We start from the raw sequence: 72089 nt of genomic DNA on the forward strand, positions 1-72089 counted from the left end.
TGATTTTTTATAGCTACACTCCTTGACCCTATATGAATACAATGAATGAATTCAATCTTCAATTTAAAATATTTACACTAGTGGATACCACAAAATCTTATGTTATACTTAATGAAAGTATAAATAAACTCCAATTGTTAGTGAATCTATCGTTTTTATGGGATACGCATTCTACGAAACTAATTTCGACGATCCAACCATCAAACTTGTTTATATATGCTTCAAGATCGTATACACCAAAAATCGCAAAAAAAAAAAACATTCAGAGATCAAGTAACAGGACAAAACTTTTAGACGATTATCAACGAAAGAACACGATTTAACGATTATTTTAACTCCGATTTTGAAGATTTTTTACAGTTACAATCCTTGACTCTATACGAATACAATGAATGAACTCGATCTTCAATTTAAAATATTTACACTAGTGGTCTTATGTTATACTTAATGAAAGTATGAATAAACTCTTAAGTGTTAGTGAATCTATCGTTTTGATGGGATATGCATTCTACGAAATTAATTTCAACGATCCAACTGTCAAACTTGTTTGTATATGCTTCAAGATTGCATACGCCAAAAATCACAACAAAAAAAAAACATTCAGAGATTAAGTAACGAGGCAAATTTTTTTGACGTTTATCAACGAAAAATCACGATTTAACGGTTATTTTAACTTCGATTTTGATGATTTTTTACAGCTACACTCCTTGACCCTATGTGAATACAATGAATAAATTCGATCTTTAGTTTAAAATATTTATACTAGTGGATACCACAAAATCTTATGTTATGATGATCGATGAAAATTGATGATTTTTTAAAAGGAATAACATGCAAGCTTTGAGTTCCTTTGACAAGGTTTAAACTTTTGAGAAATGCTTCACAACCTTGAAAACAAAAACTCTTTCATTTTGCATATCCTTGCACGTTTAATATTTTGTAATAGACTAGTAGTGTATGAATGTTTGTTTATTAGGCTCTTATTTTCGAGTGTAGATGTAGTACTTAAAAGACAAATGTGTTTTAATGTTTTGAAGTAATATTTATGTGGCAATGTGTGGTATGTGCAAATTTAAGAAAAAATATATATATTTTTCTTAACGGGTCATAACGGGTCGGGTTTCTTTACCCGTTGGGTCATTGGTAAAGTGACCTGACTTATTAAGGACCCGTTAAGATAACGGGTGTAACATGACACGACCCGTTAAGATAACAGGTGTTACATGAAAACGACACGAACACAACAGACACGATCCGTTTGCCAGGCCTACTTGCAACTCAGTTTTTCAAGAGTTGCGGTTTGCGCACATGTCTAGGTTGGAATTTTAGCACATTTGTTTTCGAATAACGAATAATACTTTTTTAATTATTCATTTTTCAATACTTTTTATGTTTATGAGATAAAATTATTAAATATAAAGAAAGAGAGGATTAGAAAAGTTAAGCACTTGTTAGCATTGTTTTTAAAATGACTTAAAGTGTTTTTATAGAAAACTTTTGTGGTTATAAAAAACACTTGAAGCACTTTGCATTTATAAATATAAATAACGAGAGGTAAGTGTATTTTAAAGATTTATTTATATTTTATTAAGAAATGTTTAAAGATTTATTTATATTTTTATTAAAATATAATTTTTTTATCAAAAGTAATTTCAGTTATTTTAAAACTATATCCAAACTAACCTGATATGAGAATGCATGGCCGAATCATTGCTTATATTTATGGGGTTTGGAATAGTTTCAAACTTTGAAAACAGTTATGAACAGATTCGAAAATCGTGGAAAATTTGTTGCCTATTTTTTTGTGATTATAGAATATCCACCTGTGAACTTTTTAAAATCTATTCACAAAAAGTTTAAACAATCAAGTGCGCACAATTTCTAGATTATGATAAATAATAATTTTAATTAAAGTTATCCTTTTTTATTTGAACTCTCAAAGTGTACGCTTTAAAGCATCATTTCTGTCAGTACATATATGATTTTGAAATTAGACATTATTTATATTTTTGGATAAGTTCAGTGACAAAATAGGTATACGAGAAAGTAGTACTAAATATAGACTCGTTTGATTTTTGTGCTCCTTCTTCTTCTGAGCCTCTGACTAGTTTTTGATGCAGTTGGACTGAATGAATTGGTGAGTATTTTGCGTCCACGTTATTTATTCACTCTGTTGATTCCGTTCTTGCAGAAAAAAAAATATTCTAAGCTTTGAAGTTTTTGGGTTTTCACAAAGATTTTATAGTACAAATAATGTTTTTGTTGTTTTGATAAAGACTAATGTGTGTTTTGCTTATCGGTTCATCGAATAAATCAACTTTTTTTTTAAAATCCCCTTTTAATTATCATGATAACTTCTAGTTTTGTTTTCGATTATTTTTAACTGGGTTTTTGAGTTGGAAAAGAATTCAACTTCTGAGACTTTTTATGTTTAAAAGTTGCACCATGTCATTTTACTGTCAAGAATATTGTTGGTTGGCGTAATGTAATTTTTTCCAAAAAGGGAAATGATTTTTGGTTCCAATAGATTCTGTGCTTGAAGACACACTATTTATGCTGTGCAAGTGCAATCTTTTCTGAAAGGTAAGTTGAATTTTTCCAAATATTCTCTTAGTTTATGGTTTTGGTTGTTCCCTGGGATTAAATATGGAAATTACAATATTTAAGCATGTTATTTTTATTTATATCATATTTATGCAGATTTGGAGAAATGTCCATTTCTGGCTCTGCTCTGTTCTCATAATCTTTACAGCTTTTCTATTGTTGTATTGGATTATATTTATTTTAATTTATTATATTTTCCTTTTATGGATGCAAAGAAAAAGGAGGAAAAATCTTCTGACAGAAGAGAAAGAAACCTCAAAATCTTTGGTTCACTGAATCTTTGACCTAGTGCTGTTAGATTTTTAGTATTTCTTCACAAATATTAGGGTTTAGATTCTGTATTTTAGTCGTATTTCTGTCCGTACGGCACTGGTAGATTGAGAGCATTTATTTTCTTTTATTCGCTCCATTGAAGGGTAATGTTCTATATATCACATGTTTTCTCTTGGTTTATGTTTTTATTTTCTTGGTTATGAATTTCCCGTGTTTTTGGGCATTTTTTCTGAGAGTTGAACTTTGCAATATGTATATTCTTTGGCAGTGAATAGATTGATGATGGATTTTTCTGTGTCCACAACCGCTGTTTACAATAGAATCCAGAAACTAGAACCCGAAAATGCTACGAAGATTATTGGCTTTCTTCTTTTACAAGACCATGGCGAGCAGGACATGGCTCGGTTGGCTATGGCTCCGGAACACTTGATTCACCAAGTGATACTGACAGCCAAGGCTGAACTTCAGCAGTTGGCTACCAAATCAGTGTCATCCCCACTTTCACCTTCCTTTAACCGGACAACAGGTGCTTTCGCACCTTATTCGCCTATTTCGTCAAGGCATTTCTCATCTCCGGCAGCCTTTCAAGTCCCAACTTCATTTTGGGATCGGCAACTAATTGATAGGCACAGCCCGGATTTTATGCCATTGGGTTACCCTGACTCTATTACTGTGCTGCAAAACCAGGCTCAGTTTTTTAGTTTGGAGGATCAAATGGAATCAGTTAATTCTGAGATTTCAGGATTCTCTAACGATTACTTTTACAGGGATGCTGAAATGTGCAGCTTGAGTGCTAGAAATGGTAGAAGGATTTCAAACCTCGGTGATTTTCAAGTTAAGATATGTCACTATTTCAATAAGGGCTTTTGTAAGCATGGAAGTAGCTGTAGGTATTACCATGGACAATTGATTTCTGATAGCTTCTATGGAAATGATGGCCTAAATGATGATCATGTTTTGTCACCGGGGTCTCGTGAGAAGTTGGAGTGGGAAATCACCGAGCTTCTTCGATCAAGAAGAGGGATTCCTATTTCAATTGCTTCTCTGCCAATGATGTATTATGAGAGATATGGAAAATCTCTTCAGGCAGAAGGCTACCTAACTGAAAGCCAGAGACATGGCAAGGCTGGTTACAGTTTGACAAAGCTTCTCGCTCGACTTGGAAACAGTATTCGGCTGATTGACAGGTGCAAAATTTGGCCCCTTTTCAGTGTTTTGTGATTGATTGACTGATAGTCTTTCAGATATCGGTACATAACCAGTGCCTTTGTGTTACTTACAGGCCTCATGGGCAGCATGCTGTAATTTTGTCGGAAGACTCTGCAAAATACATGGAAAATCGGAATGAGAAAGGTGATCCTGGTCCTATTGTTAGCGGTTCGCGACAAATTTATCTGACGTTTCCATCCGAGAGCACTTTCAGTGAAGATGAAGTCTCAAACTACTTCAAGTTAGTCTAATTTTCTGATTGCTCTTTGAAACAAGGATTTCACGCTTCTTTAGGTATATATTTTCAGGGTTTAATAGTTTTCTCATTTTGCTGGTTTTCTTTGCAGCACTTTTGGTCCTGTTGAAGATGTAAGAATTCCATGCCAACAGAAAAGGATGTTCGGGTTTGTAACCTTTGTCCATGCCGATACTGTGAAAACAATTTTGGTAAAGGGAAATCCGCATTATGTTTGTGGGGCTCGTGTTCTCGTGAAGCCTTATAGGGAAAAATCAAAGCTTGTTGATAGGTAAATTTTCCTATTGTTATGTTTAGATTTGTACATCCTAAGTCAAACTTCTCAAAGTAATCAGTGGAAACTGTAATATGAAAACCTCCATGAGATTTTGTACAACTGAAACTGTGATAAGATTTTTCACTGCATATATATCCAACAGTTCGTAGAATTCTTCAATACAGTTGGTAAAGCTGTCTTTAATTCTCTGCTTGTGAAATAGCATGCATTAGTGCAAATACTTTTCTTGCCTCTACGATCTTTGCTTCAGTTAAAATGATGCTGGAAGGCCTTTTTCCCTCTTCCATATTAATGACCCTCTTTTTCAATCTCACATGTCTTTGCTTTGTGCAGAAAGTACCAAGAGAGAATGGAACCTACAGCATATTATTCTCCGCACTATACAGACATGGAATCCGAGTTTTATTCGAGTGAGTAGCACCTGAAATTTCTCAAATCGTTAAAACAATATAGGTTTATGTTTATACCGACCTTAGACATGGTGGCAATAAAATCTTTTAGATTATTTTGCGATATTTGGTTATTTTCTTTTATTTTATTTTATTCTTTTATCAAATTAATTGCGTATTTTGTTCAATTGGTGACTGAGTGCTTATTTTTGCTAATGCACAAATTGTTTTAGTGTCAAGAAGCTGTGATAACTCTAGATTGTTAAGGAAGAAGCTTTTGGAGGAACAAGAATATGCACTTGAAATAGAGAGGAGGCTGGCAGAGCTGCGTTTTGTGCAAAAGCCTGTGGCCAGTCAGCCGCAATCTAGTTACTTCATGGATGGGCTAAAAGTATCAGAAGGTTTGTAATTCATTTCAACTCTTTAAGTTGTCTGCAAACCATTTTTCTTCTTTTACGATTTTAATTTAGTACTCCATGTTTTTCTTTCTTCTTGGTATATTTCTTATTGTTGTAGTGCATGCAGATAATTTCAACTTCCCGTCTGCAGAATGTTTCAATAATCTGTTGTATGCTCTAAACAGTGGGTCTACAAGTGATGATAAACCCAAGCACACAGAAACCAATTACACTGACCATGATAGGTATATCATGTATGAGTTAATTTTCTTCTTCCGATGGAAGGTTTTAAATCTTCACATTGTTCTATTTATCATCTGTCAATGATTGTTCCTGTTTGTATTTGTTTTCTGACAAGGAGGTGTCGTTGCTTCATTTTCCCTTTCATTGTGGCAGTCAAGGACTTAATCTCCCGGATAGCCCGTTTGCAACACGATAGCTAGTGGCATTTCAACACTCATATAGTTTCAGCAACGCAAAGATTATAGAGTTAGGTAACAGTTCAAATGCAACATATTTGGTTTGACAACATAACCTTCTTTCGTTTTCTTTGGCTTCATCAACTTTTTGGCAAAGTTTCCTGCAAGTACATACTGTCTACAGAAGAAACATTAGATGACATTCCTCCCTATCACGCACGGGTTGACGGACATAGTAAAGAAGAATTCGTGGATACGTAGAAGTATATGCAAGAAAGATTTACAGTTTCCTAGTGTTAAGTCACAGAAATAAGGCATGAAAGTGTCTGATGTAATATTTTAGTCTTTTAGTTGAACAAAGGATCTTAGAATATTTCACGGTTTCAGAAGGTTTTAAATTTATTAAAATCTGTGTCACATTAAGCGAAGATGAAATTACCTTGAACTATATGTTAGGTAGAAAATATACCAATTCTATAATTTCAATCAAAGTGGGTAGTTATATTTATTAATTAATTATTTTATTGCTACTGAAATGATTTATTTTTATTATTTTTTATTCTCTCGTTGAGTTTGAAGCTCCTCATTTATAATTGCTGCATAGAACAAAACAAAGAGAGGAAGTGTGCTTTTAATTTCAATTAATTTCCATGAATTCAAGGTTTGCATATATTTTTAATTTTTCTGTATTTTAGGCGAAGATTGCATTGTCATTTAACAAATTGTACTTTTACTTGAATGTGTTAATTGGGAAGATGAAACTACAGTATCTTACCACATGACATTGCTTAGTTTGGAGAGAGCACGGTCTTTGAGACTTCCACACCTTCGGATCATCAACACTTTTTTTCAAGATAAATGTTCTTCTAATGTCGAGAAAAATGGAGTATTGGTTTATGTATTTTTGTCTAATTAGAGTTTTATCTCAAAATTAAAAATTTGTGGAATATTGTTTTTTTAATTTGTCACAACGCAAAGTAATAATTCTTTTAATATATATGTGATCATAATTTTCTTGTTATTTGTGATTAGTGTGCGTTTTATAATACATGATAAAAAAATCTCTGTTGATGTGTTTTATGGTTTCAACACGGTTACACAGCCAATGGAAGGATCAAATCATAGGTCTCTTCGGGATAATGTTAGAGAGATTATTATTTAAACTAAATTTTATAAACTATGTAAGTGGGGTTGTTGATAATTGAATTATTATATAAGTATTAATTAGTGTACTTATTTTTTATTAGTGACATATCACATTGTTTACAAATTTGGTTTAAAAAATTGATCTACTTAACATTACTTATTCGCAAAATGAATAATGCTAGGAGACCAAATTTTTAAACAAAATGATGTGTCACCAATAGAAAATATGCACATTAATTGACGTTTAATTAATAATCCAATCATCAACAATTACGTCATTTGATTCCACAATTTAGTTCAAAATTTTGGTCTCCCTAACATTACCCTCGCAAAATTATACGTTAAAATCATTCAAATCTAATTGAACTTATTTCTCAAACTCATATCTTTGAGTGGCAGTTGTTCATATAGCTAGGTTGGTGATTTTTCTGTTTTTGGTGGTTTTTGTCCACTGGTCAAGAAAATACAAGGAGCAATCTCGATGTTTGTTAAATGTAACTTATAGTAGTGCCTTATTGTCAATGCTTGCAAGATCATCAATGGGTTGTGTGATGTTTACCTCTTGGTGCTTTTCTGTTAGATTTACAATTAACTTTCAAAGTTAAGTTCTTGTGAATTTTATTTTTTCAGTTATTTGAATGTGGCTAATCCATATCTTCTGGCTTACATTTAACATGTCTACATCGTGCATGTTATTGATCGTTTTTAAGAAAAGTTTCTTTTGATTTTTCCCAAAGTAATGCTTAGTGGAGTAGAACTCACCTAAACGTGGTACATTTTTCCTTTATCATTGATTTACTTGATTATCTATACACTAGGTGACAAGTAAGAACGTCTTTTTTTCCAAGTTTCACAAGAACCAACAACCACAACATCCACAAATGAATATTGAGTAGGAATACTGCATTTTTAACTTCTTTTTTTTTTTTTAAATTTCTAGTTATTAGAATGAATATATCATCGAAGACAACAAACATAATTAAATAAAAGTGTGGTAACTAAAAAAATCTGTGGATTATTCAAATAAAAATCTCAAAATATCAAAACTAGTAATAAAAATGCTGTAAGATATAGAAAGGACAAACCTGCAGTGTCCTTTGTCTCATTCACTGTCTCTTCCTTTCACTGCTAAATTTAGTTTTCCGAAATTGACATTCACAAAATTATATTTGAGGGTTTTCTATGATCTAAATAAGCAAACCGACCCTGGAATCGATAACGTGCAAGCTTCTGCCCGCAGACTGGATCAAATTATGCCCGCAAGCAGGGCCGGCTCTGGGTGTAGCCCGACTAGGCGACCGCCTAGGCCCCCATTTCGAGAGGGCCCCCAATTTTTTTTTTTTATGTATAAGGAAGTGTTATTGACATTCTAAAAATTTCATCCTACACTCTTCATAAGTGTATTTTTCTTTCTAAATATAGAAAGTTTAGAATGTAGAATGAGAATTTTAGAGTGCCAATCATAATTTTCTATATATATTTATATATATAATTTTGTAGTTTGAGTAAAATATCTAAATATGAAATTATAAATATTTTTTTGGAACTTGCCGTGCAGCGTTTTGGGTGGGGGCCCCAAAAATATTTCTTTTTAAATGTGTGTATATATATAACATATATAAATATATCTTTAGAGTTAGAATTTAATAAAATATTTCACATAATTGTCTTGAAACTTGGCGTACAAAGTGTCTTGAGTGGGGTGAAACTTCAGCAACAATTCAACTTTTTTTTTGGGAATTTAACGCACAACATACTGGTAGCAAGTCTGCGCCTGCGAATTGGTTCTTTCCCACTCCACTTACAGAGATCAGGTGCCCGATCAATGCTTCTCTTATCTTCTGCTTCTTTTTCTATAATTTAATTTGCGAGTGCTGTGTTTGTAAATATAATTAGGATTTTCGATTCTAGGGTTTATGATTTGTTTATTTCAATGCATATTGTTTATGCGAAATCAGAGTATTCAAACTTGTGGATGCACTTAATAAAGTGGTTAAATCCCTTCAAGGAGATACATAGATTATGGGTGCACTTAACAAGGTTGGTTACTTTTGCTTCCTAACCATGGTTTTAAATATCGATAATATCGGCGAAATATCGCCGATATTATCGTTTTTCAGAGGCTTCGATATTTTTTCACATATCCGTCTCATTATCGTCAAAATATCGCGATATTATCGATAATATCGATAATATCGCGATATTTTCGATATTATCGAAAAAGTCGTCGTGGATCCGTCGTCGGAAAGGCAGCCGAGGCTGCGTCGTCCCCCTAGCTGCCCAGATCTCTCTGCAATCCATGCTCAAACCTAAGATCTGCGCCTCAATGACGCCGATTCCCCCGCCGTTGTCGAAGTCGCGGCGAAAGATCCACAACTCCAGAACGGATCGAGCTCGCAGTTGTAGATCCACAACTCGTGGTCTGTCCCCACGGCGAAGCAGGCGTGGTCTTGGGTTGAAGCAGACGGGGAACAAAGACGGAGGCGAGCGCGGCGCCGGCGGGGCAGGCTCCGGGGGGAGGAGGAGAATGGGTGGTTGTTGTGGAGGTTGAGGTTGGGGTTTGGGGGCGATTGGGGGTCGTCGTTGGAGTCAACGACAGAGGTGGGGTTGTTATCGGTGGGATCGGTGAGCAAGGCGGAGAAGGATCAAGAGAACTCAGAGTTCCTGGGTTCGCCGACGAGGCGGAATACGCGGACCAGGAGGAAGGCGAGGGAGGAGGAGAATGCCATGTGGAAGAAGGATCGAGAAAGGTCTCTGTGCGTGTGTATGGGAGAAGGGAGAAGAGAGAAGGATCGAGAATTCGAGAGATCTGTCGATCTCTGTGTGTGTTTGTGGGAGAAGGGAGAAGGAGAGGGAGAAGAGAGAAGGTTCCAGATATAAGTCGTGTGTGCGTGTGTGGTGTGCGTGTGTGGTGGCGTGTGTGATCCTGTGTGTGCGTGTGTGTGTCGGTGGCGTGTGTGTGTAGGTGGTGTGTGACGTTGTGAGAAAAGAAAAGCATGGTAAATAATTCAACTTTTACATCTTTTAGGAATGGTACAATGTATAAAGTGTAAAATATTGTACTAATTTAATATATATAAATGATTATGGTGTGTTTAAATTTCTTTCATTAATTACTATATATTTTTTACACTCATAATGTTTGTCAGCTCGCTATATAATCAACTTGATAATGTTAAATCCATCATGCAATGCATTTCCTTCCAATTTTTTATGATAAACTAATAGATAATTGACTAAATAAACATCTTGCAAAGTTTCAATAAAAATTTCCAAGTTTTTCTTACAATTTCCGTGGTTTCCATGTAATTTTTATCGATATCGATATTATCCCGATATTTCCATCGATATTTCCGTGTTTTCGGACTACCGATATTTCCGATATTACCGATATTTTCTTCCTTGTTCCTAACTAGTTTTGGTTCAAGATAATTCGAAGTTTCGATATTGAATTTTACTGTATTGTTTATGCGCCTCGTTTTGTGTTGTGTCATTTGTATCAAACTTTTGTGTTGGGTAGTACGTAAAATTTGAATTTTAGTTTGTTTCTTTGTCAAATTGTTGTTTACAGAATATTGAATTTTAGTTATGTAAACTTAATTAATACATTTGCGTCCAAAAACGCGAGACGAGTAATATTTAAGTAATGTTTGCATATCTTTATTCTTTGGATATGAATTCTAATGATTTTTGATGTAGAAATGAACTTTTTCATGTATTTAGCGAAATATTTTCTTATACATATAAATGTACAATGAGTTGGATGTCAAAGAACTTTAGGGCCCCCACTCGAAGGCTCGCCTGGGCCCCATTTTTTCAGGGCCGGCCCTGCCCGCAAGTTTCGTTAATACAATTACGTTGGAGGAGGACTTCACTACCAAATGCCAATGCAATATGGTTGTATTATTAAAATCCTTAGCACAAATTGTATTCTAGCTTTTGCGATGGCTGGATGTATTTTTTGTGAGTATTGAGTTATGTGTTCTAGTCTTTAAACAATTTATCTCGTTTCTGTTGAAAAATAATAATATTTAGGTTCATTTTTATTGTTTGGGATTGGGCATTATCCCATCCAAATTAGGGTTTCTTTTGCTCTCTATAAATATGGCTTGTAGTTTAGTATGAGAATAAGTCAGTCATTTCGGTAATCTTGTTTACTTGTTTTCCGTTAATAAAGTAGTCTTCACAGTTACATTTCGTTTGTTTATTTTCAGCTGCTCCTTTGCGATGACTTTATGTGGTCTCGTTCAATTCGTGTGTCCGTAAAACTTAATTCTAGATCAATTTCATGGTCACTAGAACAATAAGCTCAATTGACATCTCTGTATTTGTATGTGTTGACCAATAAAATACTACTCTTATCTTTTTTTTGTAAAATTTTTTTAAGGAAACGGTTTAAAAAAAAGGGTAAAGATTATATGGAAGCCAACCGTGAGATCATGAGTTGAGGTCATATAATTCTAGGGTTACAGCCAGCCAAAAGCCTTGTGACGAGAATTGTATTGTCGCAACAGTGGTTGGGGGTGGTGACAATGTTAAGGGTGGTATCTGGGCCTTACAAAGGCCCTTTGGACTGAATATCTAAAGCCCAAACAAAGTACTTAAGTAATGGGCCCTATAAAGGAGAGCACAGATAAACCAACAGTCAGCAGCAAACAATACACTGCCGCTCCAAGTTACATTTCTGCAGAAAGGCATTCATAGATCTCGGGTTTTTATATATGAAACTTGCACTGGAAAGGCAGCTTTACATTCTAAAAACGAAAACACATCAACATTCAACAAATGTTATAGCAGTCAGATAACAAAACCACACATATACTAACAATATAAATAGAAACTTCGGACGTGCGTATTACAGGTAACTAAAAACAAAAAGTTTAGCAGAAGAGAAAGAAAAAAAAGGTTTACAAGCTAGCAGTGCTGGTTTCCGGGGTTTCATTGAGGATGAACAAGCAACAAAAAGTCATCCTACGGATGACGGATGAAGCATAGAGTAGGTACAAAAAGTGCAAATACAAGAATGCGCCCTTGCGTTTTAAATCAATTGCACTTAGTAAAGCTTCTTGTTTGTCCACTTGAGCGTCGCGAAGATACAAATACACTACAACCTGTAATGAGTTGGTCAATCATTAGAAACTATAAAATCATATAAAACAATGTAATGAGAAAATATCTAGAGAAAGGGCAGTAAATAGAACAATGTAACAGATACATCATGTTGTATTAAATCAATTGTTTACTAATGTGAAGGAATTCAGTACGGATAACCAAAGATGTTAACATTCAAGTGGCAGACCAATTATTCCTCAAACAACTATCGTTTCTTGTTCAATTAGAAATAAATTACCTTAAGTTCCTCAAAGAATAAATAGTATATATAAATATTAATCACCTTAAAAGTATAGAACTCCACGATGAGAGTGTTTTATCTTTTCCGTCACAAGCAGTTAATACTCATCCAGATGCTTTGACCTGGAGCGTAACCTTCTACACAAAACTGGAGCAGCTCCGGTATAAACAAATAATGGCACTGGAGTGCACAACGACAACCTATATACTCTATATGAGAAACAAACTAGCCACCCAAACCAAAAACTGTCAAAAACCTGGAAACCTTCTTATTCCAGATTTGTGATAAGCGGGGGCTCTCAACTTCATGGCAACTTTGTTAACAATGTCATACCTTGAAATTTACCAGCATATGAAGTTGCTAAGGGAGGATGCTTGGCTCATCAAACACGTGTCAGTAACCCACACATACTTTAATGGAGGATGTTATCCCTTTCTTTCATATTTTTTGCAAACTCTTTGAGCAGTAAGCTCTGCCGGAAAGCCAAATATTTATCTAAGCTAGTTCCAGCCCATTGTTGACAGAAGCATTCATCAGTTGGGACCAATGAACTTAGAGGAAATGGCCCCTTAGGAGCTTTCTGCAGAGAAACCAAGAACCTATGTCGAGGGCGAATTCTCTGGTCTAATGACAAGCTTAGGTACATAGGATATTTGGTCAAGGAATGCACTTCGTTATGAAGTTCATTTATCAAGTACTTGTACTTCGGTTTTAAGTTATCCTCCAGTGATAGGGATAGTACCTGCAAGGATATATGTCAGAAATCGACAAGGAACATTGGTAAAGATTCAGAAAATTAACTTGTGAAGTGGGAAGAAGCAAGAAAGCTATTTTTCTTCTTCTTCGGAACTTGACAGGTTATCAGTAAAGGAAGTCATGAATCATAGTACTCCAAAATACATAAACATGAAAGAAAAATTGTTTCTTGTCACACAAGTATGAATAAATCCCATCCAAATAGAAAGAACGCAACAATAATCCAATGGGCATAAAGGAAAGTAAGCATACCTGTGTTAGACTAGTTAAAACTTTCAAGATGTCAGAATTACACATCCCAATACTCCTAAGGAAATTGATCCTGGGCAATAGCCCATCATCAATGCTATAGTGGAGGAACTGAGGATGTTTTTTAACCATCTTCACTATACTATCTCTGGTTGCTCCTATTTCCTTAGAAAGAAATAGCAGACGAGTATTCCATGATATATCAATCCGCTGAACCAGAATTTGAGGGCTTAACTGCACAACTTTACCCAAATCCTTTTCCTTAATCCCAACCTCTTCAACTAAGTATCTCACAGTTGGTTTCAACGAGTTCTCAACACTATAGGAGAAGAGGGATGGAGTAGCAGCAATAATCTGCCCGACCCTGGAATTCGGAATACCCAGACTCATCAGGAAAGCAACATGGGACTTCAAATTGTTCTCAACTGTATATTCGAGGATCTGTGGCTGCCTCAAAATCATTCTTCTTACATCTCTCTGTTTGACACCAACACTCAACAAATATTCCAACCTTTCCTTTGCTGAGCACACATTTATTTGAAGAGAAGGCATATGTCTCTCATACATTTGAATAAAGTGTGATTCCTTAAGCCCAAATGTGCTTAGATAATCAATAAGGGGTAACCACTTCTCATCCAATTGGACTTCTTCTGACAGTCGAGGGAATCTATCCTCCATAGCCTTCCTTGTTGCTAGCTGCAATCAAATAAAACAAATCAGCACTTTCGTATGAAATGGTGTACAAATGTTCAACTATAATTGATCATAGAATTTGAAAGCTCTTCATGTCAATCCACAAGCTACCTTTCCCTTGCGAGGAACATCCACGGAAGTGACTTCTTTTTTTTTGCTTGGACTATAATTGTAGTCTTCCTTGTTACTCTTCTCTAGAGTGCGCTTGCTGTTTCTGCCATCCAAATGACCATTGGAAAACCCCTTGTGGGATTTGGGCCTCTTTCTACTAACATCAAAATCTGAAATTTCCGCAAAGTCATCCTGGGGAAGCAATCCACACAGAAAATTCAGATGATGTTCAAAAAAAAAAAAAAAAAAAAAGCTACTCGTGTCATATATACATTCATACCAAACTAACATTTCATCCAATAGCTTATCACATCACATATAATTATAAACAACTGATCACAACCCAACAATCAATTTTCCGAATGTTGGGTGACGAAATGCGAAATACTTTCAAGCTCATCGTCTTTCATTATACATTTAGCTTGTTGCATACATTTTCAAGAACCCAAAAAGCTTGAAAGGAAAAAGAAAAAACCCACAAAACCAGCATCAACCTCAATCCAATAAGCAACCAAATGAAGGGAAAAACCAACAACTCCAAAAGAAAAAAACTTGAAACTACAAATTAACCTATACAAACAAATGGGCAGTACCAAAAAGTCAGCATAACTGAAGCAGCAGCATTCTTATTATGCTTATAATTAATGAAAAACAAACAAATGGGGGTGCAGAATAATTTACTCACATTGAGCAACCAATCGTCGTCGGACACGTCAGTAACACGAGAGACCTGGTCGTCGTCGTCTTGGTCGTAGGGGGTGAGAGGCTGGCCATAGCGGGACCGGCGGTTGGACTTGAGAATTTTGGGGTTGGAGTGGGTGGAGAGCACCACGAAGCGGCAGCTGGAATTGGACCTCCTTTTGCGACCAGAGAGATTGGAGAGAGTAGTAATGATGAACTGGGATTGAGAGAAGAGTTTCAGACAAGAAGAGGAGGAGGAGGAATGGGAGGAGGGGCAGAGAGAAAAAGGTACCATTTTACTAGATAGAGGAAGAGAGACAAAGAATATACCCTAAAACCCTCTACAGAATTATCTATATTATCGTTATCTTCTTCTTTTTTTTCTTTTTTTTTTTAAAAAAAAAAAAAGAAAAGAAAAGAAGAGATAACTTGTGGCACATTATGATTATGCACTCTTTTTGGGCCAAAGAAGTTATAAAAATTTCACTCTGCTAGTGACCACAGTTAAGCAGACTCATCGGCTCGAAGCATCGAATCCGGAACCTCTCACATTTTTTGTTTATTGAGGAACCGCATTCCGTGTCTCTTGTTGTGGTTATTATCTTTTTATTTTTATTTTTTTGGTGAATGTGGTTATTACTTTCTTATGCTGTCAAAAGGATCAGGATCATCTCCTGAGCTAAGGGTAAGGATCCTCCTGAGCAGGTCCATCGGACTGTTCAAATTTTATCTAACGATTACAATTATTATAACTTTTAGAGGGACTCTATTTTTGTAACCATTGGATAAAATTTGAATGACCTGATGTGCTTACTCAGGAAGATCCTCACTCTTAACTCAGGAGAGAATCTTGATCCCTGTCAAAATATATCTTTTTTGGGTACAGAGTCTCACAGACTTCAGAGACAAAAATAAATTTCTTTTTTCCTTTTTTCTTTCCTGATCAGCTCCTAACCAAACTATTTTTCGACTCTTACACATTATTTTTATTTTTTACTATCAAACGGATAAACAATTAGTAACACAATTAAACATAGATGTGTAGAAAAATAAAACTAGTGTGTTTATCATATCTTTTTTTTTTTTTAGGTTGAAGTGTCAATTTAGTCTCTGAATTACCTCAGTGAAAATTAAGTCTTTGAATTATTTTTCGGTAAAATAAGTCCCTAAATTCATTAAAAATTGCTAATTTCATCCCTATTATTATATTCAAAACTATTTTATCTAATTTTTCTTCAACTTAAGTCACCTAACACACTTTAGAGTGTAATATCATCATTTTCTTGCCTATAAGCCCTTAAAATTTCATATAGGTTACGAATTTAACGTTTAATTTACCGTCCAAAGTTAACTTCATATACTATTTCTTTTTGAAAATTACCAATCTACCCTATAATGTGTATCACATGCAAGTAACATGGCCTAAATTGAAGGAAAATTGAATATAGTATCTTTGAATATAATATTAGGAATATAATTGGCTGATTTTTAGAATTCAATGACTGATTTTTCAGAAAAAAAAAATAGTTTAGGAACAATTTTCACTTAGGTAATAATTCATGAACTAAATTAGCAATTCATCCTTTTTTTTTAAATTTGGTAAGACATGCCTCAACCCCGTTACCCTCCAAACACAAGGATGGGCACGTGATGGTCGATACCCGAAGGTGACGAAGCCATTTTAATATCCATGCAAGTTATGAAGAAAGAACATATGTAAATGAAATAAGTAAATTTAAATATAATGAAATATGAAATGCATGCAAGCCTAATATCTTTATAAAAACATGCAATTTGAGAAGGGTCCACTGATAGATAGTTTGTCACCAAAGAGCCGTTCAAGCTAGAAAGAATGGGGTCGCTGCTAACAACGCACCTCGGAACGAGACGAGCAGATTGGTACCTTTCTTGACGACTAACTTACCATGGTTTGGCTGAAAAATGGCCTGGAAGGTCGTGGGTTCACCGGAAAACTGGTATTTCGTCGAATTTCTGAGTAAACCTTAGGAGGCCCAACCGAGATCGGAGTTGGTCAGAAAAATGGCTAGAAGGTGGCAAAAGGACCATGGATTTGAAAATTTCCAGAGTTAAACAGTGACTTCCTTTGTATTTTTCGTGTTCCTACATCACCAAAACCACCCAAAAACTTACTAATTGTGAACCTTGACACGATCTACAATGATATGGACCAATTTTGAGATTTACCTTCACTGGAAACGGCAAGAATTCACCAGAGAAAAAGGTTGCACAGTAAAGGTTCTACTGTGCAAAGAAAGGGAAATGAGTGTGTGGTGAACTCGCCATGCTTGGGGATTCTTGACGTGGTGCTTGGGTGGTGGTGCGCTGTCGTGGACGAAGAGAAAAGGGAGAGTTCGAAGGTGAGATGAGCGAGAGCACGGGAGAAGCGAGAAATGAGAGGGCGGGAGAGTGATGATGAAAAGGAAAGAAGAAGAAAAATAAGAAAATAAAGAGAGGGAAAGAGATCTTGGGACAGGGAAGGAACACCCCAAAAAAATGGGGAATTAGACACGTGTCAGCCAAGGGAAGATCCAAAATGGAGAAATATCTTTTAATGTGAATTTACATAAATGCCCTTGACGTTCAAAAATTTGTAAAAACTTCGATTTAGCTCCGAATTCAAATCTGCTTGCGCCTACACATTCGTATTGATGAGTGCTACGTGAATAAATTAAAAGAAAAATTCCTACATTCATAAAATGAGAGTCAACGCTTTCGTTGTTAGGGGTATTTTTGTAAATTTAACTAATTAAAACTTAAAATTTAAGACGGGCTGTTACAATTTACCCCATTAAGAAAATTTCGTCTTAGCTATGGTTCTGCGCGATAAACACTTTCCTGGGCAATCATTTTGGGAGGCGCGGTTGGGAAGGAATTCTTCAGAGGGATTGGAAGGTATTATTGAAGTGGAAATGTTGTTAGAGCGAAGGTTGAGATGGAGAGTGGGGGATGCGATGAGCATCCGGATTTGAGATGATCCTTGGATACCGAAGCCACCAACATTTAAGGTTACTCCAAACCATAACCTTCAGGCTAAAATGGTGATGAAGTTTGTTTGTACCATACTTAGGGCCTCCGTATTTAGATCTCGTATAAATACTCGGGGGACTCAAATGTAATTATGTAATAAATGAAGGGGCAAATATGTAATAAGTGAGAAGCCCTTATTCTATAAAAGGATTCCTCACTCTCCTTATTAGGGGAGGCCAAGAGAGAGGCTAAGTCTTAGGCCATGGGAAGAGAGCCTGACATCCCCAAGAAAGGCTCATATCCAGCAACCCCCTCACACTCTCAAACTCTCTTTTTCTCTAGGGGACTCCCCCTCACCCTTGTAATCCATACATACATTTAAAGAGAAATACAATCAACATCAGTGTGGACGTAGCCCAAACATTGGGGTGAACCACGATACATCTTGTGTTCTTCACTTTCTTGCAGATTCATAGTCGGATTTACGTTGTTCTAAGACCCATCCGGTTTTGTGCATCAACATTTGGCGCCGTCTATGGGAATCGACATGAAAAGCCATGTCGGTTCTCTCTCAAATTTTCATCTCACAACCGTGAAACCTTCATAACCTCACCACTGTCCACGGTGGATCTGCAAAACCCAAGAGACAACCACACCCACTCAACAGTTTTCCTATTTCATCTCCATCGTTCGACTTACATATTATTCTTTTCACTTATCTAGTTCTGATATATATAATACTCTTTGTCCTTGGAAAGACTCTGAACTCTGTTTGCTCAGAAACCAAAATCATTAATCTACTCGCTAAGTGTTGTTAGGTTTCTGAGAAAGTTTCAATCTTTGTATTCGTGTTGTTAGGATTTCATTTAGGTTGTCGGGTTTGGACATGGAGACCGGAATCATCGGAGTGTCGGAGTCGGGTCTGGATGCAAAGAATGAGAAGAGGGTTTTGAGGGCGGAGATCGATACTTCGGCCCCTTTTGAATCGGTTACTGGAAGCCCTCTCAGCTTGCTAATAAGCCTTCTGAACATCTGAACCTGCGACTGCTAAGTCTGAGAGAGATGGAACGGAACAACATTTTCACCATCACACTCATTTGCCTTCTTGTCGCCAACATCGGAAGATAGGCTCCATCGTCTGCGCCTACTAACTCTCCTGCTATTCCAACCACCACCCCTCCAGCTACTACACCAGCTGCAGCTCCTAAGCCCAAGTCACCATCTCTGGTTGCCACCCCCAAATCTTCTCCCACTCCGGCGTTGGTTCCACCCAAGCCGGCCGTTGCTCCGACTCCCAGCAAGACCAAGAAGTAGAAGCACAAGTCTCTGGCGGCTGCTCCGACTCTAGATGTGGCCAGCCCGCCTGCGCCAGAGGGACCTGATGCTTCGTCTCCCGATGCTGTTTTCGCAACTGTGTTCCTTCACTTATTACAGGAAGAAGGTGAGGGAGTGCCCGATCTCAAGGACAATCAAGGACAATCCCGATCTCGACGCCAAGCCTTCGAGTCCTTCGGAATCCATCTCCTCTCCAAAACAACGACGTGGTGGAAAAGAGTGACGTCGTCATTTTCTCGGTCAAACCTCAAGTTGTTAAAGATGTAGTTTTGTAGTTAAGGCCGCTGCTTTCCAGGAAGAAGCTGCTTGTTTCAATTGCTGCTGGTGTCAAATTGAAATATCTGCAGGAATGGGTAGGTCACAGCCGATTTATTAGGGTAATGCCAAATACTCCTTCAGCTGTCGGTGCAGCAGCTTTAGAAAGTGTCAAAAAAACATCCATGGCGCCACTGGTTCAGAGCTCTCAACCATGGGTCGAAAAATATTGGCCGAGACAAGTGAAAGATGTAGCGCAGCAGGACGGGGTGGTCCGAGTCCTCACCAACACCCTCGAGACATCAAATTGTCCTCACATGCTCTTCTATGGTCTGCCGCGTACTGGGTTGGGATCGCTTGCTTCGAGACAGCAATAGGGTTGGGATGCTTGCTTCGAGGCCCATAGCGTCAAGGCTCTTCCTCCTATTTCAAATCTCAACAATAAGGACAAGTTGATCTTACTGGAGTAAAGAAAAAGAAAAAAAGATATGAGAATAATGGAGAAAAACAGAGACAAAAAGTAGAAAGCAAGCATGGCTGCCCACCCACTCCATTGTCTAAAAAGAGGGCGCGCTGTCGACCACCCACATGCAAAAACAAGGAATAAGGGGAAACTTTGCTCTGCGAGAGCACATGGGAAAGCAAAAGCAAAACAGAAAAACAAAAGCAAAGCAGAGAAACAAAAGCAAAAGCAGAAAACAAAAGAAGATAAAAAAGCAGACACAATTACGGTGGTGATGGCATGCAGAAAGGGGAATTATGGGCGTGACCCATTGAGCAGAGGGTCGGATTTATTTTTGAATGATGTGATTTATTTTTCTTATCTTTTGGAAACATCTGTATAACCCCATCAGAGGGTAATAAAAAAAATAAAAAAAAACGACAAGCCCAAAATAATGGGCTGGATTGTTATGTGGAGGGCGAAGACCCATATGCCCAAAAGAGCCAGACCTTATGGTTTCAAAATTAAAACCTCCATCCCTCCACTTAAGGTTCACCCCTATATTATCACCAACCAGGTGATCAAAAGTACGTCCAGTACTCCAAAATTATTCGGCAGTCTGCCGCTATTATGACCAACTAGGTGATCAAAAGTACGTCCAGTACTCCAAAATTATTCGGCAGCCTACCACTATCATCACCAACCAAGTGATCAAAAGTACGTCTAGTACTCCAAAATTATACATGACCATCACTCATGTCAATCCAAAATTATACATGAGCATCACTCATGTTAATCATACATAAACATTCATGAGCATCACTCATGTCAACATACATGAGCATCACTCATGACAATCACCATCATACATAAGCATCACTCATGTCAATCATACATAAACATTCATGAGCATCACTCATGTCAATCATACATAAACATTCATGAGCATCACTCATGTCAACATTCATGAGCATCACTCATGTCAATCAACATAAACATTCATGAGCATCACTCATGTCAATTAGCTTCAAAAGCTTCATTTATAGAGCTCCAGCTTCGAAAGCTTCATTTACAAGAGCTCCAGCTTCAAAAGCTTCATTACAAAAGCTCCAGCTTCAAAGCTTCACTTGTAAAGCTTCACCTACAAAGCTTCAGTGCAGGGTATACAAATACTGCCTCCGAACAACTGCCACTTCGGCCCATATAAGGATTGAATTTGAAGTCTCCAGCCAACAGACTCTATTGACTGAAGACTTGGGGGACTACACTATGCACCATATATTGGATTTCCGCAACTGGGCCTCATGAAAAATACTTGGGGGACTTAGCCCATTATTTATGTACTGAGGAGTGAACCCTTATTCTATAAAAGGGACTCCCTCACTTTCATTAGAGAGCACCCATGAGCATCACTCATGTCAATCAACATAAACATTCATGAGCATCATTCATGTCAATCAACTTCGAAAGCTTCATTTACAGAGCTCTAGCTTCATTTACAAAAGCTCCAGCTTCAAAGCTTCACTTTCAAAGCTTCACCTACAAAGCTTCAGTGCATGGTATACAAAGACCACCTCCGAACAACCGCCACTTCGGCCCATACATGGATTGAATTTGAAGTCTCTAGCCAACAACCTCTATTGATTGAAAACTTGGGGGACTACACTATGTACCATATATTGGGCTTCCAGAATTGGGCCTCATGAAAAATACGTGGAGGACTCTAGCCCATTATTTATGTACTGAGGAGCGAACCATTATTCTATAAAAAGGATTCCCCTACTTTCATTAGAGAGCACCAATTATTTATGTATTAAGGAGCGATCATTTATTCTATAAAAGGGACTCCCTCACCATCATTAGAGAGCATCACCACCTGCTGAGCAACTGCCTCGCCGTGAGCATCAACTCTTAGCCCATCACTTATGTATTGAGGAGCGAACCCTTATTCTATAAAAGGGACTCCCTCACCATCATTAGAAAGCATCGTCGCCTGCTAAGCAACCGCCTCACCGCGAGCATCAACTCTAGCCCATCATTTATGTATTGAGGAGCGAGCCCTTATTCTATAAAAGGGACTCCCTCACCTTCAATGCCACAAGCCGAGCCAACCAAGGCAACATAAGCCACAAACCGAACAGTCTCGCAACATGTGTTACATCTAGTTGAACATTATTTCAGATTGAGCATCGTCTCATATCGAGTATCAGTTCAAGACGACATTTAGTTACTTCGGCCCATACATTGACTGAATTTCAAGTCTCCAGCCAAAAGACTCTCTTGACTGAATACTTGGGGGACTACTGTTTGTACCATACTTAGGGTCTCCGTATTTAGATCTCGTATAAATACTCGAGGGACTCAAATGTAATTATGTAATAAATGAAGGGGCAAATATGTAATAAGCAAGGAGCCTTTATTCTATAAAATGACTCCTCACTCTCCTCATTAGGGGAGGCCAAGAGAGAGGCCAAGTTTTAGGCCTTGGGAAGAGAGCCTGACATCCCTAAAGACAGGCTCATATCCAACAACCCCCTCACACTCTCAAACTCTCTCTTTCTCTGGGGGACTCCCCCTCACCCTTGTAATCCATACATATAGTTAGAGAGAAATACAATCAACATCAGTGTGGACGTAGTCCAAACATTAGGGTGAACCACGATACATCTTGTGTTATTTACTTTCTTGCAGATTCATGGTCGGATTTACGTTGTTCCAAGACCTATTCGGTTTTGTGCATCAACAAAGTTAATGAACGAAGATAGATTAGCGTGGAATGAGGAGTTGCTAGGCGCACATTTCGCATTGGAGGATGTGAACTAGATTTTGGGTATCCCTATTCGTAGACGAGGATGTCATGACCGGATCGTTTGGCATTTTACTAAATATGGGGATTATACGGTGAAGTTTGGGTATAAAGTAGCGATGAAGATGATGGAGGCGGGGGAGTTGGGAAGGAAGGCGAAGGGTTTGACGAGTGAGCGGGACAAAAACAACCACACGTGGATGAGGTTTCGGCAATTGAGGATTCCAAATAAAATGAAGATTTTATTATGGAGGTGTTGTAACAATGCTTTGGTTGTGTGCTATAACTTACAAATAAGACATATGCGAGTGCCTGATGTGTGTGCCAACCGTGCAATTCAAATAAAGACGGAGAATCACTTGGTTTTTTAATGTGAATTTAGTCAGGCTTTCTAGTTTGGGATTTTGGTTCAACTAAATTTGCAGGAAGTAACGGGTGTGGATTTCTTGAAAGTTGGAAGAAGATTTGCTTAAAGGTTCAGGATGTTGAGGACAAGGATGATATTCTTTAGAGTATTGTGTTTGGATTATGGCGTATTTAAAAGTGCAAAAATGCCATGATTTTCAATAATTGTCATCTTGTGAAGGCTTTAGAATTGTCGAGGAAACAAGTGGTAGAGTTTCAAGAAAGTGAGAAGGTGGTTGATGAGGGAAGAAGCACGGTGAATAGGAGTACAATGGTAAAGATGGTGGGGGTGCGGGATGGATAGCACAAACCACAGTTTGGTACACTTAAACTCAATTGTAATGCTACTTGGTGTAGTAAATGAATGCGTGGGGCGACAAGGTGGGTGCTCTGTAATTTTGTTGGTTAGCTGGTGGTTGCAGGAGGGACAGGGAAGCTGCAGTCGTCCTCTACCATGATGGCAGAGGCGGCTGCCATTAGGGAGGCACTGTAGTTTTTTAAAGAGGAAGGATATTGTACTTTGGTTGTTGAATCTGACTCGAAATTGGTGATTCAGATGGCCAAAAGGAAGATAAGTGTGGAGGTGTCATTGGAAAGTTCATACATGATATTTAGGTTATTGCAAATGAAGTAGGGATTGTTTTGTTCATGTTTACTTGTAAGGAAGATAACCGAGTGGCGCATTCTATAGCTATGTTTGTTCAAAAACATAACGGATCATTTAGCTAGGATTGTATTGGCCCATAGTTTCTTTTCAATATTCTAGCTAAAGACGTAAACCTTTCAACTCGTATTTAATGCAATCTATCTTTATGATAAAAAAAGTGATGTAAAGAATGTTTGGCATGATTTTATTAAAATGTCTTCATGCATGCTCAAGTGTTAAAAATAAAAAAGAACTTTATATATCCTGTGTGGCATGCCATGATTTAAAAAAAGACTGAACTCCATCGTAACTAACGGGAACCGCACCACACCCTCAACTCTGAACTCAAGCATGTTATTTTGACATATGTCCTCTACATAACGGGAGCTTTAACATTGTTAGGTTTGCATCGGATTGAAAAATTATAATTTAAAAGGAAGAACAAAAAGCGTGCAATATCTACACACCCCTTTTTTACTTCTACACACCTTTCTAATTTTTGGCCGTCCGATCGGATGAATTGAAAGATCAAATGACAGAAATTAATAAGGGGTGTGTGAGAAGTAAAAAGGGGTGTGTGGATAGCACACCCCAAGACAAAAAGGAGCCAAATAGCCATTGGTACCTCCCCATAACCAACCATGAGCCACCCAATTCGTCAGCCACACCAACTTGCCGGCGACTGTTTGTTTTCTCTCCACGGCTTGAAAAAGCTCTCTCTTTCTCTCCTTCCCTCATCTATGATTCTCTCTCTCTCTCTTCTTTTCTTCATCTTAAAAAACTAAACCTGAACTTACAAAACCCGATCGAGTTCAAATTGTAGATTCACGAGTTCCCTGTCTGCCGTCATCGAAGACTAAAACTTTCCTGCGAAACTAAACTCAGAACCCAACAAGCATTGTAACTGACAGGAACCGCACCACGCCCTCAACTCATCAGCACCATCAGCCACCACCACATCTTTCTTCCGATCTCTGTCTCGTTCCCACAAAAATCTACCCCCACCAAAACCCACGAAACATTGAGATCTCTATGTCTTATGTTGGATCAAACGCCCCGTCCTCTGAGACCAATCCCCACCCAAGGCCAACCCGAATCTGTGAAACCAGGAATAGAAAAAGAAGAGAGAGAGAGAGAATGAGAGAAAAGGAGAAATGAATGTGGCGAGATGAGGGGTAAATTGCTCATAGTTGTTATTTCTATTTAGTTCTGATTAACGACTTTTTTTTTAGTACAATGACATATTTTACACTAAGGGGAGGGGTAGTTCGCCTGAGTTACACAATGAGCAACCTAATTTAGTATCAAATTTGCTATTTACGAAATCCAAACTTAAGACCTTTCACTTACAAATAAGGAGAAATACCACCAAATCATAGTACTGAGTGGTGTCAGTTCTGATTAAAGAGTTAAAATGGTAATTTCATTGCGTTTTGATCAACAATTAGGGTTCTATTAATATGTAGGTTAGATAACACACTAAATACCTAAGTTGTATTCCCACTCTCCATGTAAAATTTCCTAATTGAGTGTTATCCACATTTATTCCCTGATGAGTGGGTATGTGTTAACCAACGTGGCACATTTTGTAATGGTGGTGACAATCAGCCTATGTCTTTTCTCTCTCTCTCTCTCTAATCACTACCAGGGGCTATTGCGAGTGGCATATTTCCTCATTGTGGCAATGGAAGCCTCAGCTTCTTCCTCCATACTCATGCAAAAACCAAGCATTTTCAACAGCAATCTATTATTTGAAAGCAGCACCATCCCAAGTGTGCAAGCTTTACCAAAAAACCATGCAACACAAAAGCTTGAAGGATTGCAGCGATTGAATATATTTCGGCTGTAGCTGATCCCACCCCTGTCATCATCACCTGGCAAATTGCTGTCAGAGATATAGGTATATATACATATATATATATATATATATATGTATATGTATGTATGTATGTATTCATCCTTATATTTTATATGTTTGTGCTTTAGTTTTAGTGCTTTAAATTTTTGTTAATATTGTGCAGCTGGAGGTGCACCTTTTGTGGTCGCTGGAATTGAATTCAGCAAAAGAATAGTGAGTTCATGAATATTGCATGAACAATATATGTATAAATAAATGGGCTTATAATCCAATAAATCATATGTTTGTATTGTATAATATGTTATTGTTTATGATTTATGTGTGCAAATGGGGAATTTGTAGATAGTGTTGAATTGTAAGTTATGAGCTGTTTTAGAAATAAGCCTTGTTCTAAATTGTGTATTCACTTAGTCTAGAATATTGACAAGTGTAAGGCAAAATGATGTAAGGCTATGGATGCCATTAGGGGTGGGTTCGGTATGGTTACCGTACCAAAACCCTCGTACCAATTACCGTACCAAACTTTCGGATTGGTAAAATCTATTACCATTACCATACCAAACTTTCGGTATACCGAAGTTCGGTATTGCCAAATGTTCGGTTGGCATTGTATGGCAATGGTAATTGCCACTTTGTTTTGGGACAAAATTTGTTTTTGCTTTTTTAACCCAATTCAAGGGCAAAACTTTTTTAGTGTACCTTTATCTCATACATTGTAGCCTAAATTCATCTATTATTCATCATTTACAATTCACACACACAATAATTCAAATGATGCATCAAGATTCATGATGAAAATTAAGCTTACAATCCAAATAGAAGTTACAAACCAAAACAAATAGAAGTTACAAACCAAAACAAATAGAAGTTTCCCCCATGCTAAAGATCTTCTCTATCCTCCATTGGTTCAAACACACTTCTAGAACTTTCCCAATGTCTTCTCCCTTATGACCCGTGATCTTTATGAAGTTTATGATCCGTTTGTGCAACTTTCATTCACTATCCATGAAGTGAGCGGTAACTACCATGTAGTTAATGTTTTGTACCGATGTCCAAGTATCGGTTGTGATACTTACCTTTTGATTATGCATTGCTTCAAATAACTTAGACTTCTCCAACACATATAAATCCCACACATTGGCCGCAATCTTCTTCCTATTTGGAATCTTGAACCGAGGTTGAGCCTCTTTCATCATATCAAATTATTAGAATATTATAAATATGTGTTATATAATTATATATATTATATAATTTATAAATTATATATTATATTATATGTTCGGTACGGTAAGGTAATACCGTGGTAATGATATCAATTACCAATACCGTACCAAGAAATTTCGGTATGGTACAATACCGTACCATTACCGATCGGCACAAAATCGGTATGGCACGGTTGGTAATTCGGTTGGCACGGCAATTTGGCAAAAAAATCCACCCCTAGATGCCATGTGTGAGAATCCTAGATTATGATTGAATGAGTGGCTGAGATCATTTGGTTGTAATTGAGATTATTCCAGCTGTGTAACTAACTGGGATACTGAGCATATATTGTTGCAGTCCCACGGTTTCAGTGTGAATGAAATAGAAACATTCCTCTGCTAATTTGTAGAGAAGAGAATATCAATACCACTCTTATCTTCTTCTTCTTAGATCATCATTTTCTCTTAGAATAAGAATGCGTGATGATGAATCTAGAGAGTGTTTTGGTCTGAGAATCAAGCTCGCAAGTATCTGGGCTTGCTCAAATTCTGACAAAGTATATTAAAGCTTAGAAAAGGTTGGAATTTATCTTAATCCAGCAAAATTGAAGTGTGAAATGGCTGGATCTAGAAGCTCTAAGGTGCGAACACCGATTTTCTCTGGTGAAAATTATGAATTATGGAGAATCAAGACGGTAACAATTTTTAAATCTCACGGGTTGTGGAGATTAGTTGAAAAGAGGGTCACGACATCAAATTCAAAGAAAAAGAAGAAGGTCGAAGAGAGCTCAGAAAATGAAGACGATGAACAAGCAACGGTTATGCAAGATGCAAAAGCTCTGTATATTATACAGAGTGCAGTTTTTGATCAAATATTTCCTCGAATTGCCAATGCAGATTCAGCGAACATGGTCTAGGATCTACTATATGGAGAATATCATGGTGGTGATCAGGTACGATCGGCTAAATTCCAAAATCTCCGACGTGAATTTGAGTATATTAGAATGCGTGATGATGAATCATTATATGGGTATCTTACTCGTTTGAATGAACTAATTAATCAAATGAAGACATTTGGTGAGGTGTTATCGAATGTAAGACTTGTGCAAAAAGTTTTAATCAGTCTTAGCAAACCTTATGATCTCATTTGTCTTATGATTGAGAATACAAAGTGTATAGAGATTGTTGAATTACAGGAGGTTGTTGCAATTCTCAAAAGTCAGGAACAATGTTTGGATTTGCATTCATCTGATACCACTGAGAAAGCTTTTGCATCTCTCTCTGTGAGTCCAAAGAATCAGGTTAAGGGAAGCAGTTAATCTAGTGCTTTCAAGAGTAAAAAGAACTGTACTTCTAGAGGAAAGAAATAGGAGCCTAGAACTAAATTGTGCGAATAAAATGGAGGTTGCAGGAAATCTGTTTTTTTGTAAATAGTGTAATCATTGATACAAAAGTCAATGGTGAATGGTACATTGATAGCAAGTGTAGTAATCACATGACAGAGAATGCAAATCTCCTTGTTGATGTGAGAGCTAATATAGCAGGAAATGTACAAATGCCAACTGGAGAATTAGTAAGTGTTGCAGGAATGGGGACACTAGTGATTGAAACCAACAGAGGTAGAAAATATATCATGGAGGTTATGTACTTACCTGGTTTAAAGGATAATTTGCTAAGTGTGGGACAAATGGATGAGCATGGATACTATCTTTTATTTGGAGGTAGTATGTGTTGTGTTTTTGATAGTCCATCATTTGACAGTCTTACGATAAATGTCAAAATGAAAAGAAATAGATGTTATCCATTATCTCTATTGCCTGAAGATCGACTTGTGTTGAAAGCCAATGCTACTCACTGCTCTAGAATCTGGCATAAAATATTAGGGCACCTACATTCTAGATGGCTCACTTAGCTAAGGGACAAAAATATGGTGCATGGATTACCATACTTGGAAGAGTATAATGAAGTGTATGAAGGTTGTCAATATGGTAAGTAGCACAAGGAAAGTTTTCCAAAAAAAAAAGCTTGGAGAGCTACTTCTCCACTTGAATTGGTTCATGTAGATCTCTGTGGACCAATGAAGAATGAATCTATTGCAAGGAATAAATATTTCATGCTGCTAGTGGATGATTACACTAGAATGATGTGGGTATATTTTCTGAGGTATAAATCAGAAGCTTTCAATTGCTTCAAGAAGTTCAAGGTCATGACAGAGTTGCAATATGGCTTTAAGGTGAAATGTTTGAGAAGTGATAGGGGTGGAAAGTTCCTATCTTCAGAATTCACTCAATTTTGTGACACTGAGGGTATTCAAAGGTAGTTGACACTTGCCTACACCCCACAACATAATGGAGTGGTGGAAAGGAAAATAGGACTGTGGTAGAGATGGCAAAATCCATGTTACATGTACCATCTAAGTTAAGGCACAAACTTTAGGCTAAGAGTGCTAAAGGAGTGTTTGTTGGCTATGCAACATGTGAGAAAGGTTACAAAGTTTTTGATCCTATCTCTATGAAACTTGTGCCATCTAGAGATGTTGTTTTTATGAAGATGCATCTTAGTGCTGGAAAGATAACTCAGAGAGGAAGGTCACAATACTTGAATGTGAAACACAGACTGAAATTGCTTCCAGGGTTGAAAATGTGCCTAGTACCCCTAGTACTTCCAATGTCTTGTCACCAACAATGCATAGTGAAACTTCTTGCAGAAATAGCTATACTCAGCCATCTTTGATATCGTCTACATGTGAATCACCCGGTAGCATTGATAGAAACATAAGTAATGCACAGCCTTATGATCATACGCCACTAAAATGGAGAAGACTGGATGATGTGCTTACACAATGCAATCTGTGCATCTTAGAACCAGAGAAATATGAAGATGCAACTCAAGATGAATCATGGATGAAAGCAACGAAAGATGAGATATCTATGATTGAGAATAATGCAACTTAGGATCTTGTTGATAGACCTATTGACAAACATGTGACTGGAGTTAAATGGGTGTCCAAAACTAAACTTAATCTTGATGGAACAGTACAAAAGAACAAGGCAAGGCTTGTTGCAAAGGGATATGCTCAAAAGCCAAGGTTAGATTATAATGAAACATTTGCACCTGTGACCAGATTGGATACGATTAGAACCTTGGTTGCTTTCGCTGCTCAAATGAGTTGGAAACTTTATCAGCTTGATGTTAAATCTACTTTCCTCAATGGTGTACTTCAAGAAGAGGTTTATGTGGAACAACCTGATGGTTTTGTAGTGCAAGGAAGTGAAGATAAGGTGTGTTTGTACCATACTTGACCAATCTCGAAACTACCGAGCATCGGTCAACGTTATATCGTTGTAGACATTGAAATTTATGTGAAATAAATATTGACAATTGTATTAAAATTACAACCCCCATTCATCTCACCTACAACACACACTCATTTCACCTAACAAACTCCACCCAATTCACCTACAACATACACTCACCTCACCTACAACACACACTCATTTCACCTACAACACACTCATTTCACCTACAACCTCCACCCAATTCACCTACAACATACACTCACCTCACCTACAACACACACTCATTTCACCTACAACCTCCACCCAATTCACCTACAACGTACACTCACCTTACCTACAACACACACTCATTTCACCTACAACCTCTACTCAATCCACCTACAACATCCACCAAAACAAATGGATGGTGGTGACTCATTCTCAAAGCCTATAAATAGGCTTCTCCATCAAGCAATCAAGGGAGAAAATTTACATACATTTTCTCTACTCTTAAGCAAATCCCAAAGGATAAAGAAAGCCCTTTTCGTTCTTCGTGAAATCCTCCTTCAAGATCAAGCCCCAACGACCCTTGAAAAACTCCCACCAATTCAAGATCAAGCCCCGACGGCCCTTGAAGAAAGTGTTCATCATTCATCAATCGTTCATCCAGGATCAAGCCCCGACGACCCTTTGGATCAACAACACAATCCACAAATCAACACCTTACGGAGATCGAATCAGAGGATCAAGTTATAAAGAGATTGTAACCTTTAAATCATTAATACAAATATTATTTTGTACACGTGCTCTTGTCTCATTCATCGTAGGAATTCCCGTGTTTACAAATTTGGCACGCCCAGTAGGACATTCTCTACCTCTCATCTTTATCTTTGAATCCGCAAAAAGCACAAATGGCATCAAAGAAGGCTCAAGTTGTTCTCGCAGCCAATGCAAGGAACAAGAGTGTCATCACCGCAGGCAGTGTTACTTCGGGCGTCACAACTCGAAGCAAGGCAAGAGCTCTTTCTGCCGCCTCTTCCACCCCTGCATCAACTCCGCCAAATGAACAAGAACACTCGAGGCACAAACTTGTGATCACCCTGGCCTCGCTAAGAGCGGCAAGGGAGGAAAGCCCAAGGAAGTACTCTGGTTCCATGCTTTCTGATGTCGACTCAAGCGGCAGCTCAGCCATGCAAGTCATGACTACTGGAGCAACTTCAATCGATGAGCAGCTGGCTCATATGAATGAAGCGATCGCAAGGCTAACACGGATTGTGGAAGAAAAAGACCAGCAAATCACTGCACTTGTCAACCAACTAGATGTGAAGCTCGACGTGAAAGTTGAGCAAGGGGATAATCCAGTAAAAAAGGAAAACGACGAGGATGAGGAGCCTCATGCGGAGAAAGTCGAAGAGAAACTAAAGCTAGACCAATCAGCGGCACTCATGGGATCTCTCTCTATCCAGCAGCTGCAGGAGATGATCGCCAACACCATCAAGGCACAGTACAAAGGAAGTTCACATGACTCCGTACTATACTCAAAACCCTACTTTAAGAAAATTGATGCTTTGAAGATGCCGAGGGGTTATCAGCCACCAAAGTTCATGCAATTCGATGGAAAGGGAAACCCGAAGCAACACGTCGCCCATTTCATTGAGACCTGCAACAACGTGGGGACAGAAGGAGATTACCTCGTTAAGCAGTTTATACGCTCGCTGAAAGGAAATGCCTTTGAGTGGTACACGGACCTAGAGCCTGAGTCTATCAACAGCTAGGAACAATTGGAAAATGAATTCCTCAACCGCTTCTATAGCACCCGCCGCACTGTGAGCATGCTAGAGCTGACAAGCACGAAGCAATGGAGGGATGAGCCAATCGTGGACTACATCAACCGATGGTGCAATCTAAGCCTCGACTACAAGGATAGGCTTTCGGAGATCTCTTCAATTGAGATGTACGTCCAAGGCATGCCATGGGGGTTACATTATATCCTTCAAGGCATCAAACCACAGACCTTTGAAGAGTTAGCCACCCGTGCCCATGACATGGAGCTAAGCATTGCTCATCATGAAAAAAAAAAGCCATTCACCAACTTCAAGAAGGACAAGGTGTTTGCCCCAAATGTAGATAAAATTAGGAAGAAGCCCGCCAATGAAGCTTTTACTGTCAACGCTGCGCCCATCAAAACCTCCTCCGTGCCTATCAAGATCTCCTCCAAAACCAAAGCAAAAGAGATAAAGAGAGGTGAGCCTCATCTAACCCAAGACAGGTACAAAAGTACCTTGAAGGAATTGGAGTAGAAGGCGTACCTTTTTCCTGACTTAGACATGGATGCAATGTTAGACGACTTGATGGAAAAGAAAATGATTGAGTTACCAGAATGCAAGCGCCCTGAAGAAATCAATCGCGTGAATGATCCTAAATACTAAAAGAACCATCGTATCGTGAGCCATCATGTTGGCAAGTGCTTCGTCATCAAAGAACTCATTATGAAGCTAGCGTAACAAGGGAAAATCGAGCTCGACCTCGAAGACACGGCCGCAACACATACTACTACAATTGCATTTGGATCCTTCGATCTCATGCCTCTCCAAGCGACACTTGACCATTCCTATCAATGCTCAAGTTGCACGATACCTTCTGCGTAACCATCACCGGGGGCAAAAGAACAAGATGCACATACCGATGATGAAGAAAGATGTACATTAGTGACCTACAAAAAAACAAGGAAACCAAAACCACAAGCCACAAGACCAAAGGTGGAACAAGGGAGAAAACACCGTCGCCGCAACAGTAGGAAGCCCAAAAGAAACGTAAAAGCTGTTAAGCCAACGTATGCTGGGGAATCTATGGAGCAAGAGCCACGCATTCCTATCTCCTTGCATGAGTACTTCCCGGAGGACTTCTTCCAATAGTGCACTATCACTACATGTCACATGGTCGAAGTAGAAATGGAAGAGCCCTCAAAAGGCAAAGCTATTGCCACTGAGGGAGAAAAAACTCTCACGCTCGAAGAAGGTCTGTCAACACACTTCAGCATCGAAGAAGTGCTACGATTACCAAAGAAGATGTGAAGAGCACTGGCAGCAGTCTTGGCAAGTCCTGACGATCACGAAGTGCAAGAAAGCAAGAATGAAGGCTTGAAGCTTTGGCCACATGAATGTGCCATATGTTGTGCCGTCGAGGATGTAATCCACTTCACCGACGAAGACTTGCTGCTAAGATCCAAGCCTCACAACCGTCATCTTTTCATCTCTGGTTATGTAAGGGAGCACAAAGTCAACCGCATGCTTGTGGATGGTGGATCAGCCATAAACATCATGCCAAAGTCAACAATGACTACAATCGGCATCAAGGCGGATGAACTGTCCCTAAGTCGTCTACTAATCCAAGGTTTTAATCAAGGAGGCCAAAGAGCGACGGGCATGATCCGAGTGGAGATGATTATTGGTGAACTCAAGTCAAGTACGATATTCCACGTGATTGATGCAAGAACTTCCTACGGCTTGCTCTTAGGAAGGCCTTGGATCCATGCAAATGGAGTAGTACTATCCACCTTTCACCAATGCTTAAAATTCTACTGAGAAGTAGTGAAGGTGATCTGTGGCGACACCAAACCATTCACCGAAGTCGAATCACATTTCACAGACGCCAAGTTCTACATGGATGAAGACATGGTGCCCGAAGCTCTTCCAAAAGAGATCAAATCCACGGGCAAAGCAACACCTAAAAAGAAGGAGTGGCAAGCCATGCCCAAGAAGCAAAAAGAAGAAGCTATGCCTTCTTCAAGTAAGAACGATGATGAGCTTGCTAAACCTGCAACAACTAAAGGGAGCAGGACGCCGTCAAATGGATCAAACACACCCATCTTCCAATACATCCAGATGTCAAGAAGAAAGAATGGTCAATCACCGTTCGAAACTGGAGCAAGCAAAGTCGATGCACAGCGGCATAGGGATAATGTAAAGTTGTTCAAGACGAATGCAGTTTTTCCTCTGACACAGCTAAGCGAAGCTAAGGTTGCAAGATTACCACATAGCTTTGTAAAAGTTCTACCAAAGGGGATGGAACCAAGCTTTCTCCCAACCAAGAGGACCGAAGAAGGTTTTGATCCAAACACCTACAAACACATGTCGAAAGCTGGGTACAACTTCGCTTCTTCTTCGAATCCTGGAAAGAAGGTTTCAAACACCGTCAACAATAAAGAACGTGACCTAACCAAGACTCAAAAGAAGTTGAAGAAGCATGGTTACGAAGTTAACAACAACAAAGCTGGACTTGGCTTCACACCAAATGCACCCGTGAAGATTTCACGCAAAGCGAAAAATGCTAGCACTCAACACATCAACGGGAGCATTGAACAAGATCAAGAGGAGCCTAAATCCGCCCCTCGAACATCAGTCTTCGATAGGATGAATCGTTCAAGACCCAGAACGTCAGCACTTGATCACAGTGGTGGTCAAAACCGAACCTCCGTCTTCAAGAGGCTTAACAGGCCAACATCCCAAAACTTTGTTTTTTAAAGGTTGTCAAAACCTAAGAAGCAAAGCAACAAGGCTAGCTCTCCTCCTCGTCAGTCAGCTTTGGAAAAACTTGAAGGCAACATGAAGTTTTCTGGAAATAGGGAGACAACGTCAAAGAAAGAAAAGCTATACAGGCTAGCAGAAAAATGAGATATTCGAAGCTCAATTCCTTCAAAGATGAAGCGTCAAGCAATCTTGGAGATTGACACAAATGGAACACTGAAAGTAAGAAGGTGCACCATCATCCACACTGGACAATCTTCATGCCAACAAGCCCAAGAGGACGACATTGAAGAGGAAGTCCAAGACATCTTTCCCGTCACGATCCAAAAAGACAAAGGAGATGAAATCCCTAAGGAAGACGTCACTTCTGGCTCTTTCGACTCAAGGTCGTCGCCTCGACTGCTGGGGGCATGTTCCAAGTCAAGCGAAGTTGAAGGATGGACTCATGTCACTTCAAAGAAATTACACATGAAGCCTACGTCACATCCACAAATTCACCAGTTGAAAATGGGGCAAGAAACCATTGTTAATACACTTTCAAGCCTGGATGAAGCTAAGATTGATAACATGATCGAAGGTGATCTAATTCAAGAGGTCATGGACTCGGGACAGAACTTAAATGTTGCCTTTCAAAAATCAGGGGAACTTCGTGCTTGCATAGATTTTTGTAACTACAACACCCGAAAGGATGACACTAAAGAGGAAGTCCAAGATGTCTTCCACATCACGATCCAAGAAGGCAAAGAAGATGAGATCCCCGAAGAAGATGTCACTGCTACGCCACCACAACTTGAGGATGGGGGCAAGCCACGGTTGATGATCTCAAGGAGCTCAACTTAGGCACAAAAGAGGAGCAGAAACCTATCTTCGTAAGTGCATTGCTAAGTGCGGACGAGATAGAGGAGTACTACCAACTGCTATCAAAGTACAAAGACGTCTTTGCTTGGATCTACAAGGAAATGCCCAGCCTTGACCCTGTCATCATTGTGCATCATCTTGCAGTCAAGCCTGGAACGCGACCGATAAAGCAAACTCAAAGGCGATATCGATCCGAGCTCATTCCACAAATCGAAGCAGAGATTGACAAGCTAATCAAAGCAGGCTTCATTCGAGAAGTGTAATACCCCAAGTGGATCTCCAACATTGTCATCGTCCTTAAGAAATCGGGACAAATATGTTTTGTGTAGACTTCCGGGACCTTAATGACGCTTACCCGAATGACGACTTCCCCCTTTCCAATCATCGAAACCATGGACGGCTCTTCTGGATACAATCAAATTTGCATGGCTCTCGAAGACAAGGAACTAACAGTCTTCTGCACGCCAAAAGGTATCTACTGCTACAAGGTGATGCCCTTTGGTCTGAAGAATGCTGGAGCTACATATCAACGTGCAATGCAGAAAATCTTCAATGACATGCTACACAAAAATGTAGAATGTTATGTAGACGATGTGGTGGTCAAGACAAAGAAAAGATCAGACCACTTGAAAGATTTGCGAATAGTGTTCGAAAGGCTACGAAAATACAACCTCAAGATGAACCCGTTAAAATGTGCGTTTGGCGTCACCTCCGGAAAGTTCCTCGGCTTCATTGTCAAGCACCGTGGTATTGAAGTGGACCAATAAAAAATCAAGGCCATTCAAAGCATGCCTGAGCCAAGAAACCTGCACAAGCTGAAAAGTCTACAAGGACGGCTAGCCTTCATCCGACGCTTCATCTCCAACCTGGCAGGGCGTTGTCAACCATTCTGTCGACTCATGAAGAAGGATGTTCCATTTGTATGGGACAAAGCATACCACAATGCTTTTGAAAGCATAAAAAAATATTTGTCAAGTCCACCTGTCTTGGGGGCGCCTGTGCCCGAGAAACCACTCATATTGTATATCGCTGCTCAGGAAAGTTCAGTCGGAGCACTCTTGGCGCAAGAGAATGAATCCCAGAAAGAATGAGCGCTTTACTACCTCAACCAAACTCTCACCGGCGCCGAGTTGAACTACTCCGCAATAGAAAAGATGTGCCTTGCCTTGGTGTTCGCCATCCAGAAGCTCAGGCATTACATGCATGCTTACACTATCCACTTGGTTGCTAAAGCTGACCCGGTCAAATATGTCATGTCCAAACCAGTCTTAATAGGGCGACTCGCTAAATGGGCGTTGCTTCTTAATCAGTATGAGATCATCTACGTCCCAGCTAAAGCTGTCAAGGGGCAAGCGCTAGCAGACTTTCTTGCCAATCACCCAATCCTAGCTGATTGGAAAATCTCAGACGACTTGCCTGACGAGGACGTGTTTTACATCGTCATCTTCCCCGACATGGACGATGTTCTTTGACGGATCTGCATGAGTAGACGGAGCGGGGGCAGGAGTAGTATTCATGTTGCCACAAAGGCAAATACTACCTTATTCCTTCCAACTAAGTGAATTATGCTCCAACAACGTCGCTGAGTACCAAGCACTGATCATCGGGCTCCAAATGGCGATCAACATGGAAATCATAGTTCTCGAGGTATATGGCGACTCTAAGCTCATAATCAATCAACTTTTGACTGAATATGAGGTGAGGAAAGATGATAGTGTCCCATACTTCCTGCTGGTAACTCAACTGCTACAAAGGTTTGAGGCTATAACACTAGAACATGTGCCAAGGAAAGAAAATCAAATGGCAAACGCTTTTGCCAACCTAGCCTCAAACATGACATTAGGAGAAGATGAAGTTGTAGACATGTCAGTCTACTAAAGATGGGTGATCCCCCTCATCACTGAAATTTTACTGGATGATACGAATGTCATCTCAGTACTTCCAGTCGATGTTGAAGAGTGGAGATAATCGCTAATTGACTACTTAGAACATGGAAAACTTCCAGATGATTCTAGACACCGCTCCGAAATACGTTAACGAGCACCTCGCTTCCTCTACTACCAAGAAACACTCTACTGACGCTCTTTCGAATGAGTACTTCTGAGATGCCTAGGTGAGGAAGAAGCCAATCAAGCCATGGAAGAAACACACTCAGGTGTATATGAGGCGCATCAGTCTGAACCGAAGCTACATTTCCAGCTCAAAAGGATGGGTTACTATTGGCTAAGCATGGTGAAAGATTGCCTGGAACATGGTAAAAGATGTCAAGCCTGCCAATTCCACGCTAACTTCATACATCAACCGCCTGAACCATTACACCCTACAATTGCTTCATGGCCATTTGATGCATGGGGATTGGATGTTGTAGAACCGATCGCACCAAAGTCATCTGCAAGAGAAACTTACATCTTAGCTGCAACAGATTACTTCTCCAAGTGGGCTGAAGTCGTACCCCTAAAGGAAGTCAAGAAGGAAACTGTTGTCCATTTCATCAAGGAGCATGTCATCCACCGGTATGGTATGCCTCACTACATTATCACTGACAATGGAAAACAGTTCTCCAACTGACTTGTGGATGAGCTCTGTGAGATATACAAGTTCAAGCAGCACAAGTCTTCCATGTATCATGCCCCGGCCAGCGGTCTTGCAGAAGCATTCAACAAAACATTGTGCAACCTCATGAAGAAGGTGATCGGCCGAACAAAGAGAGATTAGCACGAAAGAATAAGCGAAGCACTTTGGGCATAGAGGACGACACATAAGACTCCTACCCAAGCTACGCCATATTCTCTTATATATGGCGTAGAAGTTATTCTACCACTCGAAAGTCAAATCCCCTCACTAAGAATGGCTATACAAGAAGGCTTAACTGATGAAGAGAATGCAAAGTTGCGCTTTCAAGAGTTGGAAGCACTCAACGAAAGAAGGCTCGAAGCTCAACAACACTTGGAATGCTACCAAGCACGGCTATCCAAGGCAATCAATAAGAAGGTCTGCCCAAGGTTTTTCCAAATTGGAGATCTTGTCGTCGCATTATGTAGGCCTATCATCGCAACTCAGAAGACAAAAAGCAAGTTCACATCAAAGTGGGATGGACCATACGTAATACAAGAGGTCTACACCAACGTCGCCTACTTAGTCATGGCAGAAGACGGCTTGAAGATCGGCCCCATCAATGGCAGATTCTTGAAGCGCTACTACCCCTAAAAGGCGACAACCAACGCTCCTAGCCCGCAAGAGCATAAACTGTGTACGGCAAAATCATCATCAAAATCATTGTTAAATTATCACACATTTAAACTACGTCATGACTTGATCCCTCCTCAACTGAGGGCACGTAGGCAACTTGAAACTTTAAAACTTCAAGAACAGTCACATCACCAACAAAAACACAAACACTTTGAAGAATAAAAAGCAAATTCAAAATATGAATACTTTATTTCTTTAAAGGAATGATTTGGTTACAAAGCCATATTACAAAGGTGGAGCTTACATTTTTTTTCTAAAGAGGAATGATATCCTATGCCAATTCAAGCACCTACCAAGAAACCTAATCATGCTATTGTCAAGCCACTCACAAGTGTATATTACTATTAGCAAGTCAAGAATGGAAAAGGAAATGGGTGTGGTGACAGAATGAAGCTTCCAGTCACTATCTAAAAGGAAATGGGTGCACTAGTCACCATCTAAAAGGAAATGGGTGCATAGGGAAGTAACACACTTAGTCAGATATACGTTTTATTTGTATTTTGCACAACATGCTGAATAAAATAAAGCATGTCCATTGATATCTCTGAGAAATTACAAGTGCGTAAAAAAAAGGGGAAAAGAAAAGCAAAAGAGAAAAGATGGAGACTTCATAAAGGTTGCTGATGTGAAGCCTCATCACTCGGCTGAACCCTAGAAGAAAAAGGCACTAAAGATTGATCATGTGGCGCTTCAATGATTGGTCGAACACCAGAAAGCGAAGGCAAAAGGTGCATTCGGAAGAAAGCCACAAACTTCTGATGGTTGCTTTGAATCTAACCTTCAGATGTCTGCAGATGATCAAGCTTTCTCTTCATGCTCGTTGGATAATCATTTGCAAGCATGCATAAATCTCGATTCTCGCACTTGAGACGTTTGATCTCTCGTCCAAGGCTTTCCACCTCGGCCGTTAATGATTCAACTTGGCGAGTTCGAGCAAGTAGGCACTGACCCATGTTAGACACAGAGCCCGCACACTGAACACTGAGAGCCCGGGAGTCTTAAACAGCCAACTCATCCGACCGCCTTGAAAGTAGCCTATTATTTCTAGGGGTGAGAAGGTTCCTAGCTATAACCGTAGTCGTTGTTACATCCCTCATCATAGAGTCTTCAACTCTAAAAGGGTCATTAGAAGAAAAGAAGGACGGGCGCCATATATTACCCTAACGTTGCGCACTTGTATCACTCCCGAGACTCAAATCTAAGCAAAGTTAGACGGGTATGCCATTTTCAAAAATGGTAAAAGAAAAGGGTTAGAGGGAGTAAAATCTCAGAAATACAATAAAGACAATTTTCAAGGGTGGGCAATCTTCAAAGTGTGCATGTTGAATACGATTGACACCGCTTTAAAGGGAAGGGCAACACAACCACTTGTTCAAAAAATCGAAGAGACACCAATCTTCGAATTTCAAAACCCAGATTTTCCTGCGTAAAGTCCGTCAACATTTTTCAGACGCAATCTCAGCTTTCAGCTATCACGTGCAACTTTGTCAAAGATCACTGACAAAGTTGAAAACGTGTGAAGTCCATTATTCCAACTACCACACTTTTGGCCGACAAGCGTAGGTGACAAGGCCGCATCCACACTACCACTTGCTATTGGGAAATCATTATATCATTCGACCTTCATCCTCTATAGCAAGGCACACATCCAAAACGCCTAACTCTTCTTCCTTGTCGAATGCATCTGCAACCAAACCTTTCAACATACTCAGTTTTCTTCCTCCCTAAAAATACAAACGCCTGACCCTTCTTCCTTACCAAGAATACATCTGCAACTAAACCTCTCAACATACTCAGTTTTCTTCCTCCCTGAAAATACAAACGCCTGACCCTTCTTTCTTGATAAGAATACATCTGCAACTAAACCTCTCAACATACTTAGTTTTCTTCCTCCCTGGAAACACCTCTTCAACCAAGTCACACCAGAGCAAAGGTATCTCATATCACTAGGGTTGAAAGCAAGAGTATCTCATAGCATGTTTTCTCCATATCCTTTTCTTTTTCCTCGTTTTTTCTCTGCAGGGTAAGGAGAAAGAGAGCAATCAGCTGGCACTTGGAATTAACCTTCCAAATTAGAACCGACTACCTGGAACCCCTTCCCTGATTGCTCACCTAATACTACACTCGAAGTACCCATTATTTCAACATCTTATGCTTCCAAAGACTATACCAGATGCCTGGAGAACAGAATAGGCAAGTGAAAATGATGCATCGAAGCATGTGGAGACAAGTGCAATAGATACATGTGCTGATCATCTGCTACTTCTTCAAAAGAAAAAGTATCTCATATCATCAGGGTCGAAAGCAAAGGTATCTCATATCATGCTTTTCCCCTATCATTTCCTTTGCCCTTGCTCTTGCCTACAGAACAAGGAGAAAGGAAACAATCAGTTGGAACCTGAAATTAAAAGTCCGATCGGGAACTTATTGCCCAGAACCTTTGCCTGGTTGCTTACTTAGCATTGCTCTCGAGTGCTCATCTTCAACTGTCAATGGGTCTCGAATTTCCTCAGTGAATACTTCAGGACAGTTGATATGATGTTGGCTCTTTACACTGAAGCTGCCAAGCATGGATGAGTGGCCGAAAAGTGATGCTCTGAATGACCATTTAAAGGCAAAGGGTTGCGCACCACTTCTGCTAGGCGAAAGAAACAAGCAGAGAAGAATGCAACACGATGAGCTGGAACAAATCATTATGGAAGGACACCCTTCTCGGTAAAACTGCATAATCCAGACGGAAGAGTCTAAGTGAAATCCAAGCCTACCGTCGTTACTCTAATCAAAGAGCTCGTGAAGTTTCAACAGCCTTTCGCTGGTACCGTCACCGAAAGCAAAGTCTCGACAACCTTTAAAGATCATACCGTTAACCAAACTACTCAGGGTTCATATGAAAATGTTGTGAACATCCTTGATCTTTTAAAGCAAATTCTTTGCAGCATCTGACTTTATCCCCTAACGTTCTTCAATATGAATGGGAAAGATTGAACAAAGAAACAGGCCATCACCTCCGCCTCGTGCCTGCTTGCCAAATGTTCAAACCCTGAAAACTACTCAAGATCAAGCCCCAACGGCCCTTGAAGAAATCACAAGTCCGATTCAAGATCAAGTGTCCATCACCCTTGAATCAAATCCAGTTTAAGATTCTGTGGAAAGTCCTTCGGAGGAAACCTGAAAAACCCTCCAACCTAGTTCAAGATCAAAGCTGTGGAACGTCAACAAGCGCAATAAAATATGTGCTGATTCGTCCATTACCAAAGCCAAAGATCATTTACCACATGAAGCTTCTTGTGGTCCAAATTTCAGCCAAGATCAAGCCTTAACGGCCTTTGAAGAAATTTCAAACAAAATTCAAGAACAAGCCTCAACGGCACTTGAAGAAACTCTCAGCCCAATTCAAGATTAAGCCTCAACGGCCCTTGGATCGACATCTACATTAAGGGACTTCAAAACGCATCTTCTACATGTGACAAGCACATGTATACAACGCGCCTTAAAGTGGGGGTATTTGACATTCAAATTTCGGTGAAATAAATATTGACAATTGTATTAAAATTACAACCCCCATTCATCTCACCTACAACACACATTCATTTCACCTAATAAACTCCACCCAATTCACCTACAACATACACTCACCTCACCTACAACACACACTTATTTCACCTACAACCTCCACCTAATTCACCTACAACATACACTCATCTCACCTACAACACACACTCATTTCACCTACAACACACACTCATTTCACCTACAACCTCCACTCAATCCACCTACAACATCCACTAAAACAAATGGATGGTGGTGACTCATTCTCAAAGCCTATAAATAGGCTTCTCCATCAAGCAATCAAGGGAGAAAATTTACATACATTTTCTCTACTCTCAAGCAAATCCTGAAGGATCAAGAAAGCCCATTTCGTTCTTCGTGAAATCTTCTTTCAAGATCAAGCCCCAACGGCCCTTGAAGAACTCCCACCAATTCAAGATCAAGCCCCGACGGCCCTTGAAGAAAGTGTTCATCATTCATCAATCGTTCATCCAGGATCAAGCCCCGACGACCCTTTGGATCAACAACACAATCCATAAATCAACACCTTACGGAGATCGAATCAAAAGATCAAGTCATAAAGAGATTGTAACCCTTAAATCATTAATACAAATATTATTTTGTACACGTGTTCTTGTCTCATTCATCGCAGGAATTCCCGTTTTTACAATCGTCAATAACCCAAAAGAGTTTCCCTCCAACCAGGAGGCCAATCATAGTCCGACATCAGAAGCCAATCATAGCATGACATGTGCCAACATCAGAAACCAATCACAACACGACACGTGTCAATGTCAGAACAAAGCTAGAAACTCTCTTCTAAAAAAGGAGATCATTATCCCATAATATTTCCTAATGTCATTTGTACTAAATCATTCACTAGAACTCACTAAGGGAGAACTTGAATCTATGTACTTGTGTAAACCCTTCACAATTAATGAGAACTCCTATACTCCGTGGACATAGCCAATCTGGGTGAACCATGTACATCTTGTGTTTGCTTCCCTGTCTCTATCCATTTACATACTTATCCACATTAGTGACCGGAGCAATCTAGCGAAGGTCACAAACTTGACACTTTCTGTTATACTAAAGTCCTCGATGATTTTATGCATTAACATTTGGCGTCGTCTGTGGGAATCGCACTTATTCCTACTCTCTTCAACTTTGTCAAGCTGGTTTCCACCATTCGTACACTCTCTCTTGACCAGGCATCCCTCTTCAACATTGCAAAGCAACGAAAGAATGAACAAAAGAAGTTTGCTCTTCAGGCTAAAGTTGATGAGCTGGAAGCTCAGAACAACAAGATAGCGATGAAGAATGAGATCTTCCAAGAACAGTATGAGAAGGTTTTTAAGATGCTCCACGAGGCTAGATATACTAAAACACACGAACTCATTACCCCTGTGGAAGTCAACCATCAACTGGGTGCCCCCCAATACGGAGGGTCATTTGCCCTCGACATGGGTATTCCTGTTAAGAAGCGAGTTACTCATCGAAATGGCGACCAACATGAGATTTCTCTCAACCTAGCTACTTCGACCCAAAGCAAGAGGAGTGGAGGAAGACACCTCCTTACAGAAGGAGTGGATAGATCGAAAGCCATCTTTCGCGACTGTCAAGACTTCTTAAAGCAACGTCAAGACAATTTCATCCATGTAAGCTCGAAGATCAATGACCCAAGGGTCTTTAAAAGACTCGGTCCCCTCCCATGTCCCAGGCCGGCTACCAATTTGGGGAAGGGGCAACAAGTCTTAGAGAAACACGAAGGTATAGGGGACTCAAAGATGTTCTGACAGACATACCTTGGAAGTCAGTACGGCAAGTCCAGGAAAAAATCACATGCTCTTAATCAAACATTCCTACTTCCAAAAGGAGATGGAGATTTACGAAGAAAGCTCCAGTGGTACATGACTCCACTCAGGACCTTCTTATCTTATAGCTCTGTAAGGAAGTAAACAAGTTGAAAGCGGAATGACAAGTTGAGTTACCTGATTGGAACCAACCTAGGCCTGGCCTTCTTACAGGGAGGATCATCAACACCCTCTCCAAGGAAAGACAAAGCAGAAGTTTAGCTTGCAATTCTATACTGGAAATGAGGACCCAATTGAACACCTTAACCTCTTTGAGTCCACCATGCCATACCGGATGCACACCAATAAAGAGCGATGTCTTCTCTTCCTTTTCACCCTCTCTAGCGGAGCTCTAAACTGGTATTGCCGCCTTCCACCTGAGACGGTAGACTCATTTGAGGAATTGAGGAAACTATTTATTTCTTAACACATTTTCCAGACCGATCGCTTACACTATGTGGATGACTTGTACACTATTCACCAGAAACCAGACGAGTTATTACGTATGTATGTTGGCCGCTTCAACCATGAGTATTCTTGTTGTGCCAAGGTAGATGACAAGACTGCCCTCAAAGCCTTCACGGCATGCTTACGTGACTTTTCTTTAAGTACATAATCAATGCCAACACTTGGAAGACTTACTCTGAGGTGATGGCGCAGGCTTATAATCATGATTCCGCCAAGGCAAGGACATACCAAGAGAAACCCCTAACAACCATCCCTTATCAGCAAGTAGGGAGTGGAAGCCAGACCCACCCAAATGAGAATACCTCAACCTTCCAAACGACAGCAGTGCCTCCCCCTGCCTTACTTAATACTTTGCCAAGTCAACAGACATATCAATCTCAGGGCAAAAGGAAGGATTTTCATCCTCACCAATCTTATTTTAGTAAAAGAAGTAAAGGACACTACCACGATAACCAAGGGTATCGCCATGATAATCCCCGACCCTAGGCAGTCAACACAGTGGGTCAAGAACGTGTTAGGATAGGCCCTACCCCGAGGTATGAGGCATACACACCTTTGAACGCCACATGCGTGGCCATTTACCCTGCAAAGCACACCTGATATCGAAGCCAAAGCCAAGGCACCCAGATTACAAGCTCACGAAGAACACGGGCACATTTTGCTGCTACCACGAGCATAACGGCCATGATGGCGAGAAATGTATCACCTTTCGTGATCATATTGAAGTTTTGGCACGTGAAGGAAAAATTGATCAATTCCCCCTTCACCCTTCTAGGGGTAACTGTAACCAATGCCAGGTGAATGTGATATATTCCATAAGTGGTGGCACACCCATATCTAAATCTTCCAACAGGGCCATGAAAAACAGCGAACGAGCTTTAAGGCCTGGCCACCAAGTGTTTCATGTGGAAGACATCAGGGGAGGCAAGTATTAAAAGCCTAACTGGGATCCAATATGTTTCTACCCTGAGGAAGAAAAAGATATCATCTACCCTCTCAACGACCCACTGATCGTGGAAGCTCACATAGCCAACTTTAAAGTACGACGAATCCTGGTAGACACGGGGGCTTCGATCAATATCATGTTTGTTGAAGCTTTCAGGGCACTTAATGTAGTCGAACACTTGCTCTATCGCTCGATTTCTCCTTTAATAAGTTTCTCCGGTGATATCATGCAACCTTTAGGGAGCATACACTTACCTTTCATCATTGGTACAGGCCCTTACACAGCTACCATTACCACTAACTTCTTGGTGGTTGATTGCCCAACTGCATACAATGTCATATGTGGACACACAAGCATCAATGATCTTAAGGCCATGGTATCCACACATATGTTGTTGATGATATTTCCAACCCCCTATGCCAATGGTTACATCAGAGGAGATCAAATTAGTGCACGATCATGTTACAACACTTCGGTCAAGCAACACCACCTGCCTTTGCCCAAGGAAACCCTTTCTATACATGACCAAGTCATAAAGACCAGCCCGGACGAAGCCAACTTGGATCTTCACAGTGGCAACAGTCAACCCAACGATCCTCGAGATGACACTTTCACCCAGCAATCACAACCCGCTGAAGAGTTGGAGAAAATCTTTATCCCAAAAGATTATCCGGATCATATGGTGAAGATTGGCACCACCTTGTCACCACTCATTCAGTTGGCATTAATCTCTTTTTTGCAAGAGAAAACTGAAGTCTTCACCTGGTCATACGAGGATATACCAGGCATCTCTCCTAATATCATCTGTCATCGCTTAAGTATTGACCCTAAGACCAAGCCAGTGAGACAGAAGTGAAGATCTTATAATGCGAAACGATACGAGGTAATGAAGGAAGAAGTTGAAAAACTCAAAGGCATATGCTTCGTCCGCGAAGTCAATTATCCAACATGGGTAGTAAATGTTGTCCTTGTTAAGAAGAATCTGACCAAGGAAAGTCTCCTACTCTAAAAGGTCTTGTGGAAAATGTGTGTCAACTACACCGACCTAAACAAAGGATGCCCGAATGATAGCTTTCCTCTTCCTTTCATAGACAGACTTGTAGACTCTACGGTAGGGTGTGAACTCCTGAGCTTCATGGATGTTTACTCAGGATACAACCAAATCCCCATGAACCCTCCGAACCAAGAACACACAGCTTTCACTACTGACATGGGACTATATTGCTATAAAGTCAAGCCTTTCGGCCTAAAGAATACAAGGGCGACTTATCAGAGACTAGTCAATTCAATGTTCGCCAAACAGATTGGGAAAAGTATGAAAGTTTATGTTGATAATATGCTAGTCAAGAGCAAACATGCTGACCAACACATCACCAACCTATCTGAAAATTTCACCATTCTGAAGAGGTATCGAATGAGGTTGAACCCCAACAAATGTGTCTTCGGTGTAAGATTTGGCAAATTCTTAGGCTTTATGATTAGCCAACGAGGCATTGAGGCTAATCCTGAGAAGATCAAAGCAATCCTCGATGTGAAGAAACCAGTAACTTCAAAAGACATCCAGAGCCTACTGGCAAGGTGGTAGTCTTAACCAGGTTCATCTCTAAGGCCACAGACAGATGTGCTCATTTCTTCAAAGCACCTAAGGGAAGTAAGAAGTACATTACATGGATTGATGTATGTGCCGAGGCATTCAAGAAGCTCAAGGACTACATGTGTAAAGCCCCTCTGCTCTCCAAACCTGAGGTTAGTGACACTCTCATTATCTAACTATCAGTATCGGTTTCAGCAGTAAGTTCTGTTCTCATTCGAAAGGATGGTAATGTTGAACGACCTGTCTACTATGCTAGCAAGACCTTACAAGATGTGGAGACACGATAATCCAACATTGAGAAATTGGCTCTAGCATTGGTCATGTTTGCTCGAAAGCTTCGCCCTTACTTCCAAGCACACTCCATCATTATGCTTACCAATCATCCTCTTCGACAGATACTCCAAAGTCCTGACACTTCATGGCGAATAATCATATGGGCGATAGCATTGAGTGAGTTTAACATCTCTTACCAACCAAAGCCAGCTGAGAAGGGCCAAGCAATGGCAAACTTCATCTCCGACTTCACATATCCTGTTGACATTGCTTATATGCCTAAAAAAGTGGTTTCATTACCCTCAAAAGCTCAGAAAATAGAATCAACAGCCCCAACATGGAGTCTGTATATTGATGGCTCGTCCAACCAGCAAGGTTGCGGAGTAGGACTAGTCCTTACTACCCCCAACAAAGTGGAAATAGAGTATGCTCTTCGTTTCAAATTTAAGACGTCGAACAATAAGGCCGAATATAAAGCCCTCCTAGCAGACTTACATTTGGCCAAACATTTTGGGGTTAAACAAATTAATATCTTCAGTGATTCCTAATTGGTGGTTAACCAGGTCACCAACAACTTTGACGCTAAAGATAGCTCCATGGCATCATATCTGGCACAAACACAATTGTTTCTCAAACACTTCCACTACCTCGAGCGCCAAATAGTCATGCAAACGCTTTGGCTCACCTCGCCTCAACAGTGGAAGACAAGATTGGGAGAAAAATTCAGGTCGAATTATTGGCAGCACCAAGCACCATGGTCGCAGAATTGTGCAACTTATAACAGGGGGATAGTTGGATTACCCTGATTTATAAATTCCTTGCTCATGGCACCCTTCCAAATGACAAAGTCCAAGCTAAGCAGATTCGATACAAGTCTACCCGTTACTTGATCATTAATGACCAACTCTACAAGCGGGGTTATAACCTACCATACTTGAGATGCCTTACGCCTGCGGAGGTGAAAATTGTCCTTCGGGAAATACATGAAGGAGTCTGCGGAGATCATGCTGGATCTCGATCCCTCGCACACAAGGCTTTTCTCCAATGATATTACTGGCCAACACTCCACCAAAATGCCATCAGAATATCTCGCTTATGTGATAAGTGTCAACGCTACGCAACTATTCTTCACTCCCCTCTCGAGTCGCTCACTCCTATGATCAGCCCTTCGCCCTTCGCCCAATGGGGACTTGATTTGATTGGCCCAATACCTGCAAGGAAGGCCAAGGTCCGCTATGCAATTGTTGCAGTTGACTACTTTACAAAGTGGGCCGAAGTAGAACCCTTAGCAACCATTACTGAGGCAAAAATAGAAGACTTCGTATGGAAGAACATCCTTTGCAGATTCGGCATTCCCAATGCGACAGTCACTGACAACAGGCGACAGTTCGATAACAATAAGTTTAGGATGTTCTGCTCTAAGTTCAACATCAACTTATGTTTTGCCTCCCCAGCTCAAACCCAGTCTAATGGACAAGTTGAAGTCATCAACAAAATAATCAAGCGAACTTTGAAAACCAGCTTGGACAAGGCTAAAGGTTGTTGGCCAGAATTTGTACCCCAAGTTCTTTGGTCATACCACACTTCGTATCGGACATCAACAAGAGAAACCCCATTCTCACTTGGTTTTGGTACAGAGGCAGTTGTCCCAGTTGAGCTTGAGCAAGCAACATTCCGAGTCCAAAACTACATGCAAAGTGAAAATGACAAACAACTTACCCTCAACTTAGATCTAGTCGAGGAACACAGAAACCAGGCTTACGTGAGGAATGTCGCCTACAAGTAGTGTATCTCCAACTATTATGACTCAAGGGTCAAACCTCGTTCTTTCAAAGTAGGGGACTGGGTATTGAAGAAAAAATTACTCTATGATAGAGTTCCGAGTAAAGGAACACTTAGTCCAAACTGGGATGGACCGTTTGAAGTTGTTGGCATCAGTCGCCCTGGCTCCTACAAGCTTAGAAGCTTCGATCGCAAGACCCTTGACTATCCATGGAATGCTGATCACTTGAAGTACTATTACAAGTAAACTCACATAGTACAAGTGTTAAGGTTCAGCCATTCGGCATCCTATGTAACAAAGACCATTTGGCATGAATTCAATAAAGAGGTGATTTAGACAACTCGGTCATAATCCTTTTACATTCCTAGCAATGAAACAATAGGGTTCAAAGCTTCAACATGAATGCTTCCAACGAGAAATAAAGTCGAAGTATATGTCAGCAAGACTATACAAATAAACAAACAGCTCCACAGTATATTCGTTCAATCTTACCCAAGTTATGGCTTATATCCAAGCAAAGGATTTGCTCAAACATAGCCAAGCATTCATCAATGATAGTGCAAATACTTGGTAATTAACATCAAACTATACTGTGCAAAGTCATGAGCATCTATAAATAAAAAGCTCTCAGGCTTACAACATGGCATATGCCATACAAACAACAAACTAGTACATCCAGAGTACATGGCACATGCCACACAAATAATAAACTCATACATCCATAGTACATGCAGAAAAAGAGGGCATTAGGAGTCATCCTCATCTGAGGCTGAACCCCCGACAATATCACTTTGTGTTTCAACCCCATCATCATTACCACCTTCCTCAGCATCTCCAGGACCATCCTCACTCTCATGAGACTGCTCACCGATACTAGTCTCATTATCAGAGTCATCATCATTACTAGGATCAATTGCGAGGATGAGGGCTTCACCTTTTTGTCGGTACTCATCCATCTCATCACGGTACTTTTGAATAATGTTTTCATTGTTTTAATGCTCAAGGACGGCCATCAATTTCCTTTTCTCAAAATTAGCCGCCAGGATGCAGTGAGGTCTAAAGGCATCTTGAAAGGCCTGGGAACCTAAGAACTCCTGCACGGCTACGTCCCTCTCAGTTGGGATACTCCTCTTCAGCCCAAAAACCTAAACCAAGGCACTATCCAACTCCCCTTGAACCTTGGAAACCTTAAGGATGGTTGTCTCCAACTGTTTCTTAGTCGCTTCCAATTGTTTCTTGAGCCTCACTTTCTCACCATTCCGCCTCTTCAAACTCTCAAAATTTTGATCCTTAAGATGGATGGCATCAGCCAAAGCTTTGCTCATTTTTCTGGCGTCATTCACAAGCTGCATATTCTCTTTAAACTTTGCCTTGTACCGCTCGACCTCTCGTAATCTATCATCGTACTCGATCATGACCTATATGATAAGATGATCATCGCTACCAGGAAAAAGAGGGGAGAAAATAAAGAAACGATAAAGTAACACTTACATAAGAAGATAACCTCATCATTCGATCACGATCTGATTTGTTTTCATCTAGCGGCTCGCCAAGCTCATCAACAGTGGATCGACGTCCTACTAGGCAATTATTGACATACCTAAAACTACTTGGCTGCATGGCAACCTTCAAGTCCTTCCAATGAATGCTGCCAACCTCTTCCTTATACTTCCTCTTACGGCTGGAGTTATGGTCACCTGCTTGGTCAGTAGACTTCATGGTTGGAGGAAAGATGGGATTGATGGTAAGAAGAGGAGGCAACAATCGTCTCTCTTCCCCTGCAACTATGGCAGCAGCACACCTGATGGCCTTAACTTTAGCCTTCTTTGAGGCAGCAATCTTGAGGACCTCCTCTTGTGACTTAGGTTTAGGGGTTGGCCTCACCCGATGCTTACAAGCTCCCTTGTGAAACAAAATGTCGCCTATGAGGACTAACATGGGTGATTTCCCTTTCTTGGCGATAGTCTCCCCTTTCTTGCCCACTTTCTTAATTGAACAAGAAAAATCAAAGTAAGGAATGCAACTTTGTAAAAGAAAGAAGGGGCGAAATGAAAGATACAAATTACTTGTTCGTCTCTGGCACTCTGACACTAAGGGCTGGAAACCGTACTTTCGAAATAAGGGTCGTAGCTTGCCTAAGTGTCTATCCTCTTTGGGCACCCTCAATACCTTCTCTACGTCAGCTAGCTCCCGTCCGGACAGCTTGATGGTCCCTCGCATCACTGCACGAAGAAAAATGTTAGAAGCAAGAGAAAATCACAACAAATAGCAAGTAATGCAAACAATGGATACATTACAACCTACGGTCTGGAAGTGAGTAGGAACATGTCGCTCAAACGTGACACCCTTAGCATACTCCCAATCATTATAAAGAAAGCACCAACGGTTTTTCCAAGTGCAGTACGCCTTTTTCTTACCAAAGACAATACGCTCTCACTCACTCTGACATGTACACTCGGCATACCCAGTATATGCTTTCACCGAGCGCATCTTATAGCAGTAGCACCACTGATAAAAGGAAGGCTCACCTAACCCACATTCCATCCAAATAATATAAAACTCAATCAAGGTATCCTAAAAAGCAGGGTAGAGTTGCCCAAGCGCATATCCAATGAAAGATAGCATCTGTTGCAACTACGAGTGCAAAGGCAGCTTCACCCCTAAAATCAATAATATCTGGGTATAGAACATAACATGACCCTTGGGCTGTTCAGAAGACAATTCTTCATGATGCACCAAGCGCATTCCTACACTACGAGGGATACTACATGACTGCCTTAGGGCCTCAAGCTGCTTTTCGCTATCTAGCAAGTTTTTCATTAAATGGTCTGCTGTGAAATCAGAGTGAAATATGGGTATGGCGTCACAAACAACCCTCTCACCCACTGACATGATGGAGGAAAAACCAATATTGGCTAAGGTTTGACAATTGCAAAGATCACCCAATCTCAAATTTTTTGTACAAGACTCTAACAAAGGCCCTGAAGACTCCAACATTGCAAGCTCAAACCTAGAGTTAGAGCTAGGGGTGCCCTCATCACTAGGACTTCAAGACTCTGACATCTACAACAAACAGAAACAAACTCTATCACCACATGAAAGATCGAAACATAAGGAAGTTCCTAGGGTATGAAGAAAAGCTCAATCAGTTCATTATGTTCTCAACCAAATACATGAACACTCAAACAATTCAACAAGAATGAAAACATGTGATCTAGTGGAGAAGACTACCGACCTGAAAATGGTGCAAAGCAATGCCAGAATCCCTCTCAACTAGAAAGCACTCTGTCTCCAAAAATCACTACAAAATGAGCAAATGAAGACAATGAAAAGAGTGGAAACTTATCATTCTTATATGGTTCAACATGGCCAAAGAAATTCAAAATTCAAAATTCAAAATTCAAACCATGAGAAAACCCCACATGGAAAGTCTTCAAACTTCCACACAAGCTCTTCCTCTCCCCCTTAAAAAAAAGGGGGGGTGAACACAAAAGCCTCATCAATGGAGGACAACCACAATACTCAAAAGCTTCACACACTCTTGATCAAGATAGTGTGAAGCAAAACCAATTTATGGTGGAAATCAAAAGCTTCATCAATGGAGGACAACCACAAATCTCAAAAGCTTCACACACTCTTTATCAAGATAATGTGAAGCAAAATCAATTTATGGGGTCAAGAAAGCTTTATCAATGGAGGGCAACTACAATCCTCAAAAGCTTCACACACTCTTGATCAAGATAGTGTGAAGCAAAATCAATTTATGGTCTCAACTCCAAAGCTTCACCTACAAAGCTTTAACTCCAAAACTTCACCTACAAAGGCTTCAACTCCAAAGCTTCACCTACAAAAGCTTCAAAAAAGTTTCACCTACAAAAGCTTCACCTATAAAGCTTCAACACAAAAGCTTCACCTACAAAAGCTTCACCTACAAAAGCTTCAACACAAAAGCTTCACCTACAAAAGCTTCAACACAAAAGCTTCACCTACAAAAGCTTCACGCACTCTTGATCAAGATAGTGTGAAGCAAAATCAATTCATGATACCCAACAATGCTTCAACCTCAAAGTTTCAACACAAAAGCTTCACCTATAAAACTTCAACATCAAAACTTCACCTATTAAAAAAAATATTTTCAAAAATTCGGAAATTAAAAAAAAAAAAAAAAAAGGGCCTAGGCCTCCCTTTCTTTGGGCCTAACAACTTTCATACCAAATATATGAAGGAGGAGTTTTGGGCTACCACTTAAAAAGGAAAATAGTGAAGTTTTGATACTCTGGAAAATTGGCTACTAGCAAGACACCTCATTCGTCAACTCCCTCGACCGGAGACTTGAGGGACTCCTACCATATGCTACTACACCTTGATACTCGGAAGTCTCATGACCACTCAGTGACTTAGATTTTTCAAGTCTCCAACCGAGAAGTTTTCCTCACTCGGGAAATTAAGGAAGCATTACCTCAACCTACATGCTTCACTCACAAAGCTTCAACATACAAGCTTCAACAAAAAAATAAAAAATTCAAAGAACTTAGTGAATGAGGCCTTGGTGTATTTAACAAAATACATTGAAATGAAGCAAAGCTTATTTATTGCTATCTTCGATAAGTTACAAATATGTACATGTACATGAATCAAAATAAATAAACACGATAGAGCCTTCACAAAGGTTGCTTATGAGAAGTCTCAGCAGTCGACACAGCCCCAGAAAGAGGAGGCACCGGAGGGTGATCATTTGGAGCCTCAGTACTGGGCAGAACCCCAAAATGAGAAGGCACCGAAGGTTGATCATTTAGAACTTCATTACACGGTACAGCCCCAGAAGACGAAGGCAATAAATGCCTTTGGAACAAACTCACAAACCTCTGATGATCAAGTAAAATCTGACTATCAGATTCCTGCAGCTGGTCAAGCTTCCTTTTCATATTTGTAGCATAGTCATGTGCAAGTCTATGCAACTGTTTATTCTCATGCTTGAGCCCTCTGATCTCCTGTTTGAATCTTATCACTTCAGCCGCCAATGATTCAACTTGGTGGGTTCGAGCAAATAAGCATTGGGCCATATTAGACACAGAACCTGCACACTGAACACTGAGAGACAGAGAATCCTTAACAGCCAACTCATCAGACTGTTTGGAAAGTAGTGTTATCTTTGGGAGTGAGAAGGTTCCTGGCCACCACCGCAACGGTCATATCATTCTTCATCACAGAGTCCCTAACGGTAAGAAGACCAGTAGGGAATTAAAAAGATGAGCGCCATATGTTGTCTTGAGGAGACATAGCTGCCTCTTCACCAAAGTTCAAGTCAAAACGACGATCGGATGAGCCAGACATTTTCAGAAATGATGAAGGAGAACTGAGGTCCAATAAATCTCTGAAGTACAAAAATAAGGGGAAAATTCCTACAAACAATAACTCTCTGAAAGTACTTCTTGTACACAATCGGTGCCCTTATAAAAGAAAGGGCAGCAGGACCGTTGGTTCAAAAATTGAAGAGGCACCACTCTCCGAGTTTCGAGAATAGGATTTTCCTGAGTAAAATATGTCGACATTCTCCACACACAACATCAGCTCCTTGGGTACCACATATAACTTTACCAAAGATCTCTGACAAAGTTTAGACACATAAATTTTGACGGTCCAGCTACCCTACTATTACCCACAAGGGTAAAGGAACAGCACCATAGCTTGATAAATGGAAAGTCCCTATATGTGTCAACCTCTGTGCTCTGTGGCAATGCAGACTGGCAAAAATACCCAACCTTTACTCATATTGAGAAAATACTCCCAACATGATTGCTTTCTCAAAAATCGAAGAGGCATCGCTCTTCGAATCTCGAAAGCCAGACTCCCACCAGGATTACTTTCTCAAAAATCGAAGAGGCACCGTTATCCGAATCTCGAAAGCCAGACTCACAATAAGATTGTTTTCTCAAAAATTGAAGAGGCACCGCTATCTAAATTTCAAGAGCCAGATCCCCAACAGGATTGCTTATTCGAAAACCGAAGAGGCATCGCTCTCCGAACTTCGAGAGCCAGATTTCCTTGGATAAAATTTGTCTGCAATCTTCACACACAACATCAGCTTTCCAGATACCACAGACCACTTTTTGAAAGTGCTCTGACAAAGTTAAAACAGCAGCTCCCACTACATTTCTACGACCGAGAAGGGTAAAGGAACAGCGTTACTACTCGCTGTTGGGACAATTCATATATATGTCGACCTCCATCCTCCACAGCCAGGCAGACCTGCAAATAAAAAAAATGCTCAACTTTTCTTCACATCCGAGAGGGCACTCTCAGCAAAGTCCCTCAAAATACTCAGCTTCTTTTCCCCCCCCCCCCGATAATACCTCTGTAAACAAGCCACACCATAGCAAGATTATCTCATATCATCAGGGTTAAAAGCAAGAGTATCCCATATCATGCTTTTTTCCTGTCTTTTCCTTTGCCCTTACTCTTACCTGCAGGACAAAAAGAAAGAACGCAATTAGTCGAAACCTGAAATCAAACTTTCGATCTGGAACTGATTGCCCGGAATCTTTGCATGGTTGCTTGCCTCACATTGCTTTCAAGTACTCATCCTCAACTGTTGTCAAGATCACGAATTTATTCGAAAAATACCTTAGAACAGTCGATACAATATTGGCTCTTTACACTGAAGCTGCCAAGCATGGATGAGTCTCTGAGAAGTAGTATTTTGAACGACCATTCAAATGCAAAGGTTGCACACCACTTCTGTGATGCAAAAGATTGAAGCAGAAAGTTCAATGATGAGCTGGAACAGATTACTATAGCATGACGCCCTCCCTGCAGAACCGCATAATCCAGACAGATGAGTCTAAGTCAAATCCAAGCTCGACATCATTGCCCTATCCGAATAGCTCGAGTAACTTCAACAACCTTTCACTGACATCGTCGCCAAAAAGCAAAGCCTCACCATGCCATATCCACTACCTTGTCAATAGCAAAAGTATCCCATATCATCAGGGTCGAACGTACTTTAGATTTGAGGGACTTGTTTTGACCCTCAAATTTTTGAGTCGACCTTATACTTTGGAGGAAACCAGAAAACCCTCCAGCCCGGTTCAAGAGTAAGCTTATAGAAAGTTACTTTTTCAAAAGCAAAAGTGGCTCATATCATCTCTTCTCCTTTTGCTTCTCTTTATCCTTCTTGCTGCCTGTAAGATAGGGAGAATGAGAACAATCAGCCGGAACTCGAAATCAAACTTTTGATTTGGGACTGATTGCTTGGAACTCTGATTGCTTACCTTGTCTGTCACCTCTTTCGGCAAATCTCCTAGCTTGGCCACTTGGGGGACTCTTACTACATGGTTTGTATCGCGCTTGACAAAGCCTGAAACTACAAGTAAGCTTCAAGTGAAATTGATACATTACCTTGTGCATCTCCACCGGTTAAAGATACCACCCTTGGATAGAGGAAAAGTGTTTCCAGAGAAGATGCCACATCTACCTATGAGACAGAAAAGGCAAGTGAAAACGATACCACACTTCGGTACTTAGAAGTTTCGTGATTACTCAGCGGCTTAGATCTTGCAAGTCCCCAACCGAGGAACTTCCCTCACTCGGGAACTTAGGGAAGCACTGTTTGTACCATAATTGACCAATCCTGAAACTACCAAGCACCGGTCAACGTTATACCATCTAGGACCCATAAGAGTGTCTCTCTAACCAGGAAGCCAATCACAACACGACACGTGTCAACATCAGAATCCAATCATAGCGCGACATGAGTCAACATCAGAAACCAATCACAACACAACACGTGTCAATGTCAGAACAGAGCTAGAAACTCTTTTCTATAAAAGGAGATCATTCTCCCACAATATTTCCTAATGTCATTTGTACTAAATCATTCACTAAAACTCACTAAAGGAGAGCTTGAACCTATGTACTTGTGTAAACCCTTCACAATTAATGAGAACTCCTCTACTTCATAGACATAGCCAATCTGGGTGAATCACGTACATCTTGTGTTTGCTTCCCTGTCTTTATCCATTTACATACTTATCCACATTAGTGACCGGGGCAATCTAGCAAAGGTCACAAACTTGACACTTTCTATTGTACCAAAGTCCTCGCTGATTTTGTACATCAACAAGGTTTATAAACTCCACAAGGCATTTTATGGCTTAAAATAGGCACCTAAGGCCTAGTATGGAGAGATTTATACTTAATTCTCTCTTTGTGGTTTTGAAAAGAGTCGAAGTGAAACAACTCTTTACACCAAGACAAGGGGAGAGTCTGAGATACTGATTGTGTCCATCTATGTAGATGATATAGCGTACACAGGCAATAGTAAAATCATGTTGGAAGAGTTCAAATAAGATATGATGGAAAAATATGAAATGACTTATCTTGGCCTACTTCATCATCTTCTTGGTATGTGGATTATTTAAACTCACTCAAGAATATTTATCCATCAGAGAAAGTATGATGCTTCTTTATTAAGAAAGTTTGGTTTGAATGATTGTAAACCAGACTCTACTCCACTGGTAGAAACTAAGAAATTAAGCAAAGATAATGGGAGTGGACCAACTTGTGAAGAATAATATAGGAAAGTAATTGGCAGCTTTTTATATCTCACAGCCACTATACCTAATTAATGTATGATGCTAGCTTGCTTGCCAGATTCATGAACAAACCTACCAACAAGCGCTATAAGACAACAAGAAGGGTGCTGAGATATGTTAAAGGGACTCTAGATTATGGGCTGGAATATGTGAAAGGAATGAATGTTGTTTTGATCAGATTTTGTGATAGTGATTAGGGTGGGTCGATTGATGACAACAAGAGTACTTCTGGATATGCCTTCTCCTTTGGCAGTGGTATTTTTTCATGGGCCTTTGTCAAACAAAACTGTGTAGCACTCTCAACAGCAGAAGCTGAGTACATAAGTGCATCTCAGACCACTACATAAGCAATTTGGCTCAAGTTTGTGCTAGATGACTTTGGAGAACTTCAAACTGAAGCTACTCCATTGCAGTGTGATAACATATCTGCAATAGCAATTACTAAGAATCTTGTGTTCCACCAGAAAACCAAACATATTGATCGAAGATACCACTTCATTAAAGATGCTTTGTAGGAAGGAATCATTGATCTTGTATATTGTCCTACAAATGAGCAGGTGGCAGACATTTTAAAGCTTTGGCAAAGGACAAGTTCAACTATCTCAAAGATAAACTTGGAGTAAAGTCATCTCAAAACTTAAAGGGGAATGTTGAATTGTAAGTTATGAGCTATTTTAGAAAGGCTTATTATACAAAATAGTCCCTAAGGTTTGCATGATCAATATAAATGGTCCATGAGATTTAAAATCAACATAAATGGTCCCTGAGATTGTCCATCATCCATGATTTTGGTCCTTCCATTAAAAGCTCTTTGGGTAATTTTCAAAGCTTCGTAACTTCATCATTCTTAACTAAATTTGACCCATAATATATCAAAATGAAGATAAGAAAGTGAAGAACAAGATTATATCTATTTGGAAGCCCAATGATTGCTTGAGATGACCAGAAAATAGTCTAAAAAGTGAATAGTCTGCGGGAAAACTGGAAATTCGCCAGCAACTAGGTAAATTTAAATGTTCATAACTTCTTCAATACTCAACGAAATCGAGTGATTCAAAATGAAAATCATACATCTCGACGAGACAAAGAAAATGGTACCATTTCGAAGGCTAAATCACCGTCATTTGGTCGGACAACGACTCGAAAGTGGCTAACCATTTTTGAGTTAGCCACTTTTGAGCAGTTTTCTAGCCAAACCACGGCGAGTTAGCCTTCAAAAAAGGTACCATTCTCTTCCTCTCATCAAGAATTATGATTTGTGCCTTTGAATCACTCAAGTTCGTTGAGTATTGAAGAAGTTATAAACGTTTAAAGTTTACCCAGTTTCGAGCTAGTTTTCTAGTTTTCCCGCGGACTAGTCACCTTTCAGGCTATTTTCTGGCCATCTCAGTCAATCATTGGGCTTCCAAATAGGTATACTCTTGTTCTACACTTTCTTATCTTCAATGTGATATATTATGGGTTGAATTTGGTTAAGAATCGATTGAGTTAGGAAGCTTTAAAAATTGCCCAAAAAGTTTTTAACAGAATGACCAAAATCTTGGATGGTGGATAATCTCAGGGACCATTTCTATTGATTTTAAATCTTAGGGACCATTCTCTTCCTCTCATAGAGAATTATGATTTGCGCCTTTGAATCACTCAATTTCGTTGAGTATTGAAGAAGTTATGAACGTTTAAAGTTTATCCAGTTTCGGGCTAGTTTTCCAGTTTTCCCGCGGACCAGTCACCTTTCAGGCTATTTTCCGACCATCTTAGGCAATCATTAGGCTTCCAAATGGTATACTCTTGTTCTACACTTTCTTATCTTCATTTTGATATATTATGGGTTGAATTTGGTTAAGAATCGATTGAGTTAGGAAGCTTTGAAAATTGCCCAAAAAGTTTTTAACAGAAGGACCAAAATCTTGGATGGTGGATAATCTCAGGGACCATTTCTTTTGATCATGCAAATCTCAGGGACTATTTTGTATAATAACCCCTTTAGAAATAAGCCTTGTTCTAAATTATGTATTCACTTAGTCTAGAATATTGACAAGTGTAAGGCAAAATGAGGTAAGGCTATGGATGCCATGTGTGAGAATCCTAGATTATGACCGAATGAGTGGCTGAGATCATTTGGTTGTAATTGAGATTATTCCAGTTGTGCAACTAACTAGGATACTAAGCATATATTGCTGCAGTCCCATGTTTTCAGTGTGAATGAAATGGAAGCATTCCTCTGCTAATTTGCAAAGAAGAGAATATCGATACCACTCTTATCTTATTCTTCTTCGATCATCATTTTCTCTTAGAATTAGAAGTTTTGCATCCCAAAATTTCCAAGAACACTAACCGATAACACAAAAAAGATGCGAGGTATATGGAGGTTCATGACTTGTTCTATCCAATGACAACTATGTGAAATGTCCTGAATGTGGTATGCCTCATACTCCATCCTTTTTTAGGACTCTTTGTTGAGAAAGAAATCTCTGATTGATTTACCATATATTGTAAATTGATAATTAGTTATTTACTTCCTTTTTTAGTCTTTGGTCCGGCCTTGATTGTAGGCAATAGGACAGGAATGTGTTGAATGATATGTATATAAGAATGTAAACCTAGTTGAATGAATATACAAGGAAATACAATTCCAATACAATTCGTTTTCTTAGATGGTACAAGAGCATTAATCTGGGAAAAACACAAAGCACAGTTATAAGGCAGACACGATCATGGGCGACAAGCCAGACTCGAGGTCAACCATTTCAGGCATGACTTCTCATTCAAAATGGGAAAATCCCAACCATCCACTTTATCTCCATCACTCGGACCAACCCTTGCAATCCTCGTGCCATAGCCATTGGTGGAAGACAACCACATCACATGGGTTCAATCTATGAGTATGGCCTTAACAGTTAAGAACAAACTCGACTTTGTCAATGGGATAATCAAGAAACCAAGTGAAAACAATCCTGATGAGTTGTAACAATGGAATTGTTGCAACAACTTGGTCAAGACATAGCTACTAGGTTCCATGTCAAAAGAAATTTCAGGGAGTGTCATCAACTACAATAACGCTGGACAGATATGGACCGATTTGCAGGAAAGGTTCTCACATGTGAATAAGTCAAATTGTTCCCTGTCGAGAACAAGATCCATGACTGCGTCCAAGGCAACAAGAGTGTAAGTTCTTACTTCACTAAACTTAAAAGTCTACAAAATGTGATGCTTTGTGTTCTATTCCAACATGCAGTTATGGAACGAAGAAGGAGATGACCTCGTATGTTGAAACTCAGAAAACCATGAAGTTCATTATGGGACTAAACGAATTGTATGTTACGGTTCGAAGCAATACTCTAATCCTTGAACTATTGCTTATGGTAAACAAGGCATATGCGTTGGTCCTTCGACATGAATGCTAGGCAGAGGTTTCCAATGGGAAGAGTACACAACCGGAGGCTGATGTCTTTGCAGTGAAGAATTCGTTTCAAGAACCTGTGGAGGAGAACAATGAGGTGCAATGTGGAAAGTAAAATAATACAAACCACACCACCAAGAACTGTCGTGCACATATCAAGTACACTTTTTGCAGATGGAAAGGCCACACTTTCGAATTTTGTCAAAAATGGAAAGCATGAGACAATGCCTAGTTTCCCGTTTTCTCAGGAGGATTGCAAGCAAATCCTTTAGATGTTAAACAAGAACAAGTCATCCTTTGCCAATCAAGTTGGTAATCATTCTAGTCAAGAAGAACTTTCAGGTAAAGCCTTCTCTTTTCCATATTGATGTGAAAATTAACTTAACACACAAATTAAACCCTCTTGTTGACAATTGTCGTATGGATAAGTAGGGATCGTTCTAAACCGATGATTAGGAGGGATTGCTAATCTACTCTAAACTGACTTTAAAACACAAACTAAGCTTGAAAACACTTAACAAGACTCAAAAAACTTAAAACAAACTGAAAAGACTCAAAACTAACTAGAATGACTCAAAACAGCTTAAAACAACTAAATAGACTCAAACTAGACACTAGGAAGTGATTTGGATGAAAATTGAATTAAACTTGACTCAAAACACTTAAAATCACAAACTAAGACAAATTCTAACTATATTGATACTCTAAAGTAAAGGGGGATTTGGTTTTGACGAATTTGAAACAAACAAACAAATTGTAAAACTAAACAGATTGTAAAACGAATTTTGGGAAATAAGATGGTTGATGGATTAGCTAGAGGTCCATTCTTCACAAATGACACACTTGTACATGAATCGATTTCCAATTGCTTTTCAATAAATTATGAAGCGTAACACCCCAGATTAACCGTGATGCACTAATTAACCCTCAGATTTTCCTTTACTCATTGAATTGGATGAATGCATGCGACAACCCAAATCATTCTCCAAAGGTCCCATACATGAATGAATAATAGAGATACAATCAGAGATCATTACGTTCCATGAAAATCATAAGTGTTGACAAGACATTCGTAACTATGAATGCATGATATGTTTACCAAGAATTCAATTAACGTGATTATGACTAGCAACCTTCACTACTCATGAATATAAATTTGTAACAATTAGGTGAAACTCATTTATATTCTAGCATCAAATTCATGCATGAAAACTAAGTATGCATCCTTAATCAACATACAAGAATCAGTTTTGAAGAAAACAGTTAATTGAATTGCATTCACAACTTATCAAATCACAATTGGAAGAAATCAATTCATATCCCAAGGACGTTCATGGCTTCGAACTTCCCCCTAGCTAAGTAGGGGTTTAGCCACTCATAGTTACAGCAAAATAAGAGAATAATAAAATAGACATTGAAAGTAAGAACGAAGTACACCTAAAACACTCCAATCCTCAAGCTTGAAGCGTCAAAAGCCCTTCTTCTTCCCCACCTTGCTGCGGCATAAGTAACAATGGATGTTTATGGCTGAATGAAGGGGTAAGAGATGTGTAAAGGTTGAATGGGGCTGCGGCAAGGAAAAGAGAATGGTTGGAATTGTGTATGGGAGTGAATGGATGTGTAGAATGGTCAATAATTGATGCCCCTTCCTAATGAAATATACAACTATTTATAAGGAGAGGATGGATTAGGTGAGTTAGGTGAGTGCACATTCCATTCAATTTAGGTAGGTTAGGTGAGTGCACCAACAACTCAAATCTGGTAGGTTAAATGAGTTCACCAACCATTCTTGCAACTTGCACTCCAGATTTGTAGCATGTTTCTAGCCTCATTTAAGCACCAAAAATGTCCATCCAACTTGCTCCCCATGCATGCACTCCAATTCAATCCAAAACTGCACCAAAAGGCACCAAAATGCCCTTTCTTGCCACTTTAGCCTACAAACACATGAAAATGGCTTGAAATACTAAATCAACTAAGAAATAACAACATAAATGCACAAGAACAAGCTAACTAAGTCACATAAATATGCTCCTATCAAATTTCCCCACACTTAGCTTTTGCTAGTCCTCGAGCAAAACAAAACAAAACATAACCTAAACCTTCCAACATTTGCCTCAGGGATTTCCAATGAACATGACATGCCAAAGATCACTACTCACATGAATTTTAGCAATCCTTACTCTCGAGCATACACTTAATCATAGTCACCATTCACTAGCTTGCATTTAATCAATTAAAACAACATTTTGAATGTAGTAACATGCCTTAGAGAATTCCCTCAATTCCTTACCAGATTCTCTCTTATTTTCACACAAGATTTTCTGACTACACTCCCTACAGTAGATATATGTGAGAAGATTAATATAAACATGAAAACTAGTACTCACATATGTTTATAACTAAGAAAGCAATTTCTGGAATTATTAATGCATGTATATATATGATCTCATGGATGGAAAGCCACTACTTAGAATCGAGAACCAGGAATTCCATATGCTCATACCAATTTCAAACTCCACAAATTGAAACACATAACACCCAAGATTGAAGTCAAAGGGTTGTAATGAGGCTAAGGTAATGGTTAACAAGGAAAGGTAAGGGTAGACAAACGTTCTTAAAGCAATAATGAGCAAAGTAGTGAAATTGACACTTAGAATTCACTTTTGAATGCAAAAATCCACTTTAAACACAAAGGAAAAGTTCACAAAACACTCAGGATCAGATTCAATCTTTTGGACCCTTTTTTTAACAATCAACACTTGTGAGTTCATTCTCACTTATTTTCAACTTGTTTCTTTCTTTTCTACACATATTTTTTTCTTTTCTTTCTTTTGTTGGAAATAACCTTCCCTCACACTTGTTTTCTGCATAATGTTGATCAAATTGAATTCCTTCTAAGTCATGCTCCATTATACTTCAAGAACAAGGGTATGGATAGTCCTATTCTAGGCTCGGTAGGGATAATGTGTCTAACAAAGAAAATAGGCTAAATAAGGCTCAAAAGGGTTAAACCTACAAAATAAATGCATGGGATGAAGGCTTTTTGGCTCTAATGGTAAATACTAAACAACTTCATCTTGTTATGTGTTATGCATTCAATTTCAAGCTTTGAATGGAACGGGCATGAGTTCTAGTATTTGGAACTATAATGATGAAAACGCATTCTAAATAGCAACCAAGCAAAGAATAATGAGATCATGCAATGACTTAGAAAACAAGAATGCACAGATTAATAACTCTCCAAATAACGTTTAGGCTCAAGTCTCACAGGTTTGTAGCGTTAGTTTGAGTTCCTTCCTTCAAGCATGTTACAAAAACTAATTTTTTTTTTTTTTAATGATTACATGTGAATTCGTAAACATCAACTATAACCAAGTATTAACCAAAGAGCATATCAAGCTTCCACCTATGTTTATAACTTTCTTTAACAGTCAGGTACTTAAAAACCAAATTCTCATCATTGTGTTGGAAGGTACCCTAAGACACAAACACACAAAAAACGACTCTTTTAGGTTTGATTTTCATCAAATTTTCGAATTTCTTTTCAAAACACACTAAAACGGCTCAAAATGTACTAAAAACACTTAAAACAGTGAGAAACAATTCTAGTTATGCTAGGTGGTAAAATCCTACGAATTTGCAATAAAAACACTTGTTACCCCCCCCCCCCCCACACTTAACCCAAACATTGTCTTTAATGTTTCAAATATAGAATTACACTTAAACAGGCAAACAACACAACTAACAAACATGACAAGCATGGCAAAGTAAAAACAAGAAAGAGTAGAGTTTAGGAACGCAAATCTGGTTATGGAGTTCTGAGCAAGGAAAAGGAGAATTCCTTGGTGATGGTGATTTGATGGCATTGTACAGCGAGGCTTTGCTCTTTGGCGACTGATACGTCAATATGTTGTTGAAGCTTCTCGAGTTCTTGGATTCAACTCAGATTCCTTCTGCTGGGTTGATTGATTGTGCAGGCAGCATTCTTCTCTACTTGTTTCTTCTGCATGGCAGGCAGGCACGAGGTAGAGGTGATGGTCTGTTTCTTTGTTCAATTTGTTCAAGTGCCGACCGATTGCTTTCTTTCTCCTTGTCCCGTAGGCAAGAGCAAGGGTAAAGGAAAATGATGCCATGAGATATCTTTGCTTTTGACTCTGATGATATGAGGTACTTTTACTTTTGAAGAAGTATCTTTCCACAGGTTTATTCTTGAACTGGGCTGGGGAGCTTCTTAGCAAGGAAGAGGAGACTTGATCTTGAAGGAAATCAGACCATAAGCAGTCTGACATGGCAAGTGATCCTTAGTTTAGTTGAGGATGAATCAACACGTTGTCTCCACATGCTTCAAGCTATCATTTTCACTTGCCTTATTTGTTCTCCAGGCAGATGTGGTATCTTTTCTGGAAGGATAAGATGTTGAAGATGAATACTCGAGAGCAATGCTAGGTAAGCAATCAGGAAGGGGTTCCAGGCAGTCGGTTCCATATCAGAAGATTGATACCAAGTGATGGCTGATTGCTCTCTTTCTCCTTATCCCGTAGGTGAGAAAAGACAAGGAAAAAAACAAGTAGAAAGCATGATATGAGATACTCTTGCTTTCAACCTTCATGATATAAAATACTTTTGCTCTTGATGACTTGTTTGCAGAAGTACCCCAGGGGATGAGGAACACTAAGTAACTCGAGAAGCTTCTTTAGGAATGCATTTTCAGAGATGACGAAAGGTTGAGTAAGTCTGCCTTGTTATGGAGGGTGAAGGTTGACATTTATAGGAATTTCTTTATAACCGGTAGAGGTACTATTCTTTTACCGTTGGATGATTTAACAGTAAGATTCACATGCTTTCTACTTTGTCAGAAATCTTTGATAAAGTGGCCCATAATTTGCGCAAAGCTGAGGTTGCATGTGACAGGTGCTGACAAGTGGTTTCTAAGCAAGCCCAGCTTTTGAGAAAGCATGCGCCTCTTCGATTTCTAAGCAGACGCCTCTTCTTTCTGGAGCTCCGTCGAGTGCTGATATTTATAAAGGCATGCATTACGTTCCAAAGAACACTTGAATTTCCTCCTGTAGAAACTCCCTTCTTGCACTTCTGAGATCTTGATTTGTCCGACCTCTTCTTTTTCTTCAACACCTTCGAAAATGTCTTGCCCATCTGACCGTCCCTTCTTGCACTTCTGAGATCTTGATTTGTCCGACCTCTTCTTTTTCTTCAACACCTTCGAAAATGTCTTGCCCATCTGACCGTCGTCTTAACTTGAATGTCGGGGAAGATATTGACATGTCTTCTCCAGACAACATTTGGCATCTGTCATTCTTATCCCCCAATGGTCCTCTTACAGTTGGGGATTCTGTGATGAAAAACGATACAACAGCTTCGGTGGTGGCTAGAAATCTTCTCACTCCAAGAGACAATAGGATACTTTCCAGGCGATCCGACGAGCATGTTGCTCAGGACTCTCTAGCCTTCAACATCCGATATGCAGGCTCAGTATCAAACATGGGCCAACGTCTTCTTGCTTGATCTCGTCAGGTTGAGTCTTTGATGGCTGAGGTGGCTAGTCTTCGGTAAGAAATCAGAGGGCTTAGGCACGAGAATAAAGAGTTGCACATGCTCGCAACTAATTACTCAACGAGTATGAAAAGAAAGCTTGACCAGTTGCAGGAGTTTGAAGTTCGGATTCAGAGTGATCATTAAAGGTTTGTGGCGTTACTCCATAGGCAACTTCTGCCTTCGTCATCTGGCGTTTCACCAAGTGTTGAGGCTCTAGAAAATCAAACTCTGGTGCTTCATCTTTCTAGAGCTCCGTCGAATGCTGAGGCACCTCCTGACCAATGAAGGCTCCTTCTTGTTTGTTTACACATTTTTGTACTTTTCTACCTAATGTTCCTTTCCTACGAAAATCAGTGTAAAAATAGTTTGTTTACCTGAAAAAATTTTAAACATAAACCCACACATAAGCAACCAAACAAGCAACAAATAAACATGGAAAGATAAGGGCAGCAAGTAGAAAGGTTGAGAGAAAGCAAATCTGGATTTAAAGCCGATTCTAGGTGCTCTTTATTGGCAGGGGTTGCCTCCCGCGAAGCACTTGCTTTAACGTCGTACAGCCAGACGAATACCATCCTTCAAGCCTCCTTGGAGCCCACGACATGGAGAAGCAGTTCCTCCACCACATGCTCCTCAAACAGGTCGTAATAGGGTTTCAAACGATGCCGATTCACCTTGAATTCGTGGTCGGTTTTCAAGCTTTGGACTTGGACTGCACCATAAGGAAAAACATTAGTGACAATAAAAGGTCCAATCCACTTATAATGTAACTTACAGGGAAATAACCGAAGTCGAGAATCAAAGATGAGCACTTTCTGCCCCTTGGAGAATGTCTTTGTACGAAGCATCTTATCATGATACGCCTTGGTCTTGTCCTTGTAAATGCGAGCATTCTCGTAAGCCTCGGGCCTAATCTTCTCGAGTTCATTCGATTGGAGCTTTCTATGCATCCCAGCTGCATCTATATCCATGTTGAAGGTCTTCACACCCAATGTGCCTTGTGTTCTAACTCTACGGGCAAATGACATGGCTTACCATAGATGAGCCGAAAAGGTGACATGCCAAGGGAAGTTTTGTAGGCCGTACAATAAGCCCACAATGCATCATCCAAGCACAAGCTCCAATCCCTCCTTGTTGGTCCCACGGTTTTCTCTAAAATCTGTTTGATCTCCCTATTTGAAACCTCTACTTGCCCATTGGTTTGAGGATGATAAGGTGTTGAAACCTTATGCGTAACAGTGTACTTCTTAAGCAAAGCTTCAATGGTTCGATTACAAAAGTGGGAACCTCCATCACTGATGAGAACTCTAGGCATTCCAAACCTAGCAAAAATGTTAGTTTTCACAAAATCTGCAACCACCTTAGAATCGTTAATACGGGTGGCTTTTGCTTCCACCCATTTCGAAACATAATCAACAGCTAGCAAGATATAAGTGAAACCATAAGATGGAGGGAAATGACCCATGAAATCAATACCCCAAACATCAAAATTTTCAACAAATGACAGGGGTTGCTAGGGCATTTGATATTTGGCACCTATATTTCCCATTCTTTGGCAACGATCACAGGTTAGACAAAAAGTTCTAGCATCTTTAAACAAAGTGGGCCAATAAAATCTACATTCAATAACCTTTAGTGCCGTTCTTTAGGTGCCAAAATGTCCACCACAAGCATAAGTGTGACAAAACCTTAGAATCTAATGAAATTCACAATCATGCACACATCTACACAAAATCTGGTTAGAACAATATTTCCATAAATAGGGATCATCCCAAACATAAAATGGTGCATCTTTTCGAAGTTTATCACATTGGTACTTGGTGAGAGTGCTTGGAACTTGGTTAGTCACTAAGTAATTCACTAAATCGGCATACCAAGATTCACTTACCTCAATGGACAGCTGCTGCTCATCGAGAAAATTTTCTGGGATAGGCACGGCATGCTTATCATGGATTATTCGGCTTAGGTGGTTAGCCACCACATTCTCGCTTCCTTTCTTATCTTGGATTTTGATGTCAAACTCTTGAAGAAGAAGCATCCAACGAATAAGCCTAGGTTTTACTTCCTTCTTCGTTAGTAAGTACTTCAAAGTTGCATGATCAGAGTAAACAATCACTTTAGTGCCAATTAAATAAGACCGAAACTTATCTAAAGCAAAGACAACAGCAAGAAGTTCTTTTTTCGTTGTGGAGTAGTTCAATTGGGCATCATTGAGAGTTCGAGAGGCGTAGTATATGACATGCGGCTGCTTGTCTTTTCTTTGCCCCAAAACAGCGCCTAATGCATAGTCAGATGCATTGCACATAAGCTCGAAATGAAGGCTCCAATCGAGAGGAACAATGATAGGGGCTGAAGTTAGCTTCTCCTTGAGTTGCTTAAATGCTGATTCACACTCCTCATCAAACTTGAAGGGCACATCTTTTTGAAGCAATTGGCAAATGGAGTTGGAAATCTTGGAAAAATCCTTGATGAAACGCCTATAGAACCCTGCATGGCCAAGAAAAGAACGAACCTCTCTAACCGAAGTAGGAGAGGGTAAGTGACGTACAAGATCTATCTTTGATTTATCTACTTCAATTCCTTTATATGAAACAATATGGCCTAAAACTATACCTTGTTTAACCATAAAATGACATTTTTCCCAATTCAAAACAAGGTTAGTGTCAACACGTCGTTTCAAGATCAATGTCAGATTATCCAAACAATTATCAAAAGAATCCCCAAACACACTGAAATCATCCATAAATACCTCAATAATCTTCTCAACAAAATCAAAAAATATACTTACCATACACCTTTGGAAAGTGGCAGGTGCGTTGCATAGGCCGAATGGCATGCGACGATAAGCAAAAGTTCCAAATGGACACGTGAATGTGGTCTTCTCTTAGTCATCCAGGGCTATCACAATTTGATTATATCCAGAATATCCATTAAGAAAACAATAAAAAACATGATCGGCTAACCTTTCAAGCATTTGGTTGATGAATGGTAGAGGGAAATGATCTTTCCTTGTTGTGGCGTTAAGCCTCCTATAGTCGATGCAAACTTGCCATCCAGTTTGAACTCGTGTAGGCACAAGCTTGTTTTCTTCATTTTTCACAACAGTGACTCCAAACTTCTTGGGAACGACTTGAATCGGTGAAACCCATCGACTATCGGAAATAGGATAGATTACTCCACAATCTAGGAGCTTGATTATCTCCTTCTTCACAACTTCCATCATGGGAGGGTTAAGACGGCTTTGAGCCTCTCAAGATGGTTTAGCCCCATCCTCAAGAAGTATGTGGTGCATGCAAGTGGTAAGGCTAATGCCCCTAATATCGGCTAAGGTCCACCCTATGGCTGGTATTCCCGCAACACCCTTACAAGTTTCTCTTCCTCTTGCGCCGTGAGAATTGAAGAAACAATGATGGGCAAAGTCTCGTCATCTCCCAAAAACACATACTTTAAATGGTCCGGCAACGACTTAAGTTCGAGAGAAGGTGCCTGAATAACAGAAGGTAACAACTTAATAAAAACAGAACTTGAAATTGGGATTGGAACTTTACCATAATGTTGTGGTAGTGACTCAAGAGCAGCCACAACCTCTGTAACGTCTTCATTAAAGGGCACGGCAATGGTTTCCACAATCTGGCAGTGGGGGTGCAAAGCTCCAATGTCTTGGTTTCTGAGTTCTATGCCCTTCGTAATGGTTGTTTCAAAGGTATCCTTATTCAATTCCTCAAGATACTCCTACGCCAAAGAATCAATGATATCAATAAAAAAACAAGAGTGATCATCAAAGGGATATCTCATAGTTTCAGAAATATTAAAATCAATAACTTCCCCATCAAATTCCATCGTCAAAGTGCCCTTGAACATATCGCGGGCTGTCTTCATGAATAGCCTTCCAAGGACAATCGGCAAAGATGTGGAATGGGTTGAATCTTCCATGTCAAGAATGTAAAAATCAGCCAAGAAGATCAAATGGTTCACCTACACTAAAACATCCTCCAATACTCCTTTTGGATAAGCGTTAGAACGATCAGCTAATTGTATGATCACACCATCCTTTTTCAATTCACCCAAGTTCATAGATGCATAAATAGAATAAGGCATGACATTTATAGATGCACCTAAGTCGAGCATTGCATGTTCAAACCGATTAGTGCCAATTACACAAGGAATCGTAAAACTACTAAGGTCTTTGCATTTAGTGGGCAGTTTACGTTGCAAGACAGCTGAAACATTTTCACTTACCTTAACCACCTCTTTGTTCGAAATTCTTCTCTTGGTTGTGCACAGCTCCTTGAGAAATTTGGCATATTTCAGGACTTGTTTAATTGCCTCAAGGAATGGAATGTTTACTTGCACTTTCCAAAATGTTTCAAGAATGTCCTTCTCATTCTCATCCTTCTTCGATTGTATGAACCTACGAGGAAAAGGAACATGGGTCAGATTAGTATTAACTGAATTTGAACCCAACTTACCTTGTTTGGCCGAATTAGGAGTGATAGAGGCCTACGGCGAAAGGTGTTTTACTCTTGCCATGGGTGTTCTAATGCTTCCTTCCTTATTTTGCAGCTTTTCATCCTTTTTCCGGGCAAATTTGGGAATTTTGGACTCAATTCCAACTTCTTTTCCACTACACAAAGTGATGGCTTTGGTAGATTCAAATCCTCCCTTTGGATTCAAATTTGTTGAACTAGGTAACTTACCTTGTTCTCTACTGAATTGCCCCATGAATTCAGCCATCTGCCCTATTTGCTTCTTCAACTCATCCATCTCCTTGGCTTATGTTTGCATTCCCTACATCAATGTAGTTAGTAACTTAAATGTATTATCATCATTAATTAACATACCTGAGTTGGATTGGGCAGATTGTTGTTGGGGTTAAGTTGGTGCAAATGGTCTTGGATAGAAACCCAGAGGTTGCTGCCTAAATGCACTTTGTTGTTGGTTTAGTTAGGGCTCTTTCCACTTAAACTTTGGATGATCTCTCCAACCTGGATTGTATGTATTAGAGAAAGGATCACTCCTTGGTTGGTGTTGGCTCCCAAAATCCACGGCATTGGCAGATTCCCACATTTCATTCTTGATCAATTGAGCGTACTTATCTGTGAGATGTCCTTGCATTGAGCACACGCCACAAGCAGCTACACTTTGTACCTTTGGTCCTTCAACCACCTGTGAAAGAAGAGTAGTAAGATTAGCCATTTGATTTTGAAGTTCGGAAATAGCACTTACCTCATTCACTTGTTGCCGTGGGGTGTTACCTCATTCATTTGGTCATTTCCATATTGTTGTGCATTCAACGCTCGGTTTACTATTAAGATCTTGGCAGCCACCGGTGTTTTATCCACCAAAGCACCACCCACTGAGGCATCTAACATTTATCTTTTAATTGGGAGGAGTCCCTCATAAAAGTATTGAAGTAA

At 39.7% G+C, this 72089-nt stretch overlaps 2 protein-coding genes and 2 long non-coding RNA genes across 12 annotated transcripts in view; 2 read left to right on the top strand and 2 right to left on the bottom strand.

Moving 5' to 3' along the window:
• The first annotated feature begins 1765 nt into the window (after positions 1 to 1765).
• Positions 1766 to 6337, top strand: LOC126614431 (zinc finger CCCH domain-containing protein 18-like). 6 transcript variants are annotated; one of them, XM_050282096.1, is made up of 9 exons: positions 1768 to 2137; positions 2528 to 2583; positions 3146 to 4064; positions 4160 to 4327; positions 4434 to 4613; positions 4953 to 5029; positions 5242 to 5409; positions 5534 to 5651; positions 5765 to 6337. In XM_050282096.1, exons 3-9 carry the CDS (start codon positions 3157 to 3159, stop codon positions 5847 to 5849), a joined length of 1704 nt encoding a protein of 567 aa, XP_050138053.1. In that variant the 5' UTR covers positions 1768 to 2137; positions 2528 to 2583; positions 3146 to 3156; the 3' UTR covers positions 5850 to 6337. The 6 variants fall into 6 exon arrangements, with proteins under 6 accessions (XP_050138054.1, XP_050138053.1, XP_050138052.1 ...); XM_050282095.1 differs by having other exon boundaries at positions 1768 to 3020; XM_050282094.1 differs by lacking the exon at positions 2528 to 2583.
• Positions 6338 to 11668: 5331 nt separating this feature from the next.
• On the bottom strand, positions 11669 to 15146 carry LOC126614432 (transcription termination factor MTERF9, chloroplastic-like). Of its 4 annotated transcripts, none has more exons than XM_050282102.1 (6): positions 14819 to 15146; positions 14134 to 14325; positions 13333 to 14025; positions 12658 to 13066; positions 12367 to 12471; positions 11669 to 12082 (listed from the first exon to the last, which is right to left on the bottom strand). In XM_050282102.1, the coding sequence occupies exons 1-4, from the start codon at positions 15107 to 15109 to the stop codon at positions 12737 to 12739; spliced, it is 1506 nt and encodes a 501-aa protein (XP_050138059.1). In that variant the 5' UTR covers positions 15110 to 15146; the 3' UTR covers positions 11669 to 12082; positions 12367 to 12471; positions 12658 to 12736. The 4 variants fall into 4 exon arrangements, with proteins under 4 accessions (XP_050138059.1, XP_050138058.1, XP_050138060.1 ...); XM_050282101.1 differs by having other exon boundaries at positions 12367 to 12549; XM_050282103.1 differs by lacking the exon at positions 12367 to 12471.
• A 10149-nt stretch (positions 15147 to 25295) lies between these two features.
• Positions 25296 to 59996, top strand: LOC126614433 (uncharacterized). The gene is made up of 3 exons (XR_007620388.1): positions 25296 to 25591; positions 25713 to 25993; positions 59778 to 59996. It is a non-coding gene; the product is annotated as an uncharacterized LOC126614433 (long non-coding RNA).
• Positions 59997 to 62227: 2231 nt separating this feature from the next.
• LOC126614434 (uncharacterized) overlaps positions 62228 to 72089 on the bottom strand; it is an 11896-nt gene continuing 2034 nt past the window's right edge. Inside the window, exon 2 of the long non-coding RNA XR_007620389.1 lies at positions 62228 to 62614. This is a non-coding gene — a long non-coding RNA (uncharacterized LOC126614434). The remainder of the gene's footprint in view (positions 62615 to 72089) is intronic.

This window comes from Malus sylvestris, chromosome 3, assembly GCF_916048215.2.
Source record: "Malus sylvestris chromosome 3, drMalSylv7.2, whole genome shotgun sequence".
Lineage (NCBI taxonomy): Eukaryota > Viridiplantae > Streptophyta > Magnoliopsida > Rosales > Rosaceae > Malus > Malus sylvestris.

What these genes read in the sequence shown, in the direction of transcription:
- LOC126614431 (XM_050282095.1), top strand. Translation starts at nt 3,157, where the DNA reads ATGATGGATTTTTCTGTGTCCACAACCGCTGTTTACAATAGAATCCAG. An exon ending in GGAATCCGAGTTTTATTCGA is followed by an intron (nt 5,030 to 5,241) that starts GTGAGTAGCACC and finishes AAATTGTTTTAG; the next exon opens with TGTCAAGAAGCTGTGATAAC. An exon ending in AATTACACTGACCATGATAG is followed by an intron (nt 5,652 to 5,764) that starts GTATATCATGTA and finishes TTTTCTGACAAG; the next exon opens with GAGGTGTCGTTGCTTCATTT.
- LOC126614432 (XM_050282103.1), bottom strand. Translation starts at nt 15,109, where the DNA reads ATGGTACCTTTTTCTCTCTGCCCCTCCTCCCATTCCTCCTCCTCCTCT. An exon ending in ATGTTCCTCGCAAGGGAAAG is followed by an intron (nt 14,026 to 14,133) that starts GTAGCTTGTGGA and finishes ATTTGATTGCAG; the next exon opens with CTAGCAACAAGGAAGGCTAT. An exon ending in TTTTAACTAGTCTAACACAG is followed by an intron (nt 13,067 to 13,332) that starts GTATGCTTACTT and finishes ATATCCTTGCAG; the next exon opens with GTACTATCCCTATCACTGGA.